Source organism: Arvicola amphibius, chromosome 5 (assembly GCF_903992535.2).
Source record: "Arvicola amphibius chromosome 5, mArvAmp1.2, whole genome shotgun sequence".
Lineage (NCBI taxonomy): Eukaryota > Metazoa > Chordata > Mammalia > Rodentia > Cricetidae > Arvicola > Arvicola amphibius.
The window spans coordinates 105,848,407-105,920,495 of NC_052051.1; positions in this window are offsets into that span (position 1 = coordinate 105,848,407).

Below are 72,089 nucleotides of genomic sequence, written 5' to 3' on the forward strand. Positions count from 1 at the left end.
AATAGGCTACAAAAGAGAAAAAGCAATGCCTGCATTTTCTTTAGAATGGGAGAATCCTCCTCCATAGTCTGCCCCTTAAAAGTAAAGAATTGAAACTCCGTCATCTTTACATTCAGATTCCTTTTCTTCTCAGACGTGAAAGAATATTCTTTTGAGTGTGATTTCCTTTCTTTCTTTCTCATCATCAATGAGTGATAAAAGGACACTAAAATGGAATTAGCCTCTCCTGCCTATTCCCAAATCAAAAGCTTGAATGGGAAATCACTTCTGCTGCCCACTTCCCTCAAAGACAGAGCACACAGGACTGCACACTGGTTAACAACTCCCACCCCAGCATTTAGGACTCTGAATCACCAACCCATCAACTGTGGAGGGGGTCACTGGAAAATGCCAGCAATCCTCTTTGCACACCATGTCCATGCAGGAAAACAATTCCACTAAGGAAGGAAGAATAAGGCACACACATCTGTGGATTATATTTTCTCTCCTGAACTCTAACATTTTAATACTTGTCTAATTCATCGGCCGTATTCAGATGATAATTTAAATATTCATTATGATAATGAAAAATAATCATTTTAGGATACAATAGATGAAGTAAAACCTTATGACACTTCTTTAATTGGACTAGCCGTGCAGCGATACACAACCTACATAGTGAAAGCATTGTGAACAGGGATTGAAATCTTTGCAACAACCATGTATTTTACAGAGTACATGGGTAGAGTTATTTGTTCATCCCATTATTTTCTTGTTTATCTCACTTTCATTTTTTTTTGCTTTGTTTTTGAATTAACTGTGGTGTGATAAAGCTTCATTTTCTTTTCGGTTGACTGCTCACACTGTCTGGGATAGTTCTCTCCTGATCAAAGGACTGTGTTACAAACCTGGTGTACACTTAAGAATAAGTAGTCTTAAATAAGAGGGTATATAAATTAATCGCTACAAGGTACACTGATGTTAATTCTGAGAGTTAGAGCCAACTCATATTACATAGTGAAAAGTCATTCCACTTGCCATAAGAAATCACAGGAAGCCCTGCCATCTGACTGTTGTTTGCTTCCTAATTTTAATTTTGTCCATGGCTTTTTCTTTCCTGTCTAATGTCTTTTCCTCCAACTTTTTTTTTCTTTACTTATTTATTAAAAACCAACTTACCAAGCCAGCTTTGGTAGACTCTTCTTTCTGCTAGAATTTCAAGGACTTTTGATTGACTTTAATGAAACCAAGCCTCCCCACCTGAATAGATTTGTTTCACATTGTCAGGTGTGCAAGGTGTGGCATAGGTTTTGAAAGTTGAGAGTAGCATGAGAGATTTTATTTATTGTTGGTTGGGGGAAACTTTTCCATAAAGAATTCATGATGCAGTAATGACATTTTCATGTAACAAAGGCCATTTTACTAAGTTCTCAGTAAGAGGACAGGTTTGAAACACTCTGATTTTTTTTATTTGTTTGGAAAGTAAAAGGAAGTGTTTTTTATTAAGAAGTCATCTGCCTCTTGACCAAGAAACCTGTGTGATTTTAGGGCTTATTCTGTCTGTGGGTTGAAGGAAGAGGAATAAACATGACTCTCCAGAAGCCTAGGGTTGAGCCTCACAGTAGAGGACAGCTAATAGATTGGAACAGGAAGAAAGAAAACTTACTCTGTAGAAATGTCCAACCTTTGTCATCTTCCATAGAAACTTCTGGAGAAAAGAGAAACCTAAAGGCAAGCAATTGAACTACGAGTCCTTTTAGAATCCCTCGGGCATTTAACAATCACCCTTGTTCTCTTTATTATTTTGTGTAGACGGAAGTTCCTGTCCTACCTGGTCCTGCAGCCATTCAGTCTCAAATAAACACACAGAGACTTATATTAATTATAAACTGTTTGGCCTATTAGCTCAGGCTTATTATTAACTAACTCATACAATTTACATTAACCCATAATTCTTGCCTATGTTTTGCCATGTTGCTTGGTACCTTTTCTTAGTAAGGCATCCTTATCTTGCTTCTTTGCATTTGACTGACATCTGCGTCTCTGTCTTTCCTCTTCCTAGAATTCTCATAGTCTGGTTGCCCTGCCTTGCCTATACTTCCCGCATGGCTGCTAACAAATTGGTGTTTTATTAAACCAATATGAGTGACAAATCTTTATGGTGTGCAAGAACATTATCCCATGGCAATTTTGATGTTGTAGTGCTGGACATCCAGCTCACAATTTGAGCCACGGAACAACATCTTCAGTCATTCCTTTCCTTATTTTGAGGATGTGTTTCATGTTCTCCTTCACAGCACTGGAGTCAGAGACTACATGCTAAAAAGGGTTACTGAAATGAGAGAATGAAATTACGAGTACATTGAAAGGGAAACTGCAACATCTGAGCCAGCCTTTTCAGTATCTGCTCATCCCTCTCTCAGGGGAAATATGAAAACCTGGGGGAGAGTACAAAGTGTACTACCTAACATATAGACATATTCTGTTTTCTTCAAGTAAATGTAATATCTTTGAAAATTGTTGAAGTTTAAAATTATATTCAATACAAAGTTGTATGGGTTCAGGCTTATAAACATCTAAGTTGAAAGCAATTTTTACAGCCTCCCAGGTGTTTGCTTATCTATTACATGTTTTTCAATCCCTAGTCTTTACAATAAGTGGTCCTGGGGAAAAATGAAAAACTCTGGGCATGTATTTTGAAAATAGCATTTTAATTAAATGTACTACAAACTCAGATAAGCATAGTCCTAGAATTCTAAAGTATTGATGTTTTCATGATCAAACTTGTACAAATTAACTATTGTCAAACTTAAAATACATTTTAGATATATACTTATGTTTTTGTCATCAGAATAAACAACTCTGAGCAGTTGCCTTATTTGCTAGAAATTGGCTTAAGAAGACAGACAGACAGAAGAAAAAAGGAAGGAAGGGAGGGAAGGAGGGAAGAAGGAAGGAAGGGAGGAGGCAAGCTGTTTACAGGCCTGGGGAACTGATGGTTCACAATCATTATACCAGCTTGGCAGAAATAATGATATTCTAAAGAGAAAAAAGTGTTTCCTAATGTGACTACCAAGATTATAATTGAAAGGATAGGCACAATAGAAATGAGAATTTTCCAGGAATCATCTTGAAGATGGAAATGGCAGCAGCCAACAGGGAAACTTGACTCCGGAAGGAGATTTATAGCAGCTCTAAAGACATGCTAGAGCATAAGAACATGATGCGCAGTGGTGGGCAGAACAGCTTAGATGTGCTTGTGCTTGGCTATCTATTGAAATTTTATCTCACTTCAGGACCCTAAAGGGGAACTTGAGGGTCTTGCTAGATCTTCTTTTCTTTTCTGCCAAAGTGGCCACGTTGAATAATTATCTTCTTTCCTCTTTCCACTTCTAATTTGCTCTTTTAACTGGCTTATTAAAGACAGGAGGCCAGGCCTGACTTATATAAGTTGTGATACTCTTCCATACCCAGTACCAAAATATCTTCATTTGTGGTCTTTACTTAGTAGAAATTAGTAAATTAGATAGTTCAGTTTTCTTTTTGCAAAAGATATGAAAATACATTTTCTATTTGCTTACATGTTACTTAAAATGAGAGGGCTATAGAGGATAATTTAGAGTGATTCTTTTTTCTCTGTCTTAATGTCTTGTTCTTGTGGCATTTGTTGTTAAGACAGGTCTATAAGAATATTAAAATTGCTGCCACATTTTAAAGTGTCAAAAGGTGAAAATTAGACACTTTCACTCCGCTTGGACAAGTTGGCAGGAATCGATCTACATCTTAGGAAAGTTATCTTGAAAAAAGAAAGAAAGAGAGAAATTATTACTGATTGGGCTGGACCCAAAACACATGCTGGCAGAATATCAATTTAATTCAATAACTAGTCAGAAATCCAAGGTCAATAGAAAGAGATGCCTTTGTGCTTTTACTTCTCGTTAAAAATTTGATTAGGCAATTTTCAAACATGCATTAGAAATAATAGACTGCACTGATAACGTCACTCTTCACTTACACTGCAAAGCTGAGAAATCAGTTTGTGATAACTATATTTTCTGATTGTATTTGAAATCAGTTTCAAACTGTTTTGTAGCACAACAGAACATGAATTGTGGGGAAGCTAGAGAGATGGCTCAGGAGCTAAGTCCACTGGGGTTCAGTTCCTAGAACCAACTTTGGTCAGCTCATAATCACCCATGATTCCAGCTCCAATACCCTCTTCTAAACTCAATAGAAATTGTTCTCACATTACATTCTGTGTTCAAATTGAGCCTCTATACAGATAGAAACACAAACACACCTAAAAATAAATCTTAAGAAAAAGAATTCAAAGATTGTATCTTATGTTAGATACTTTCTTACATCCAGGTGGCAAGCATGTATACACATGCAACACTGTGGAGTAGTGCCATAGATACTGCCATATGTCAGTCGTTCAAACATTTTTAACTTGACATGGAAAAAGGCCTGAGCCAAAGCTTTCTGAAATCAAATGTGAACTCATTCTGAAGCACCAGCAGTGTTTGAATTTTAAATTAACCTATTTACAATGAAACTCTGCTTCTGATTGCCGTCATCTTCAGGAAAATTAACAGTAATGATCATTGGTGTCATAATGCAATTTCCCCACAAAAATCACGCGGGCTTCATTACTGTTTACATAAATTGTCATAAATACCAATTATGGCTGAACATAGAATGTAATGCTCTTTTTAAAATCATAATCAGACGATTGTTCCTCTAATTCCTGTGCTAGGGCGATGAGGTTTAGATGTAACCTTTGTTGTGCGGGAAGTGTTTGGATGTTAGTAAGCCTCGCTCTAAGTGCTGGTTGGCTTCTTGTCAAATCATTCACTCTCCATTTGGATCATGCAGCCCTCGTACCTTCTTGGAGTGCCCTCTAACACACGGGGAAGAGCACAGAGACATGAAAATGGCAGATGAGGGAGACAGAAGCTGGAAAGCGTCCTCCAGGTATCTGCTGAGAGATGGCTTCCAGAGGGATTGATAACAACCTTTGGTGTAATTACAGCAATGGCCTCATAAAGGACTAACACAATTACAGGCCTGTTAGGCGAGAGTATTTGCTGTCTCAATTCCAGCTTCCCCCACAGGTCAGTAGAATAAATAGCCAGTAAAGAAGATGCTCTGTTAAGTGGCTACTTTTCAAAACAAAGAAGAGTTAAATGGCTGCCAGGGGATGGGAGAGAAAGGTTAGAATTCAAAGATACAGCAGCTGTGTCATTTTGGTCACTAAGAAAGAGGTAAGTCAGATGGAGGGGTCATTCCCATAAAAAGCAAGGACAGCTCTCCCTGATCCTGAGGATAAAAGTCCTTGAAGTGCTTTCTGTAATATGACAATACAAAGCCAAGAATCCTTACATGTTGATCTGTTTTGTCTCAGCCTAGGATTCTTTGTGTTAGTTCATTGTTCTCTCTCAGTTCTTCTTAGCTGACTCTTAAAACTTACCAATCAAGTAGGTATAAATGTCCTATCTTTTTCTGATTCAGATTAAGGGATTCCTTCAAAATGAGACTCAGAAGGACATCAGCCCATGATTCCTGGAATGGCTTTATCTTTGTGTGCCTGTGACCTTGTATGCTCACATGGATCTAGGTGGGGCTCCTCAGCTCTTCAGTTGGAGTGTGCTCTGCTGTTATAGCTTGAAGAACAATGGCAATGCACCCTGGCTCTTCTTATTCTGTACTGTAGTTCCAGGCTTCGGTGATAGCTACAGTGAACTTTAATGGAACAACTACAATTCTCAGATTAGGAAAATAATAAAAATTGGAAGAGATTTTCTCGATACAAAAGAATCAGAGTAAAATAAAAAAGAAATTCATAAAATTAACCATTGTTTAGAAGTCCAAGACAAGGGAACACTAACAGTAAGTAAAGTGCATGAACAGGGAAGAGTAATGGGACATTTCATGTCTTCATCTTTCATAATCTCATGCATTATCAGTAACAGGGTGAGACTTTCTAATAGGTTGTGATTGTCATTAAAAGCCAGACATTTATCTTATCACACCGCATTAAATTCCCAGAAGGAAGAAACAAGAGAGTGCAGGAGAGACTCATGAGCTATGTAATAAACATGGAAGATGCAGCTTTTCTTGATTATCATTTACAAAAGAAAAAAAAAGTCTTTTATTGGACAAAAGTAGTCCCAAGCACACCCAGGTTGGACCCAGGGCCTCTGCATGTTGAGAAATCTCTGCTGTGTTCTGACTTTGTTTAATAAATTTCTAATTATGTTCTACAACACAAAATTAAATATTTCTGTCTCCATTGTGTGTGCTTATTCATGAGCTGGGCATTAATCGTAAAACAATGTTTCTTGTTTATTTATACCAGATGTGAGTATTTATGTTGCTAAGCTGAGTTCCCTGCTAGGTCTTTATTGGTATAGGAGCTGTCTGTTTTTGCATGAAAATGGTTTCCGGGCTCTGGGGTTCATCTCTACCCTTGTGTTTAAAACAACAACTTTTTCTTTTTTCTAAGAGAAAGAATTTATGAATAACTAAGAGATTTCTGCTGTGGCTTCCCTGGTCTCTCACCAGCAGGGCAGCTAGAATATGTTTTTGGGGACCAAGCAAATTCAATTTGGGATTTACTTCACAGTTTACAATGCTGGTTGCTTGCAAACAAAGGCAGCCTGATCCAGGGAGAGCCTGTTTCAGACACTTATTTGCATAGCACTAATGTTCTACTTATTCATTGATTTCGGGAAACCTAGGAACGTGTGCTGTGCAGGCAGGGTGATATAAGCCCACATTCCAGCATTTGTCTCCGGGTCATGTCACTCACTTTACCATGGTAGTAGATGTATTATTTCTCAAGTGTATTTTTTTTTTTGCCACTTAATAAACATGACTAAAAATACAATTTGGAATTAAAAATTTCTTTCTTCCATTCTGTCTACTTCTAATTCCACTCAACATTTTTAGCATCATTGTTTATAGGTATTTTAGTGTCTATATTAAAAATGAATATGGGCTGGAAAGACGGACAGCAACAATGGCTGCTGTCCCAAAGGGCTCACAGGTTTGGTTCCCAGAACCCATGCTGGTGGCTGACAATTGTGTGTAACTTGAGTTTCAGAAAACTGGATTCTCTTTTGTGGCCTCCTTGAGCACCAGGAATGCAGGCAAAACCTCATTACACACAAAATATAACATTGATAATAATAATTAAATAAATATTTTTTTTCTCCCATGGTTTATTTTTTTATATTTAAAAATTTCCATCTCCTCTCCTCCTCCTCCCCCTTCCCTCCCCTCCTCTTCCAAATCTCCATTTGTCAAGTTGGGAGCCTAGGCCCCTACCCCTTGCGTGTATCCCAGCCCCTAGGCCTGGTCTGAACTGCAAATCCCAGCAGGCCAGGTCCTGACCCCTCCCTGGGGGTGGGGTCAGGACCACTCCCCAGGGTACTTAAGTGATCTCCAGAAAGAGGAACACCTGGTCTCCCTTTCTTCTTCCTGGTGGTTGGTGGTCGTTTCCTCAACTTCTTGGTTTTCACCTTGGGGCCACCCGAGAGTGCAGATCTCCCATTAAACCTGAATATTTCTTAATTTGGCTTGTTTTGATTTGGCTTGATTGGGAATTTTGTGTTGGCAGGGAGCTCGTGCTAAGAAATATTCCTAACACCATTCTTTTAAATAAGAATGTGGGTGTCCAAATAATCCTGAACCTTACTGTTATTTTCTCTATTTAGTACATTGTTGCAAAGATTTTCCTAAATAAATATCTTCCTGTATGAGCTTTTTGTGCTTATATAATCTATTACTTGAATTACTTAGTAATAATTTAGCATGAATTAGTAGTACAAAATAAAATTATTGCTTGATTTCACCTTTTAGATAAGTGTTTATCTACCTAGAATAGGCAAATAGTTCATTTAATGATCTAAAAACATGGTTTTTCCTCAATATGAGGTAATAGTCATGAAAGGCAATTAAGCCTTTGATTTAAGTCAGGATCATGGCTTGACCCTCAACATGGAAAAGTACAGCCAAAAAGTCTGTCAAATGGTAAGAGCAATGGCTGCTTTTCCAGAGCTTACAGGTTTAAATCCCAGAACCTTCCTGGGTGTCTTACAATTGTATGTAACTTTAGTTCCAGGAAATTGCATTTCCTCTTTTGATCTTTTAGGGCACCAGGCACACACATACAAGCAGGCAAAACACCCATACACATAAAATATAATAATATTAATACATTCTTAAGGTTAAAGGAAATCTTCCCCATTTTAAATGGAACATGTGGGTACAAATGATTCTGCAGTGTGAATGTGTCACATGTAATGTGTTATGACCAGAGAATTATAATAGTCGTCATTGTGAACTGTTGACAGATTTAATTATAATCACCTCAAATCATTTTACTGTCACACAAATTAACTGATTTAGAAATTTAACACTGAAAGAACCAAAAATCAATGTGTATAGCTTCTGTGAAAGGAAGAAAGAAAGGAAGGAAGGAAGGAAGGAAGGAAGGAAGGAAGGAAGGAAGGAAGGAAGGAAAGAAGGAAGAAAAACAAAAACCTGACACCCTTACAAGCAATTGATCCCCTTTTCTCGTGGACCTAAGCGTCTTTGTGATATTCTCATATTAGCTTCCATGATGGGATCCCCATCCAAGTTAGTATGTGCTGGTGCTGAGGTGTTGAGATCTGGTGTACATAGACAAGACTTGCTCAAGGATACTCAGTGGGAGGATTGTGATTAAGATGCACCCCTCACATCTTATAAGTGTTCACACTAGGCACCACCTCTACTCCAACACAGACAGTTACACTTACACTTTGCATACCTCGGAGGTAAGGGCTGAAGTATTCTAGCAGGGAGAATTTAAATTCCTTATTGTGGTTCTGTAGACATTGCATAGTAGGATATTTAGCTGTAGTATGCAAAACATTTAGAATCACTAGGCAATTCATAGGATTAAACCAATATGATAATTTGAAAAGACTTTTTTTATATGCAAGAAGCTCAAAATTTTCCAAACCTGAACATAAACCAGCAAATCCTCTTATATCTTATAATGAACTGCTTTGTTGGGGGGGGGTGAACATCACCCCACAACACCACAAATAGATATGGAGTCATAATTCAGACTTGTAGACACTTTCACGGAAGCTAGAGTAGAGAAGGAAACCTAATCCGATAGAAAATCTGCAGATGATTCAGCAGACAAAGGAGAGAGGCTCCTGTGTTGGTGGGAAGACCCACTTCAGGCAAGAGTTGCCTTAGCTGGCTGACGAGGGACAGCATTTCATTCTCTCTTGATGAGGAGGAAGGTGTTGGAAAATGAGCTGGACCACACTTCTCTTTTTAATGGGGATCTTCAAGTGAAATTCTTTTCTAGAGTCAAGGAAGTGAAGTTTTTTCCAGAAGTTATACTTCAGACATATGTGGTGGTCAGTTTTAACTGGAATTCGGCCATAGCCTGCACTAACTTGGAAAGAGTCTCAGTGAAGAAATGTGAACATGTCCCTGGGGATTTTCTTTCTTTTTTAAATTAAATCATTTATTTATTTAAATTTCTTAGCCCAATCATCATTTCCCCTCTCTTCCCTCCTCCAAATCTCTTCCCTACAACTTCCCCTATCCCATTCCCCACCCACTCCTCCTTCTTTCTCTTTAGAGAAGGGCAGGATTCCCATAGCTATCAGTCAGCCATGTCCTATCAAGTTGCAGTGAGAATAGGCACTTCCTCTCCTATTAAGGCTGGACAAGGCAACCCTATAGCAGGAAGGTTCCCAAAGCAGGTAATAGATTCAGAGACAGCTCCTGTTTCCTGTTAGGAATTCATTGGGATTTTCTTAATTAAATTAATTGATATTGGAAATCCTAGTCCACTCTAGGGAGCATCATTCTCTAGGCAGGCAGTACTAACTGGTTTGAGAAGAGAAACTGTGCATCAGCAAGTAGGTAAGCTTATAGATATTTGTTTTGTTCTTCTCCCAGCTGTGGATGTGAGGTGACTAGTGGCCTGAAGTTTCTACCTGGACTATAACCTGGAATGGGCAAACACGAAGAATCTCCTTTCTCCCTTCAGCTGTTTTTCGTCAGTTTATTTTTATCACAGCAGCAGAAATGAAACTTGGACAACCTCCCATCTCACAAAAGGGTTTGAAGGACAACAAAAGAATGAAAACAAACAAACAACAGATGTAAAGGATTGAGTCTTAGACACAGGAATGTGGAGTGCTTCTCTGACCATCACAACCCTGAAAGCCCATTCCTCTCACAGCATATTATCAGGCCCACACATTTCTTCTCGCTTTGAAGAAAACCGTATGGGTATATTAATAAGCAGCTAACACAGTTTTCAGAGAGAACATATATCACAACCAGGCAGATGTGGCAGAGATGTTGGCATGAACACATCACATATTTAAAATAACTATAATGAACATGCTAATAGCTCTAATGAGGAGACCATTGCTTAAGAACTTGGACATTTAATTCAATAAGCAATTTGCATGCTATTGTCTTATACACTGTGCATTTTTGTTTGATTTTATGTGGTAAAACCTCTTACTTACTAGCGAGAGAAAAGAGGGTGTGAGAGGGCTGACACCTTATTTAGTGTGGATAAGAATCAAGTCCATGAGGTAGGAGAGTTTGCACATGCCTTCGTAGAGCAGAGGTCTGCTGAAAAATCGCCCAGTAAATACCGCATGTGCCTGGAAGTCGTGAAACCTGGCACCTGAAAGCTATGAAGGAGAAAGTCAGGAGTATGGGGGACAACATTTGCAGCCACAAGAATCATGAGACACACTCAACTCTTCCCTCATTGGAACACTTCCTTTGACTGGTGTTAGACTTTCTAGGGCTGTATAGGACCTTCCCTGCAGAACCAGTGGTTTTGAACAATCACAGAACGTAGCCTTTCTCTGCTTTAGCATCCTTTGGTTTAGGATTTTCTGACATCATTGTGCTACAAAAGGTGTGTGTCCTCAGTGGAAACTGTCCCTGAGGCTTTAATTTTTGCTGTGTCCCAGCCAGTGACAGGCAGTGGCATCCCCTCTCCTGGTGCCAGGCAGAGGCTCCAAGGAGCCATGTTTTCATAGATGCTCTGTGGGGCACTGTGCTGCTCAGTAATGATTTTCAACAAATAATAGATTTAAACACATTTTCAATTTGCTATGTTTTCAAGTTATAATGAGTTTATAGGGACTCAGAATCAGTGTTAGATTACAATTCTGCATGCGTGTGGAGGCTCTAAATATTTATTAACACCTAATTACATGCTGGAGTTTGAATTTCCAAGTTGACAAGAGTGGTTAGTCATCAGCCCTGCCCATGAGCTCTCAAGGGGAAGGGAAGCACCTATTGAATTGCCTGTACTTCCAGAGCTCTACTCCTTAAGGGAAGAAAAGCAAGACCTATGATCACCTGCTGTTTACTGCTAAGTTTGCTCAGAAAATGGACAGAAACGGGGAAACCCCATTACAAAAGACTAATATTAATGGTATAAAGTGTAAACTGTCTTCACTTCTGGCACCTTTATCTAGGAACAACTAAACATCAGTAGGTTTGACGGCCAGTCTTGTCAAAAAGCACCCTCATCTTTAAAACACAAAAAACTGGTGTGTTTTGGAAGAATGGGGCTGGATAGAGAGGGGGTTTTCACTCTACATCTCTGGGCTGAGTCCAGATAAAATGAGACTGACCAAATGTCACTCTAATTAGAAGGCAATAACATTCCATTGCAAAATGAATTCCACCCTTTGAACTTGCTTCAAGGCCACATTTGTCTTCATTATGTGATGTGCATCCATGGCTTGGCAGCTGTATCTGCTTTAAAGAGGCTCGTATTGTAATAATGGTGAGGTGGGACCATTTGCCTGACAGAGTGCCTGGGCTGTGCCTGCAAACAAGGTGCAACTCAGCTGGGCCTGGCCAAGCTTCATATTGATTTTTAGTAAGAGTATATATAGGGCTTTAAAGAGAAACATCTCTGACAGATTGTGGAAGGGATGTTTATGAAACTTAGACCAGCTAATAGGATACAGTCTATGATGTATCTCAATCTCCTAGAGTTGCACACTTGCCCCATTTCCATTCTGACACTGATTGAAACATAAAAGAACTCTGTTGGAAATAATGCCAAGTCAATACAAGAGTGAAGCTTCTATGTGTAGTGGATTTTGGTCATGAGCAATAGTTTTGTGTCTTCTTCTTCTTCTTCTTCTTCTTCTTCTTCTTCTTCTTCTTCTTCTTCTTCTTCTTCTTCTTCTTCTTCTTCTCCTTTATCTTTCACAATCCTACAGAATCTGTTTCCTCTGCAGTTGTAGGAAGTTGAATTTAAGACTTGGCCTTTGGAATTGTGAGGTTATTGAATGAAGAACTGCCCTAAAATGTTCTCCCTTCCCATCTTCTCTTCTGCCTTACTCAAAGTTAGAATATCAGCATATTCTTTCTTACCCTTTCTCCAGCAATGCCTTGGAGAGACACTGCAGAAGCTGGCTCTGGGGGTGGCAAAGGGACTAAGATGTGACATCTCCTAGAGGACAACTTGTATTGTGAAGGAGTGAAATGGAGACAGCAAAATAGGTATGGTGAGTCCACTGGTTATGAACAGTAATGCACATGATTTGTACATAGCATGGAATTCAAGTAAGGATATGAGAAATCCTCAAAGAAGCTGTGCCTACAAAGTCTGATTAAAACTCTTCCTAGGGGGCTGGAGAGATGGCTCAGCAGTTAAGAGCATTGCCTGCTCTTCCAAAGGACCTGAGTTCAATTCCCAGCAACCACATGGTGGCTCACAACCATCTGTAATGAGGTCTGGTGCCCTTTTCTGGCCTGCAGGCATACAGACAGAACATTGTATACATAATAAATAAATGTTAAAAAAAAAAACTCTTCCTGGGGACAAGCATTACAGTCCCTTTTATCACATATTTCTAAAGCCAAACTGAGAAGTTAGATATTACAAGTATATAGAAAGCCTGAACCTAGAACAAGGGACTCTTCATTTGTGTTCAATATTCTGTATCAAAATAGTCTATTTATAGCTAACACCTTTCATTGGAGCCTAATATAGCTTCTAATACAGTATTATGAAGTAGAATTCATAAACATAACTTGTTGACAGTTTGTTTTCAAAAGCAATGTAACATTCTGACTTTTATAATGATAGATAAAAATGAAAATAATATAAAATAAAAATGAGAGAGTTTGCATTTTAGTGTCAAAAGGCGTGCAGAAAATTTTACAAAGAAATATCTTGCAGATGGATATCTTCTCCTATACATCAGGTTCTCCCTGCACCAATCCACTATAAATCAAATTAACCCATTGTGGATTACAGTGTCAAATACTAGACATTTTCATTGATCTGATTTTTTTTTTTTTAGTGAAAATCAAAGTTGTGGACAAAACTGGTTATCTTTTGATTTATGAGAATTGTATTAATGGAAAAACAGCATAAAATGTACTTTATTGGTGTAAAACACCAATGTTTGTTTTGGTCTGGGTCTTAGTCTACATTGTGTTGATGTGTGGAAAGACCCTACACTTAGACATTCATAGAGGAAATCCATGAATTCCTTATGACCCTGGAGACAGAACAGTCTGAGGCACAGCTATTTGCGTGATCTAGAAGGAAGGAGAACAGGAAAGAGGAAGGAGAGAGAAAACAAACTGATCTTTTATCAGAAATACCTGCGACATTCATCCTGCTCCCATGATAACCACACCAATCACCTTGTTTGAATTACTTCTTTTATTTTTTGAGATTACAATAATTTTATCATTTTATCCTTCCATCGCCTTCCTTCAAATGCTCCCATATACTCTTAATTTCTCTCTTTCAAAATCTTGGTTTCTTTATTCATTAAATATTGTTATATGCATATGTACAGATAGAGATATGGATATAGATACATGTACAGATGCATATACAGTTTCAGATACATATACAGGTACTCATACATATATAGACACAGATACAGATACATATACAGAAGATATACAGATTATATTTATACAGATATGTATATTTCTAAATGCATTCTGCTCAGTCTGTATAATGTTACTTGTACGTATGCTTTCAGAGACAAACATTGGCTAACCAACTGGCGTGCTCTTCCCTGGGGGAGACTATTTCTCCCACTCTCAGTATCCTTTATTTCCCAAGAGGCCTCATTCCTTCACCTTTGTATCACCTTCAAAGGCCCCACATCTGATTATGTTTCAGTGGGGGACAGGAGAACACTTAAGCTTGGAGGATGCATCCAAATCCCAGCATCTTAGATAAATAAACAACTGCAAAGGACTGAAAATCCGTGTGGAGGATGCAGTCAGTATTTGCATGTAAGATGACTCATCCAGCTTCCAATCACTGAATTCTACGAATATCCCAGTATGTTATTTTTTGTTTTGTTTTTTTTTTACAGAAAACAAAACAATAAAACAAAGACAAAAAACTTCCAACCAACCAAATTTTCATAATGCCTTTATGTGGCTAAGCTGCTACTGGTGACAACCTTGACCTTGTGAAGTGAGGTGAAACAGAAGTGCAGCATGCCATGCTAGATCATGCTGATGTCATCAAAGCTTGTCACTAGATTTGGACTTCAGAGTGGGAAGAACATGAATGGCAAATGAATTTTGAACAGCGGAGACAATTTCTATGACTACAAACGCTGTTGCTACCACTACTTTCTATGTTTGTTTCCTATGCTTGCTTGATGTGGGAAACTTCTGTATTGTGTCACAGGGGATTCACTTACTAAATTTAAATTGATCAACTAGTATAGGCTAACTGCTCCCAAAAAGCCCATCTAGACTGGGTTTTCCTAGGCACAGGGTTTTATTTTGTATTAAATTTTATGAGTTACAGTTCTGTGTTCCATGTGCTGAGTAAGCATAATTTACCCCCTTGGGTTCAGCCTATAGTGATCAGAAAAACTTGAAGAAACCCTTCTCAACCCTTTTCTCCAACCCTAAAAAAAAAAATGAGTCACTAGTGCTTGCTTTCTTGGTGCAGCTTGCTTTGTGCCAACACCTTCCGGGTATCGAAACCTGATCACTTCATTCAAATAAGTCTTATAAACACTGGTAATGACAACTTAATCTTTGAGAATACTGTTTATTATTTTCAGCTCTACTCAATTGTCTCAGAAATTTTATTAGTAGAAATGTTGATACTACCTAGGAGAAAATAATGCTGCTCACTGTTACTCTACCCATATTCAAGAATAGAATACTTGTGCACGATAGAATGAGAAGATGACAAGCTACAGCTTCCCCTTGATGTTCTCTTTGTAAGTCACCAGAGCAAACTAACAGCCAAAGCCTGTAGTCAAAATAAAACAAACAAACAAGGGCCTCATTATTTTAATTCTAAATTCCCTGAAAACGAAGGTAGAAGTAGTTTCTTGGTGGAGCTATAATAGTTGCAGTGTTAATAGAGCCAACTTCATGACAGGTTTATCTCAGCAAAGATCCAATCCTTTTATCTCCAGAAGGATTTTCCCTGAAGGGACAAGAACAGCTCAGGGGAAGATGCTTTCTCAACAGTTCCTAGATTTTTCAGTTATGCTAAAATTTCTACAACATCCATTGTAAGGCATCTTCTTAACGCTACTGACTTCTTACCTCTACAGCTTATAGCATAATTCCTTAAGTAAGAATATAAATTTGTCCTTTTTAAATCAAATTTTACTTTGCTTTTAATCAAATCAATGTATTATAAGCATGCAGTGTAGTAACCATTTGTCTATTTGACTGACTCCCATCTTTTTAACAAAGCTGTTTAGCGAACTTAGTAATGGACTCCCAATTTTAGTAAAATCACTTTACTTGCCTCCAAAGCACAACTTGTCCATCTCAGGAGAGCCATTTTACTGTGACATTCACAAAGAAGGCTTAGGTACAGTCACAGAGAAATAAATAATGCTGATCTTCATTATAGACAAAGAAGCACGAGATTCTATCATAATTACAAGCACCAACAAACTTTCAGAAAGGTTTCAGGCACTGTGCTGAGATTTTTAAAGCAACCTCATGGATGAACATGATAACTTTTATGGTCAGTAAACTGAAGCAAACCAAGTGTAACTTCCATGAGATTGCACAGCATGGCAGTGCAGGAGCCAAGTGTTGAAGCAACCAGGGTTTGTCAACTTAAGCTAAGTCTTCTGCTTATGGGTTTCGCTTGACCAAGCCAAAGATACAAAGATGCTAATTCATATTGGAACTTCTGATATTTGTTTGCAAGGTTTGTCACCACCCCTTGTTGATTTGACTTTGTATATGATTTTATAACAGAGGATTTGGGTGAACCTACTATCCAGAAGGAGAAAGGAAATTTGTAAAAACTACTATGAACATGATTGACATTCTAAAAATGCCAAAAGCTACTGAAAGATAGTTGTAATTAGCCGTTAGGCAACAGGAAACTCAACATGTATTCTCACCGGAAGAGACACTAATATGTGTTCGGTGGCAGTACTGATATGCTTGCAGAACAACTGGGCCAACAGGACTTTTGCAACTCCACCATGTGATATGAGCTCAGGAAGTTGGAAGCCTCCATTTACTAGAAATTCAGCAGATCTAGGAGAGGTTGGAATTCAGGAGGAACTTGATTTTATTTGTGTAAGTTTTTAGCCAAGAAAGTCATTCTTGTTTTAGGAAGGGTTGAAACGATACACATGATTACCTGTTTATGTCACTTCATCTGAGTTCCAGTGAACCATTGTGCCCTGTCACAACCTCAGCTTTTGGCAAAAGTCTAACTGTTCCCACTGTATCATAAGGTTTGAAATATTGTTATAAGTTTCCATGAGAAAGCCTAAGTAGTTAGTATCAGGAAAGTATTTCCTGGAAGAAAATAGAGGGTATGAGAAGAAAAAAGAGGAGAGGCTGTGCATTTCAGCAGCAGGCATGAAAGTTTGATCCAAAAATCCACTGTGTCAAGTGCTCTTTGGTTCTTCAAAGGTCCTTCTCTTCATCTGGACTTATAAATATAGCTTTGATTAAACACTTTATGATTTTTGGATTTACCTTAGTGATTTAAATTTTTAGCTAATCAATAAGTAAGTAGTGTGACATCCACTCTCTTTTTCTATTCTTCATGCCCTATGGAACACACTTTTTAAAAAGTCAATGAAGTCTTGATAAATATCTTCTTATAGAATCAACAAAGCAACACAAATGATAAAGAAACAGAAGTGGATCTGAACATTAACAAAATCCATCACCAAAACATACAGCCACAAGCAACAAAACCACATCCACACAAACACATATACCCCATGCTCACAAGCACACAAAAAGACAAAGAAGCATAAAGAAACAGATCACATACAAATACACATTTAGGAAATTCAGAAAAGTTCAGCAGTTGCTCAAGGTCACAAAGCCCTGTGTCATACTCAGGGGACAATACTTCAGGAGACCTACCTCTATGTCCCACAAGCTCAATCTTGTCATGAGTTGTCCCACACACCCTAACAAACTAGCTTCAGGAATGTTATGCTTCCTGTTGTCATCATTTTTCTTTTAAATTTGGCACACAATTTTTGTTCATTGAACCATCTAAAGTTCTACTTCTCACTGTTGAGGGGAATTGTCCCAAGAACTGTCAACAACAATGACAGGACCATCTATCCACTCGTCCACTCATCTGTCATGTACTCCAAAGCCGTTATTTACATAGAACGACACTGTGAATAAACACGTGAGGAGAAGAAGGAAAGAAAAGGGGGCAAAAAGACATTCCCATGAGCAATTTTCTTCCAGTATATAGTAGGCACTGCCCATCAGAGTCCAGGTATTGTACTGATGATAGCAAGTCAGCTATATTCACTAGACTCATTACAAAAGTCACCATTATAACTACTGAGATGCACAATGTTCGTATATTACCAACTGATTGATTGGAATGTGTTGAAATCTACAAATGGAAGAAACTTCCTGCCAAGCAGATAAATAGATTTCCAGGGCCATCAGTGTCTCTCACACAAACCCATAGACTGTTATCATGAATCAAATATTTAATAAAAAGTCGCCTGTTGTGGCTTCACTTTCATTAAATTGACATTTCCACCTACACAAAAATATATCTAATACCTACACTCATAGAGACATAGGCAAAGAATGGTCAATTTTAAAGCATTAGAAATATTTTCAGACAGGTATCTAGTCTGAACTTATGATATAGCCCTCGAAAGGCCAAATCTTTCCTCTTTTCTATTCTTCCAGAATGCCAACAAAATGACTGGGCACCCAGTCAGTGCTCAGCAAATTGACTGAAGTATTGATTGATTTTTTTAACCTGTCACCAGCTCTGCAGATTGTGTTTTATAGCTAGGGAGAAATTCTATGGTCATCAAACAATGATCAATTTCTTCAAGGAAGTGACTTAGATCCTGGAAGAAAGAAAGGCGATTTGGCAGTTACAGGAGTTTAGATTGCTATTTTGTCCCTTTTTTCTTTTCTCTGTGGCAGTATATAAGGGGTTAGAGTTAAGAAGGGTGGCATTCCATTTCCTTAGTGATAACTGTCTTTCTGCCTCATAAATTTGGAGGAAATAAGCCAGTTTCCCCCACATGCCTCTCTGTATCAGTCACAGCACCACTTCCTCCACTGCGATAGGTATGCACCAGGGTTCACGCTGAACTCCACTCAGTATAAATGAACCAAAGTAAAGGTTTTCTGGGACTGCCTGCTAGACTACTGAATGATTAGCTGGGCATCAGCTTTTCCTCCAATCTGCTTGCTGGAGAATATTACCTTCTGCCATTCCTTTTCCTTGCTGGAAAAGGGGGGGAAGGAAAGAAAGAAAGTCAAAGTTGGGTGACTGATCTGTTGTGAAAGTTCCTATGAATAAATAAATATTTGAACATCTGTTGAATATAGAGATTCTGAAGAGAGAGGGCTTTTGTTGAAAAAAAGTTTTTCAATATATCATAAATTACAACACTTCACTCATGATTGGTGACTAAACGATAGAATTACTATATTTCTTTGAGTTTGAGGTACTTACCGGTATGATGCTATTATAACAATGTTAACTTAGCAGAATTTAGAATCACAAGGTTCTCTGATCACGTCAATGAGACATTATCTTAATTCTCTTAAGGAGGTGGGGGTAAAGGTCCCCTTTCAGTGGCATTTTTCCTTCAATGGGGAATTTGGACTGTACAAAGTAGGGAAAGTCTGCAGAGCACTCGAATGCATGAATTCCATTCTGCTTCTTCTGACTTCAGATACGATGTGGACAGCTATTTAAAGTTCCAGCTGCTGTGTTAAAATCCCTGCCATGGTGAGCCCGTCCATGCTGTAGTGTTTACGTTCATTGCCGTTGTCCTTGGTTTCTCAGTCCTCCTCCACCGTCAGCCACATTCAGAGAGTCCGGTTTGGTCCCCTGTTCCATCAGTTCCATTCCAACTGGACTTGGTGGTCTCCCGTTAGATCTGTGTGAGCCTTGTCAGTTTGGTTGCTCACCTTCCTGGACCTGGAGGGAGTTGGGAGGACCTTGGTCTCAACATAGTGTAGAGAACCCTGATGGCTCTTTGGCCTGGAGAGGGAGGGAGTGGGGGTATGGGTGGAGAGGAGGGGAGGGAAGAGGGAGGAGGAGGGGAGGAGATGGCAATTTTTAATAAAAAATAAATAAACTGGAAAAAAAATCCCTGCCATGACAGACAGAACCTTGTACTCAGAGGTAAAATAGCCCTTTGTTTGGTAAGTTGTTTTAATTAGGTGTTTTATCACAACATAAGCAGTAACTAAGTCAAATACCTAGAGGTGGGTCTGTCTTAGGTCATCCATGTTTACCTGTCATTCTAGGCTGGGATATCTACTAAATATTTATCAGGAGATAGTCAAATGGACTCCAATCCAGTCAATGGTGCTGATCTATATTTACATGGACAATTTGCTTCTGTCCACTAATTCTGATGATATTTTCAGGAGATACACATAACAGTTCCAGTTCTTCTTCTCTACCCTCCACTAAATGGTACCCTTTACTAGGAATCATCTGCATGTTGAATAACAGTGGTGCACTCAGTAGCTCCCATGACTTATTTATTACAAATTTTAAAACAATTTTCTTCTCATGTGACTATTTTTATATTGTCACCATCATGCTTAGACTGTGATCGCAGACCAAGTTAGCTTTCCATGTATAGTTTGATATGTGTGTTGAAGAGAAAAACAGATCTATTTCTGTCTCCTTTAGATGTTTTCTTGGAAGTCTACCCAGGTTCTATTCTACAATGCTGCTGGTGTTGGTTAAATAACCTCTAGTGCTCTTCTATGAACCTAGTACAAAATGCTCTAGTTTATACCCTGTGGCTAAATATGGTCTTATGATAATTATCTTTGGAGCCAAATCTAAATGATTTTGACCCCTGCTTAATGTTTTCTGAATAAAATGCCTCAAGAAAATTTATTAATTTGTGATTATTAATTTTATTTATATATTTCTAATCAACCACAAGTTCCCTTAAGATTCTTTTATTAAGTATTATCTTTCCAGTACCATCCATTGCAGACACTTAAATTTTTAAGATTTTGGTGAATTCATTGAAAGCTTTATTCATTAAAATGGTGCAGGCATTCTTCCTATCATCAGTTTTTATAGTTTGTTTTGTACATAAAGATACAATCTCTATCCTAGGTATTATAAGGCAAGACTTATTCATCAGTCTGTGGACCCTGAATCTCCTGGATCCTTCTCCATGTAACCAGTGGGCTCTTATTCTAGGATTCTCTAAGGGAAGATACTTTTAACATGCTTATTTGCTTATTTTTGTTATAGATGAATATATAGAATAACTTCTTTTGTTGTATTTACCCTTCAACTGCAAATTATACACACACACACACACACACACACACACAAACACATACACACATAAAGGCAATATATAAGAGAACTGTTTCTAATAACCAACTACCAATTAATAAATTCTTCAAATACAAAACTCAGGAAATTAACCACCTTATTCTACTGTAATTTAAGAGAAGCCACACAACTTCCTTAAGAGATACTTTGAGCATTATTAAGCAAATATCCTCATTTATTTATACTCACTTGAATTTTAGTGGTTAGTAACAATTCATGTGGCTAAGGTCAAGAAAAGGCAATGCAGGTTACAGTTGAAGTCTGACACAGGCATGCAAATCTTGCCTTTGACACACCAAGGTGAGTGGAACCATTTGCTAACTTCTTTGAGTAAGTTTTTGTATTTGCAAAGTTGGAATGTTAAAAGAATAACAATCTTACCTAACTAAGAGGTTTGTTAAGATGATTAAACAAGATGATACATACAAATATCTTAGGCTATATTGGCCTTCCCATTCTGAATATGCATTGTGCCTGGCAAATGGTTGCTTGCTTCATGATTAATGGTAGGTTATAAAGTCCATATATAATGTTTTATACAGTTATTCTCTAGGCCACACACGCATCTAATGCCTACCAGTGGGAACTTGAGTAGCTGAATTGCAATTTGCAGTAAAATCTCAACATAGATGACAAATCAAAATGACATCAGAATGGAGTTAGAGATGAGGGCACCTAGAGAAGTCTCAGCAATATCTTGGCTTCTGTGTGTCATGACTGAGGCTCTTTGGTTTAGTGTCCTTGAAGGAGGGGTTGCATTCCTTCTAGTATATCAGAAACTATGGCAGTAGGACACATTCTTAGTTGATGTACAGGACTACTGGAAGAAATTCTATATTCCACACTGCTTCTCAGTAAATAAACAGAGCATATATAGAACCATATCAGTAGAATGCACCAAATCACCAAGACACTATAATCCCAATATTCCATACTCCCAATCTCTGACCTCACAATGCTATAGAGAAAAAAAATCAGTTCTGTTGAAGACATGAAAATTCCAGGTGGGAGTTGTAAATGTGTCATGCAACAGACATTACATGGTAGCTTATGGTAGCTGGTGACTACACTTTGGCTCATATCATTTATTATAGTAAGGCTAGTTATGTCTAAATATAATTGAAGTGTGGAAGATTCTTATATATAAAGAGAATATACAGATATGGAATTCAAAAGGCTCTTGAGAGACTCTTTCCTTAGGATGGGCTAAGTGACATACCATTCTCAATGACATACTTCTCATTCAAACCACCACATTCTACTCCCAGGTCCCTATAGCTTTCAGCCATATCATAATGCAAAATACATGTGAAATTCCAAACATAAATTTCATTAAATATCTTCACAAGAACTGAGAAGGCACCAAAGTCAAAGTGAAGAAATAGTTCAACTACATCATTTAGATCAAGTCCTTGTCAGAATACAGTCCAAGGATGGAGTCATGTGAGGAAAATTCTGAGTGCTTGTGAAAAATCCTACAAAAAAAAGGCTTCTGATCTCTGTCGCTTTAAAACAGAATTGTTCTTGGAATGTGTTTCGATGTTCCTCCCAGGTGTAGAGAATAGGAGTGAGTCTACTTTAGTTTGTTCACTACAACTGGCTACTGTATTTGTTTATAAGCCTCTGTGGAAAATATGGCTTTGTCACATGCTGGTTCTCTGTCATATGTGGCTTGTCCCCCATGTGCAGCTGGTTCTCGTGATTGGATGCTTTACACATATGACTCTGCTCAACCATCAGAATATTAATGGTTTGATGCTCTGAAGATAGTTGGCTATTGCAAAAAAAGAAAGTCTCACATATAAATCTCAGTTTTCTTAGCTAATAAATTTGGAATCATTTAATTTATATCATATGGGTCTTGTTTAGCTGCTTTATTTATAAAACAATAAGAAATATTAGCACTCTTTCAAAGTATTGAAAACAATAAAAAATTATTAGAAATATCTTTGCAAATTTATCCTACAGGGAAAGTACCAAGACATGAAAATAATATACATAATAAAAGAGTTTCTTCACTTTGAATTTGGTGCCTTCTCAGCTCTTAAGAAGATATTTAATGACATTTATGTTTGGAATTTCACGTATGATTTTTCATGAAAAACCTTGAGGGGTTTTACAAGTAACTAGGGAGATTGATTTCTCTCACCATTACAATTACTATTTACTTCCACCACTGACTCTCCATACAGACTGCCACATGACACCACGGATGTTAACAGCCATCCTTAAGTAACTCCCCCATTGGCCTCCTATGGGGTTAAGTTGCTGTAATAGTTTCATTGCTTTAGGGCTTCTACTGGAGCTATCATTCTATTTTTTCCTCTGATCTGGGTCAAGGCTAATGTGTTATCCTAGGAGGGTTCATATATTAACTAGTTAACATATTAGCAGGGGTTATTGTATCTGATTAAGCCATTACTACCCACTATGTTGCAGCAGAGAAAAGACCCCTGAGGATGCAGCACATGATGGGCATGTTTAAATGAAAGGGAGACAAACTAAAAAGAATGGGAATTAGTTTGTCTCTGGTTAAAATTTTGAACCCTTGGCTGCGAGCCACTAAGCATTAAGATTGATGCTCTAGAAGATACTTCCAGAAAAATATATGCTCCATACCTTTTGAGAGGGTCAGCCTTTCTTTGAATTGTGTATCCCACATTAGACTCAGCATGGAGCTTTCATAATATTATTAATATTAAAGTTCTTAGGTCAGTGCAATAGTTCAGTGTGGAGAAGCACTTGACATGCAAGCCTGAAAACCTGAGAAAGTCCCTGGAACTCAGAGTGGAAGGTGTACACCACACACATCCATATATATGCATGCACATACAATAATAAATTCACAATTAAAATACATTAAAGCCCTTAATTAAGATTTTGTCATGAGATTAAAGCAAGCATTAAATTTCTTTCTTATATAGATCTCTGAATTATGATAAGCATATAAAACATCTTTTGGGCAAATTGTTTCAAGCTCCAGTTAATTTAATATATATATATTCATCTGCACATTCATCTATTTTGGAATCATTTTTTATTTAAAATAAAACATCAGTTCTTCAAGTCATCTAATATTTTGGTCCCTGAAAAAAATTCATCTCAGAGACCTCAAGCTGTAAGATGATAATATTGAAATGCAAGTCACAAGCTTCAATTAGGTACAATCAGAAATCATGCAGTGACTTCATTAAGTATCATTAAGAATGATCAAAATATTGCTCTTAGGAAAAATACATCAAAAGCCTTGCATTTACACATTGATTAAACAGGATCTGCGATTTCGAAATTCTGGTACGAGAAAAAAGAATGCAGTAAATTAAGTGCTCATATCCCACTTAGCAACAAGGGAGTGCTTAGCAACGGGTGAAGGAAGGAATAAAGAGAGATGTAGAAAAACAAAATATGATCAGCCTAGGAACGGGGGGAGTGACAAGAAATGACAATGTAACTAATTAGAGATGGAATGGAGACTGCAGCTTTCTGAGCAGTGGGCAAATTGACATCATCCTACTTTGTAGACGGTTGTTATAGGTGGTATATTAAAAAAATAGTCAAAGAGTAAAGAACAAGGCATTAAGGTCATCTTAGCCGAAGAGTCCTTCCTAAACGCATTTTCTTTCTCCCCAGCTATTTGGTGTGTGGTCTAGTCTTGAGCTTTGCAAGGTGTTTAAGACTTAAAGCGGCTTAGGAGAGATTTGAGTTTGTATCCCTTTGATGGTTCTGTAAGAGATCACTGTTCTTCTAATCACCCCACAATCCCCTTACTTAACACTCAATCTCTCTTGCCTTCCAAGGTACTTCTAGCCACCCTATGGACAACTCTCACAGTCTTCTCAGGTTCTCACAGATAATTCTATCCCATGTTTCTGTATGTGCTGAATGACCTCCCAAGAGTCCACAGGATACCCTTATCTCCCTGAACAACCCAAGACCAATGTCTCACTCATTCCTTCACCATCATGGAAAATCATCCATACACATGACATACACCACACACATAAGAGAACTATGTCCCTGAGCCACCAGTCTTTTCTAAAATTGTCTTTTTCAAGACAGGGTTTCTCTGTGTGACAGCCCTGGATATCCTGGAATTTACTTTGTAGACCATGCTGGCCTTGATCTCACAGAGATCTGCCTGCCTCTGGTCTCCTGAGTTCTGGGGTTAAAGGCGTGTGTCACCTGTGCCTGGCAGCCTCCACTCTTATGTATTCTCACCTGCCAATTGTAGCTGCATTCGGTGAGTCCCTCTTTTAAATCTCCGAAACATACTTCACCATATTGCATAGTCAATCTACAATCAAGAATTCATGATTCAGCCCAAGAGATAAAGATAAATTTGTAGCATTAGGCAAGGAATCTTTCTTGTCTAAACCAAATGATTCAGCTACCTAAATGAAGGCTTCAAACATATCTTTAGTCCTAGCAGATGCTGCCTGAAAGCTCTTTGGAAAGACTAGATTGTGTATTCCTTTGGCAGTTTCTGTCTTTGTGAACCAAGAAATTGCTCAGGGGCTCTTCATGTTTCCTTCCGGTAATGGTTGCTTATTGGGGGAACAAATGGATAGATATTTACAATGAATTTTCAGATGTAGTAAGCAGCATCATCGGACTTGGTTCAGCCAACACCTGCTCAGGCTCATCTGGATTACATACATGCACCATGCAATGTCCCTAGATTCATTACTCATAGATCAAGAGCTGAAAAAAGTTTCTATATGTTGGGTAGGTCGGTATTTTAGACATCCACTGAACCATGAAAGCCACCATAGGGAAAGGGGATGAGTTAGGAAGCATCCTAATAAACTGACATCTACTATACTACAGTAGTATATCCTAATAAACTGACTAGTATATACTATACTATAAATTTGGATTATGTATAGTTTTGGCTATCAAAAAATATGTTCTTCTTTTGATTGCTTACAGACTTTAAAAATGCTAACAATTACCTCAGGTTGTATTTACATATATTTTACTTCATACACAGACATATGTAAAGAACCATTTTAAGGAGAAAAGAGGCTGTCACTGTCAATTAGAGAGGGGGTATGGAAGGGATTTGAGGGAGGGCAGATAGGAAGGGCTGGAATGAGAAAAGTAATATCCTATTTCATTAAAAACATATTTAAAACAGAACACTCAGCTGCTAGATTTTCCACAGGAGCTAAGTTTGTTATTTTAAACATATTTATTTATTTATTTTTGTGTATGTGTTTATGTATGTATGTGTGTATGTATGTATATGTGTATGCGTTTCTTTATTTGTCATGGCATAGATATGATTAGGGTACTCAAGGATATCTTGTGAGAACTGTTTTTTCTTCTACTCTGAAAGTTCAGGAATGAAACTCTCAGGTCATTTTGCTTGGTGGCAAGTGCTTTTATCCAGTATGACATCGCACTGTCCCCAGTGGTTTCTGAACCATGACAGTAGAGCTTACCACCTGCTCCATTACCCCATTTGTCCAATTATTTATATGGACTCTGTTTAGAATACTGCGAAGATTTGGGTGGCTATACTTATTAGTTAAAATTATTCTTTTTACTGGTACTATTAAACCAACTAAAATCCCCCAGGTCATTGGCTTAGTTATACTTAGTATGAGCAGTGTGATGGTCTCCAACACTTATTCAGAGAGATAAAGAGTGGTACCTTCTCTCTGTGGCTACTACATTAAACAATTTCTACTTAGTTCACTCTCTGACGACCCTTTACCTGGAACATCCAAGATCATCATAGTGACTTTCAGTAACCATCCACTTGTTTCTTGAAGATCACGTTTTTCCCTGAATGTTCATCTTCTCATCTGTCAAATTTATTTCTGCTATTATCTAAAGCTTATAATTTTTTAATGGGGCATCACTTCAAGTCTCTCAAAACCTAAATTAATCTTAATAAAATTTCCTTTCTCTTCCCTTGTCATGAGCACCCATAAAGTTCAATGGTAGCATTACATTATCAGTATTTACTAATGAATAAGTCATATTAGACTATGATTATGTTTAAAATAAATTGATCACAGGAAAGGGGGGAAAAGGAATGGGGAGAATAATAAAGAGGAGAAACCAGGAAGATGCAGTTGTCACTACAAGGAAAGCAATAAGCAAACAAGTGGCTATACAATTGCATATAACAAAATCCAGATAGAATCCTTTTCCGTGAGTCCTTTCATGTCAGCAAAGGAAGTGGAAACACTAAAATATTAAATCATAAAGAAAGAGAGGGAGTGAATGGGATAATTTTAGCCCTTCCCACTGACTTCCATTCTCTCCGAAAGTTGAACAGGGAATATTTCAGGTTGACAGGTTCTCTACTCACACACTCTCTTCTGGACTGCCAAGATGTTTTTTATCTGGATAAAAACCACATCCTACCTGAGCATGAGAGTATTATAACTACTCAATGTGACCTTCACACTTCCTGTTCCTATTACAAAAGGAGCCTGAATATACGAATATTAAGCTTCATTGTGAGGCCCTAACATTAAGACGTCTACCAGTTAATGTCAGCACGAGAAGAGAAAGGTACAAGGTAGCCAAGGAAAAGAACCAAAAACTCAAAATGTCAAATTGGATTGATTAAAAACAAGGTAGGCAAATCAGCAAGAACTTATCCAGCATGACTAGAGAATAAGGTCAGACATGGTTGTTTTAAAAATATTTGGTATTTTCAGAAATTGATTCCTTCATTCGAGCATTAAGAAGTAGCTGTACACATTCATTTAATGGGCTAGTGCCTCTTGTACAGGGCTGGAGTCAGTGCATTCAATCTCATCCACTCCTTGTTAAGTCGTGCTTCTCCTGGAGCTTGTTTATTTATTACAGATGCTAGAAGCAGAAACTAGAAACCAGCATAATAAATAATTCCCTAAATAGGCTTTTGTGCTAACTATCCCCCATCTTTCTACTCCCAGCTTCCATTTTGATAATCTCTGTATACAGGCCTGTGTGCGGCTGCAGGTCTGAAGAAGTTCATTTTTGTCCTAGAATGTAATTTGGTGAACACTTACATGCAGAGGAATCTGAAGCACACTGGGATATGGGGTTTCTTCCTGTCTCAGACCAGTCATGACGCTGTCACTAGCAATGGGCTCCAACATGCAGATGAGGTGTATACTTCCAAGAGATAAGCAAGCTTAGCAGAGCTCACACACAGCATTACTGAAGTCTGGTCAAGAAAGGTTTTCGGTGTTGCTAATTCTCCAACTGGAAATAAGTTCCAAAGGAGAAGTGAGGGGTATTTTGGAGTACAGATCATGAAACAATGGACTGGCTTTAATTGTAGTACCCCAAGGAGAAATGTCAGGCAGCAAGGAGTTTAATGAGATTATTTCAAAAGTTTTGTGTCCTGGTAAATGTCGCTCAGAACTCCACTGATTCACCACTCTACACAATTTGCTTTTAACTCCTTAATGCCAAGCACACTCAGTCCTTCCCAACTTCAAATCCATACAAGTCTCTCTCTGCCTCCCCCCTGAGTGTATGTGTGTGTGTGTGTGTGTGTGCACGTGCATGCATGCTTGTGTGCATGCATGTGTTTATATGTGTGGATGTTACTGTTATTGTTGCTATTTTCAGGAAATAAACCCAGAACCTTGCAAATGCTAACCAAGCAGGTTCTCCTTTAGGAGAACACTATTAGATTGAAATCATCTCACTCCAAAACCCATTGAGTTTGTTCTAATATCCAGGTGTGTTCCAGATGACTTTATTTCTCACAAACGGTGCACAGTCTTTCATCATCAGAACTATCTTACCTCTATTGTAGTTCATCTAATGTCAGAAAGAAGACTATGAAATTTTTCACTCCTTATATTCTGTATGTATGTATTCTCAAACTATATGTATGTACTCGATTTTCAAATTTCTATTATTTAATAGCATGGGAATATATACAGTTCTTCCATTTCATAGTCAACATTGTCAAAAATTAGCTTTTTAAAACATGACTTTGTAGATTAATATAAGTGAATTTCCTTAGGGAACACATATGCCAATATGGGGAAAACATTATATTTTCTAGGATTTATTTTTATACAATTTCACAGTGACATTATTATTATATAATTAAATATTTATAATCATGTAACATCACCCTTAGTTTACCCCACAACAGTTAATTAACATCTGTGTCCTACACAGTACAAAATGTAATGCAAACATGAAGACTCCATGGTCACAGCAATAAAATGGGAACCTCCATGCACCAAAGAGAGAAGCGCTAAAGGGCATATTTTACATTCCCATATGGCAGGATTCATAATTAAAACATATGACATTGTCTACTTTAATAAACCAAATGAAAATTAGACAAATTTGATAATATACTTGAGATCCACCCACTTCCCTGAGCTCATCTTTAAATTAAGACTTTACCAGGTGATTAGTAGAAATGCCAGCACTTCAAAGGGTAGCAAGGCCTTGATCTGCCTGCTTCCTTGGTGCCCAGCTACTTTCCTCTGTGCAGATTGAGGCTTTGTTCTTCTGAAGTTGGTCAGGCTCTGCACCTTTCCAAAAAAAATTGAGGGTGGGGGTAGCTCAGCTTTAGGAGCCCACACCTGTTTAAAAAAGCAATTCTGTCCCTTCCACTCCAAAGCCAGGAACATCAAATACCTCCCTCTGCCAGGCAGCTTGGCTATTCCCCAGGAGTTTTCAATCTAGTTGAGTAAAACAAAAATTGCATAATTTGTCATTATTTCCAAGGAATGAGATGTGCCTTCTACAATCCCTTTCGAGTTAAATACAATGGCGCCAAGCTTTCTGTGAATGCCAATGTCTTCTTTCTCTGAAAGAACAGAAATAAAGAAAAGCAAAGGAAACCATGCATTCATTGCTTGTAACTCAGGGTTGTAGGGTCTATTCCTTGGGTATTCTTTGTATGTATTCTTAAGGTTAGGTAGCAAGAAAATTATTTTCCCAGGTGTTCATCAAAGAGAATCTAAATTTGCCGGGGAAATCTAGGACTAGAAGCCAGGACTCAGCATCAAATTTAAGATTTACAAAAACATCAAAAATCATATCAGCCCAGGCAAGGCATCTGTCCCAGCATCAATCTGTGTCCCTATGCTTAAAGTGTAAGTTGTTTTTTCCTACAAAATTATAGGCAAAAAAGAGATAAGAAAAATGCTTGATATTTTTAGATATTTCCATAAATGTGAAGTATTGTTGTTTAAATAAGGATTATGTGGATTCTAATCTTGAAATCTGGACAGAAAAAGAACAGAGAGTAAGGAGAACATGAGACCAAACGTTGGAAATCATCTTAAATCTTATCTACCAAGGGCAGAGGAAACCACTGAAGTCCCCACCGTTCTTCTGTGTGTGGTGGCCCTCTGTTGATACTTGGTTACAACAACAGAGGAGAGAGAGGCTCATAAAGTAAGATTGATTGCTGGGAGGATGATCAATGGCGGCAGCAAAGGGGGAAAACTGATAAATGCTTTTTTTCTCTTTTCACAACCTTTTTGCTAAAGCTGTGCAAAATGTGTCATGCATAAAAAGTATGCAATTTTCATGTAATTAGAGAAACACAAGATGAAAATGAGTTCCATCAGAGCAATCAAGGATGGTAATGTGGCGTGTGTTTGTCAGTGTCGATTTGTCATGAAAGCAAAAACCAACAAGTTGTGTATGTGTGTGTGTGTGTGTGTTTGTGTGTGTGTGTGTCTATAAAATTTCATTTTAATTCCAAAATATACTTGTGCTATTTTGCCATGGTCAAGTCAACAAATTTAAATATTCCTTCTTTTTTGAGAAGTATAAAGTGTGGGAGGTGAAGATTAGATCATTTTTGTTCTTTTAAAGATTAGAATATTAGTTTATGAAAAACACTGAGATTACAGAACATATTTATTCCTTGGAGGGTCAGATTTACAGCAAAAAGTGATGTTTTTTTTTACAGTTTTGTATACAAGAAACACACTGTAATTTGCTGTCTCTAAAATACATTTCCATCATACAATGATACCAGCTTCTGGTCCCTTCACTGATTCCTAAACACCAACACTATTGAACTATTGTTTTTGTTTTTGATTTTTTTGTGGTCATTATGGCATGTATTTTCATTTTTATTCATTACATGTTGGTTTTTCTTCCTTCTTTCACTCATTTCTTTCATCCTATTCATTTATCATGCTACTTGAAGCAGTTTATTGAGCATCAAATTGTGTCAGGCATGCTGAATTCTCTAGTGATGGAAAAATAATGAAGTCACGACTGATGTGCCCAGACTGATTCTACTTTCAGGGGCCAGAGACAATTAACAGAATGTGAGAGGTTTATAATCAGGATGGATTTTGGAATTCAAGAGGATAGTTGAGACTGTTTCCTCTGATAAAGCAATTTCTTGGAGTTCAGTCCTGTTCTTGAGTTAGAACTGACATGGTAAAGAACATCTTGGCATAGTAACAAGCAAAAGCTTAGGTTTAAAGATGCAGCATCTTGATCTATCAGTATAAGCACAGTGATAAAGGTCCTCCCAGATCCAGCGCGGCAGCTGAAGTCCCAGGTTATCACGAAGACATTCAATGGTTTGATGCAGTAATATGACATGGCCAAACTGATACATAGAAGAAAAACATATGGGTTCAGTGTGGAGAATGGGTCTGGGTGATCACACCTTTTGAGAATCTGTTTTGAGAATCCAGAAGAGATACAGGGATGACTTAAGCCACAGTAGACATCAGTGCTCAGGAAAAGCATGCATGAAATATCACACAGGATTTTATGAAACATTAAGATAACTCATGGCTAGAAGTGAAGTGGGGTTGGACTTTAGGTACTTAACTCAAGCAATTGTGTGAGCAGTAATAGTTTTTCCATGAACCATAAAGCACAGGAAAGGGGAAAGAATGTGTTAGAAAATAATGAGCTATAATTTTAGCATGGAATAAAAGTAGATCCTTAAGTCAGCAACCATTGTATAAAAAAAATCTAAATATCAGGATTTCAGACACTGTCTGAAATAACAAGAGTTTTTAAGGTCAAACCATCAGCGCTGAAAAATATTCATTTAATTATAGATATATATTTTTGAATATCTGCATCTGATTTAGTTAAAGAAGGGATACCTCAGAATTGATATATAGAATTAGATTTTTTTATCTCAAACTCTGTTTTGGCTGTTATGATTCTTATATGGAACACAAATTAATCACTGTTTTTTCCTACTTGTAGAGATATTTATTAAAACAGATAATACAACTATCATCATTAAATGCACCAGTTCTTTCCAGTTTTTTTTGTGTGTGTGTGTGTGTATGTGTGTGTGTGCGTGTGTGATTTTTTTTGAGATAGTTCTCACTGTGTAGCACTGTCTGTCCGAGGACTGTCTATGTACACCAAACTGGTCTCAGACTTAAAGAGGTACATCTGCCTCTGTTTTGCCAATATAGGGATTAAAGGCATGTGCCAGATTTCAGTTAGAAATTTTTTCTCTAGCACTGTTGACACTAACCTTAGTTAGTATAAACAACTTTAGAACGAAAACGATTAGATGAGTAGAGAAGAGCCCTCTACACTCAATCCATCTAAGGATACTTAGGGAAAATTCTGAGACTGCTTTTTCTCTTTTCTAATAATCCTTTTTTCTATTTTTAATTTATTACCTTTTATTCTCTAATATATTACATCCTGACCACAGATTCTCTTCACCCCTGTCCTCTTCTGTTTCCCTTTATTTTTCTTTGTCTTTTTAAATTTATTTAACTTTTTAAAAAATCTACTTTTTCTCATTTTACGTATAAATCCCAGCTCTCACTCCTTACTCTCTACCTGCTCCCTCCACTTAATCTCCCTTCCCACCCCTGATTCACTCCTCAGAGAGGTAAGGCTTCCCATGGCTTGTCAACAAAGTCTAGCACATTGCTTTGACGCAGGACCCATGCACAGCTGATTTTTGAGAAAGAAGCTACAATTATACAGTGGAAAGGAGAAAACATCTTCAACAAATGGTGCTGGTTTAACTGGATGTCAGAATGTAGAAGAATGCAAGTCCAAATGGATTAAAGGCCTCAATAAAAATCTGACCACACTGGACCTGATAGAAGAGAAAGGGGAAGCAGCCTTCAATGCCTGGGCACAGGAGACTACCTACTAAATATAACACCAGTAGCACCGACAAAGGGAGCAGCTATAAATAAGTGGGACCACCTGAAATTGGGAAGCTTTTGTAAAGAGCACAGTCAAGAAAGCAGCCAAAGATAGGGTCCATGTTTGATGCTTCAGTCTCTGCGAGCCCCTATTAGCCTTGCATAGTTGAGTCTGTTGGTCCATGTTCTTATGGTGTCCTCTACTCCTCTTGCTCTTACAATCCTTCCTCTCTGTCTTCTGTGTAATTTTATGAGCTGTACCTGTTTGACAGTGGTTCTTTGCCTCTACTCCCATTATTTGATGGATGTACCCCTCTGATGATATTTGGTCTATGAATACAGAAGAATATCATTAGAAAATATTTTACTAACTTTTTCCCACTCATATTTGATTCTATCCTAGGTCTCTGGACTGTCCTGTCTCTGATTTCTGGCCATCCAAGCAGTGTCAGAAATAGCATCCCTTAAGCCGGGCGGTGGTGGCGCACACCTTTAATCCCAGCACTCGGGAGGCAGAGGCAGGCGGATCTCTGTGAGTTCGAGGCCAGCCTGGTCTACAAGAGCTAGTTCCAGGACAGGCTCTAAAAAAGCTGCAGAGAAACCCTGTCTCGAAAAACCAAAAAAAAAAAAAAAAAAAAAAAAGAAAGAAAGAAATAGCATCCCTCCTGTGGCATGTATCTCAAGTTCGATTAGTCACTGGTTGACCACCCCTTCAAGTGCTGGATCACCATTACTCCAGTATATTTTGCAGGCAGGACAGATCATTTGTCAAAGGTTTTGTGGTTTGATTGATGTCTCATTGCTAGCTGCCTTATTTAGTATTGAAGATGACCAGTTTCTCCTATCACTGTTTCTCCTATCAGCGGGATGTTCCCCTAGGTCATTCTCATAGATTCTATGGAGTTTCCACTGCACTATGCTTTTATGTCACCTTTGAAATGCCCCCCAATTCCAATCATCTCTCCCAGTACTTTTTCTGTCTCCCCTACTTTCAACCTAATCTCTCCTTTTCCTAGACCCAGTTCACTTGCAAAATCTATTCTATTTCTCATTCTCAGGCAGATCCATGTGTCCTGTTTTGAGCCTTCCTTGTTAATTAGTTTCTCTGAGACTGTATTGTAGCAAGATCATTCTTCACTTAACAGCTAAAGTCAAGTTATGAGTGAATATATACCTTGTTTGTTTTACTTGGGCTAAATTAATCCACTCAGGATGATCTTTTCTAGTTCCATGAATTAGCTTGCAAATTTTATGATGTTATTGTTTTTAACAGTTGAGTAATACTCCACTGTGAAACTCTACAAAATTTTTTAATCTATTTTTAAATAAAGGGTTATCTAGGTTGTATCCAGGTTCTGGCTATTATGAATAAAACTCCAATGAACCTGGTTGATGACATGTCCTTGTAATAATATGAAGCATCCTTTGGGTATGCCCAAGAGTCCTATAGCTGGCCTTGAGGTAAATGGATTCTCAATTTTCTGAAAAAAATCACTATATTTATTTCCACAGTGACTATGCAAGTATGGAACCTTACCAACAATAGCGGACTGTGTTCCATGTTCCAAATCCTCATCAGAATAAGCTGTCACTTGTGGTTTTGATCTTAGCCATGCTAACATGTGTAAGATGAAATCTCAAAGTTGTTTTTATTTACATTTCCCTGTTGTCTAAGGATATTAAACATTTTTATAAAATGTTTCTCAGCCATTTGAGATTCTTCTGTTGAGAATTCTCTATTTATATCTGTACCCCACTTTTTAAATGTGTTATTTAGTCTGTTGATGTGTAGTTCTTGAGTTATTTATATATTTTGAATATTAACCCTCTTTCAGATGTAGAGTACATAAAAGCATTTTCCCCAATCTGTATGCTTTGTTGCATTGACAGTGTTCTTTGCCTCACAGAAACTTTTCAGTTTATTGAGGTTCCATTTATTAATTGTTAATTTAGTGCCTGTGCTAAGGGTGCTCTATACAAGAAGTTGTTTCCTGTGCCAACATTCAAGGCTATTGCCCAAGTTCTCATCAATTAGATTCAGTGCATTTGTTGAGGTATTTGATCATCTTGAACTTGAGTTTTGTGTAGGGTGATAGATAGGAATCTATTTTCTTTCTTCTGTGTGCTGATATCCAGTCAGACCAACATCATTTGTTGAAGATGCTTTCTATTTTGCATTGTGTATTTCAGGTTTCTTTATCAGGTGTCTATAAGGTGGGTAGATTCACATCTGAGTCTGGGTTTTGATTCTATTGATCAACCTGTCTGCTTATTTTTTGCCAACACTATGCAGTTTTTATTACTACAGTTCTGTAGTGCAACTTGAAATTAGGGATAGTGATACCTCCGGGTGTTCTTTTACTGTACAGTATTGTTTTAGTTACCCTATTGTGAAATATTATTTCATGATTGTGTAACATTCATTCATGCTGTAGAAAATTTGCTTAATGATCCAAAGATGAATTGCATTTGTTTAACTCTGCAAAGTAATGTTTCTTTTCTTGTCCAAAAAGTCTGATTTGTCTAATAAAAAGTTTAACTGCCAATAGCAAGGCAGAAGAAAGAAGAGGCAGAGCTGGCAGGTAGAGGGAATAAATATGAGGAGAAATCTGGGAAGAAAAGATTGAGGAGCAAGAAAAGGAGAGGAGGACATCATGGGCCAGCCACACAGTTACACAGCAAATACCAGAGTAATATGTAAAGAAAGGGACATAGAATAAAGAAAGATAAAAGCCCAGAGTCAAAAGATACATGCAATCATTTAAGAAAAGCAGGCTAGAAACAAGTCAAGCTAAGGCTGGACATTAGTAAGTCAGAGTAAGTCTCAGTTTGGTTGTTTATTTGGGAGTTGGGTCTCAGATCCCATAAGAGTAAAGAGTCAAAAGAGTAAGTAGGGGGGATGGTGTGAACAACTATACACCCTAATTTTTTTGTTTTTCTATATGAAGTTGAGTTATGTCCTCTCAAGGACAGATACATAATTGTGTTGAAATTTTGATGGGGGTTGCCTTGAATCTGTAGACTGCTTTTGGCAGAATGGCCAGTTTTAATATGTTAAATCTACCAATCCATAAGCATGAGAGATCATTCCATCTTATGATATCTTCTACAATTTCTTTCTTCAAAGACTTTCTTTCTTATTTAAGTCTTTCACTTGCTTGGCTGGAGTTACCACAAGATATACTATATCATTTCTGGCTATTGTGAAGATGTTGTGTCCCTGATTTCTTTCTTGGCCCATTTTTCATTTGTGTATAAGAAGGCTATTGATATTTTTGAGTTAATCTTAAAAGCATCCACCTCAGTAAAGGTGTTTATCAGCTGTAGGAGTTCCCTAGAAAGATTTGGGGCATCATATATGTACACAATCATGTTTTCTGCAAATAATTATACTTTGAGTTCTTCCTTTCCTGTTTGTATCCTTCTGATATCTTTCAGTTGCCTTATTGCTCCAACTTATTGATTCAATTATTATGCTGAATAGATACAGCCAGTATATGCACCCTTATCTTGATTCTGATTTTAGTGACATTGTTTTGAGTTTCTCTCCATTTTAATCTGATGTTGATTAACCGTTTTCTGTAAATTACCTTTAATATGTATAGTAATGTCCCTTGAGTACCTAATTTCTTCAAGGCTTTTATCCTGAAGGAGTGTTGGAATTTATCAAAGACTTTTTTTATCATCTAAAAAGATGATTATATGCTTTGTTGAGTTTTTCAGTTTGTTTATATGATGAATTATGTTAAATAAATTTTGTGTGTTGAACAATCCCTGCATCTCTAGGATAAAGTCTACTTGAACATGGTAGAGGATCTTTTTGATGTATTCCTCAATTTAGCTTGCAAGTGCTCCATTGAGTATTTTTTGTATCTATGTTCATGAGGAAAATTGGTCTGGAATTCTCTTACTTTGTTGACTTTTTGCATGGTTAGGGTATATGGGTGCCTGTCGCCTCATGAAATGAATTTGACATGTAACTTCAGTGTCTATTTTGTGGAACAATTTGAGGAATAGTGTTCAGGGATCTCTTTGAAAAAAAGGGAAATTTGATGGGATAATAGATTAGTGTGAGCTTACTCACACTAATAATAATAGTGAGTAATAGAGTGAATACTTGTGAGATATTATTTATAGGCAATTTACATTGGTATATATTCTTGTATATTGATACAAACTTAAATTATATTGAATATGTTCCTATTTTATTTACAATATTTGTATACCTAGGTGAAATTATTTTGTAATATTGTATGCATGCATGCTTTTACCTCTGCTTGATATATTTTGTATATTGATACAATTTTAGGATATATTTATTATATTGCAATATACATTTTTACCTCTGATCCAGAAACTTATACATTGTTTAAATTTTGAGGTCATTACTCTCATTTGTTGCACAGTTATTTAAAGATTGTTTAATATTCTAATATGAAGTCTTAGTTTTTAAGTAATATAGGTATTAAGAATTTTATGTCAATAGTCATTCATGTTTGTCATATTTATAGTTAGACTAATCAGGTTCTTTAGATACATAGAGATTATATTCTGCATAGGTAGGTAATCTTTAACCACTCCAAAGAGCTGTAGAATGTGGCATTTAAATAACTTAGGGTTCTGTTGACATGAGACAAGATTGTTCCTGATAGCACCGATCTATTCTTGAAAAAATGTTGAGCACTGAAGATGCTGAGCTTAGAGCTTGTTTACTTCTTGACAAAACTGGCTTTTGGGCAAGGAATTTCCCATGCATCAACCATTTACAAAATGAACAATGTCCAGACAGCACAAGCAGGATACAAGGAAAAAGACTGCCAAATCTTGCCAAGACAGGGTAAGAATTTTGAAAAATTTCCTGCTTCTGAAAATGGTCTGTCAGTTATTCTAGGCCTTAGCCAAAGTTGGTTGCTCCAACATTGCAAATGAGACTTTAGGTGATTGCCCAGGTAGCCAGTTATCTCTGTCATTTGTTGTACATTTTGGAAGTTGCTTGATTGTACTTCCTGCTTACTCAAGTAATATTATTTCCTTTCTCGGGTCTTTGATGGGGTTGAAGACTAGATAGTTATAGTTACTTTTATCTCATGACTTTGCCAGGTTATTTATAACACAAAACTTAAACTCCTTAGGTAGAATAATTATTGAAACTTTTATCATATGTTTCTTGCTTGATATTGTTTATACTGGTTGTAATTCTAATTTTTATACCTGATATTTGTTCTTATTGTATATAATTTTGTATTAGGCTTAGAACTCTCTTATTTAAACAAAGGAGGGAAGTGCTGTATGAAATCCTACAACCAGTAGCCTTTAAGTTACCCTCCCACTTGGGCATGGCCTCTTATACTATAAATGCCAATATAAAGCACATGTTCCCTCTCTCTTCCAGCTCCCGGATTTGGTTGCTGTTCTCTGTTTGAGCAGAGGACTTTGATCTGTGAGTCTACCCTTAAATAAATAACCCTTTACTATATTCAGTTCTGAGCTAGCGTGGGTTTTCTTTTTAGCATCCATCTTCATAATATTAGCATTAACTTTGCTTGAAATTCTTGTAGAATGCAACTCTAAAATCAAATAACCTTAGGCATTGTACTTGTTTTGCTTGGGAGAATTATAATGACTGCAATTTCTTAGGTCTGTTTAAATTGTTTATCTGATTGTGAGTTAACTTTGGTAAGTGGTATCTAGAAAGAAAATTATACATTTCTTTTTGATTTTCCAATTTTTTATAGAATACATTTTTAAAAAATGACCTAATGACTCTTCGGATTTGCTTGCACTCAGCTGTCATTTTTCTCTTTTTTTCTGATTTCAATTTTGATATTCTATGTCTGGTTTTTAGGTAGTTTGGATAAGGGTTTGTGTATCTTATCAATTTTTTTTAAAGAACCAACTTTTTGCTTAATTGATTCTTTGTATTCTTCTATTTGTTTCTATTTTACTGATTTCAGTCCCCAGTTAGATTAGCTTGTCCCATTTACTCCTCTTGTGTGAGCTTGCTTCTTTTTGCTATGGAGATTTCAAGTGTGCTGTTAAGTTGATAGTGTGAGATTGCTCCAATTTGTTTATGTAGGCTCTTAGTCCTATGAACTTTCCTCTAAGCACTACTTCCATTGTGCCCCATAGTTTGTTTATTGTTGTGAATTTATTTTCATCAAATTCTGGAAAATCTTTCATTTCTTTCTTTATTTCTGTCTTAATTCAGTAGTTGTTCAGTATAGGATTGCTCAGTTTCTGTGAATTTGTAGACATTCAGTTGTTGAAATCCTTTTTTAATCTGTGGTGGTTTGATAGGATGCAGGGGCTTATTTCAGTTTTATTATATCTGTTGAGAATTGCTTTGTGACTAAGCATGTGGTCCATTTGGATAAAGCTTTGTAAGGTACTGAAAAAGGGGTGAATTCTTCTCTTTAGGGTAAAATGTTCTGTAGATATATGTTATGTTCACTTGGTTCATAAAGTCGGATACCTCTCCTATTTCTCAGTTTAGTGTTTTTCTGAATGCCCTGTCCATTGGTGAGAGTTGGGTATTGGATTCTCTCACTATTAATATGTGATTTAAGTTTTTATCATCTTTCCTTTACAAATGTGGGTGCCCTTGTATTTGGTGGATATACATTAAGAATTGGAAGATAATATTGGTGTAGATCCCTCCTTTGATGAGTATAAAGTCTCCTTCCCTTTCTATTTTGATTATATTTGGTTTGAAATCCGTTTTGTTATATATTTAAATGGTTGTATCATCTTGTTTCTTAGGTCATTGCTTGGAAAATATTTTTTTCAGCCCTTAACTGTGAAGTGGTTTCTATCATTGATTCTGAGGTGTGTTTCTTTTATACAGTAGAAGGATAGAACATATTTATTCATTCATTCTGTTAGTCTGTGTCTTTTTATTGTGAAATTAGTCTCATTGATATTCCCAAATGTAGCTAAAAGCATTTTTTCATCTCACTCAGGCCCACTGAACTTGTTTCTCTCCTGCCTTCTGGTCCCTGCAACCACTTATAGAAAAGTCAAATGCTCAGAGGTTTCTATTGATATAATTACTTGACTGATAGCATAGGATGTTACTGGCTAGCTCTCACTTATAAATTAGCCTGTTTCTAATAATCTGTATATCGTAATGTGCTGTGATGTTACATTAGGTGATTTGGCATCCTGTTCTATGGGCAGCTTTTTGGCATCCCTCTTTACCCACCTTTCCCTCTGGATTTGGTTTGGATTTACTGCCTGACTCTACTCGGCCTTACTATAGGCCAAAGCACGTTTTTATCAGCGAATGGGAAGAATACATATTCACAGAATTCATAAGGACATTCCATATCACCTTCCTTTTCTTTCTATTTAAAAAGAAAAGATTTAGTTTTAACATTGAAAAATTACATACACCAAAAACAATGTCCAATCTATTTGCATTTTCACCAGTCCTTGTTAATGCCTTTTATTTTGGTGGTGGTACTGTCTATGAGTGGGTGAGTGAGTATGTAGGTGTATGTTTCCCTTTTTTATTTTTTTATTTTTGGTAGACATTATATTTTCTGTGTTCTCATGGGTCTAGTTAACCTGCTTAGGTTGGAGTTTTCTTTCTACTACCATTTGTAAGGCTGGATTTGGAGTTAGAGATCATTTAAATTTGACTTTACCATGGAATATCTTATTTTCTCCATCTATGCTGATTGAGAGTTTTGTTGGGTATAATAGTCTTGGTTAGCATCTGTGGTCTCTCAGAGTCTGCAGCACATCTGTGCAGGCTCTTCCAGCTTTTCAAGTCTCTTTTGAGAAGTCAGATGTAATTGTAATGGGTCCACCCTCATGTGTTACTTGACCTTTTCCCTTGGAGATTTTAATATTCTTTCTTTGTTCTAGAGTTTAGTGCTTGAACTATTTTGTGGTGAGGGTCTCTTTTCTGGATCAATCTATTTGGTATTCTATGAACTTCTTGCACCTTTATAGGCATATACTTTTTTAAGTTAGGAATTTGTCTTCTATCATTATGTTATAAAACATTTTCTTGGCCTCTAAACTGGGATTTCTCTCCTTATTTAATTGCTATTATTCTTAGATTTGGTTTTTCATAGGGTCCTAGATTGCCTAGATGTTTTATGGAAGGATTTTTTTTTAGATTTAAAAATTTCTTTGAATATCTATTTCTTCTGTCATATATTTCAACATCTGAGAATCTCTCTTCCATGTCTTGTATTCTGTTGATAATGCTTAAGTCTGTAGTTCCTGTTTGCTTACCTAAATTTCCCATAGTTAGTATCATCTTTGTGTTTTTTATAGCATCTATGATATGGGTTTTCTCTTTGTACGCTATAAATATGTTTTATTGCCATTGGCAGAACAGAATATAGGTAGGCAGGAAAACAAAACCTGAAAGCAAGGAGAAAGAGAACAGAGTCAGGCAGACACCATGTAGTTGCTGAAGGAGAAAGACACTAGAAACTTACAGTCTCAAGGCTATTCACAGATTAATATAAATAGGTTAGTTTAAAATATAAGAGCTATCTAGTAATATGCCTGAACCATTGGCCAAACAATGTTGTAATTAATACAGTTTCTCTATGATTATCCAGGTCTCAGTGGCTGGGAAGCAAAAGTGCAATCTCTGGTTACAAATGGGCCCAGAGACTGTACTTTTGCTTCCTAGACATAGCTCCTAATAATCACACAGAAACTATGTTAATTGCAACATGGTTTGAACAGCAGCTTAGGCATATTCCTAGGTATCTCTTACATCTTAAATTAAGCCATTTCTATTAACTGATGTATCACCATGAGGCTGTGAATTACTGGTAAAGTTTTAGATTGTTTCTCCTTCAGCAGCTACATGGTATCTGCGTGACTCTCCCTATGCTGTCTCTATATCTCTGCTCAGATTTCCTACCTGGCTTTGCTCTGCTAAGCCATTGGTCAAAGCAGCTTTATTCATTAACCAATAAAAGCAACACTTATACAGAAGGACATCCCACATCAATTACACATCCATTTTCAGGTCTTGAGTAATTTTATTTGTTTTCTACAACTATTTTCTTTTCCCTTGGCTTTCAGAGTGTATTCATTTTCTTCAAAAAAAATTTTCTTGTGTTTTCCTCAATTAAGAGATTTATTCATTTTCCCTTTAAAGGAAATGAATGCCATCTTCATTAATTTGGTTTTCAGGTCCTTTTCTGTGTTTCAGCTGTGTTGTACTATTCAGGGTTTGCTGTAGTAGGATAGCCAGGTTCTAGAGGTGTCACATTGCTCTGACTACTGTTGAATGCTTTCTTATGCTGGTGTCTATACATCTGGGTTTGAGATTGTTATAGATCTTTGTGCTAATTTCTGACTTTGTCTTTTTTGGATGGGTGTTGTTTTGTTGTTGCTGTTTGTTTATGTTTCTCCTCTGGTCTTCTGGCTGAAGTAGCTTGTTATTGAGTAGAGAGATTCTACCTAAGTCAGGGACTGGAGTTATGGCAGTCTATGTGGTCTCTATTTCAGCCAGAGATCATTCACAGCTGCTGGGGCCAGGATATGGTGATGGGGCAGTTAGGCAATTGTTGGTAGGCTGGGTAGGCACTGAGCGAGAATAGTGCTGGAGAGGGCCAGCTATCTAAATTTCTGATAGCATGTATGTCTGGTAGTCCAACTGAGTGCCTCCGCTGGATTTGGAGATTTAGATATGGTTACAATGACTAGGAGTGGAAAAGAAGTTGGGGATTGCCAGGGTAAGCCCAGAGAAAGTGGAGCATTCCATGGATAAAAAAACTTACCTTGAGTTTTAGGGGCCAGTATGACCTCTGGTAGGTCAGAGGGCTTCCACAAGAATTGAGGGCTAGGATATGGTGACAGGGTTGGTTGGAGCTAGGCAATATAGGTTCCCAGGGAATGTTGGTGGTTTGCATATGGGGGAGGGTACCTAGCTCCTATGTGCCCACGTGGCTTCTGGTAAATATGGGCACTTCTGATGAAGTAATGGGCCAGGATATAATGATGAAGAAATGTCTTGCGGGTGGGGGTATCTATTGGAGGCAAGCTAGACAAGCTCTCTAACTTAATCATTCTAAGCCTTTGTTTCTCTGTCTATGAAATTGGAGTGATGATTGCAAGTCTACAGAATTGACATGGCATTTCTTGATGAACCCTCCAGAGTGCCCCAATCAGTTCCTGATATAATTTACAAAATTCAGGTCTAACTCAGAAATATGTTAGCTAAGTGATAGATAGGTAAAAATTAATATAATTGCAATAAAAGATTCTCAGTTACCAAAACTTTGTTAATTTTTCATAGTAAATGTTCACTTCCTAAATTTGATCTATTGTTTAGCTTCTTGCTTTCTTTTATCTTTTCGAAATTATCTAATAAGAGATAATATGTTGAAAGTAAACTTGTAATCATGTAAATGTGGAGTGACTAAAAGTTAAATATTTGGTTTAATTACAAATGTGGAAATAGTAGCAGAGAGCTACCAGATCTGTAGACTTCACAACCTGGATGGAACTACTGAACACTGGCAGGCACTACAAGTCATAGCACTCTTCCTTCTTATTTGGCAAATCAGGTAACTTTGTATTCTGTTCTTAAAAAAGGATAAACTTCAACAGTTTAATGAACACAGGCTGAGCTTCATATTTTGATAATAAAATTATCAAATAGTGATATTTGATATTTAAATAGCATTATATAATGATATTACCATTTTTGTTCTCAGAATTTAGTTAAGAATTAGGAAGGTAACAAGTGTCTCTGTGGGACAAGAAGCTTATGGGGATGGCTTTATTGCTCTTAAGAAAAAAGGGAGAGGAGGGGAGGGAAGGGGGAGGAGGAGGGGAGGAGATTGCAATTTTTAATAAAAAATAAATAAACTGGAAAAAAATAACTCAAAAAAAAAGAAAAAAGGAGAAAAGAAAAGGTAGGCAGGACAGGATATGCTTGAGTTCATAGGCACTGAGATATAGTTCTAATGGTAATTGGTAACTTCAGCTGATATTTGCTGGTGTAGACCAACTCAATAGCCACCCCTTCAACACAGCAGTACCTCCTCTTTCTCTGAATTGTTGGATCATCTGGGCCATCCATTTGTATTGGAGATTTTTCAGGAGGTCTCAATAAATCTATATTTTTCTTAACCCATAATACACAGCCTCTCATTTCCTGTGGAAACAAAAGCAAAACCTATTCTCCAAAGTAATATATCTTTTGACTTAAATTTTGAAGGCAAGGCATTTTTAAAATATGTAGGTTGGATTAATCAAATTTTATTAAAGCCATTTATTTCTTAATAATCATTATTAAAATTATAAAAAAAATCATTTATAATCAAACATCTTTTAGTAGATGTTGCTCCTTCCTTAACAGTCAAATGGTTCAAAGACAACACAATTGCATGCAGTATCCAGATTCTCTATGTATTTTCCATCTTTATGTGGCTTTTTGTGCTATTTCTTTTATTTTTATTAATTTTGGGGGTTTTTTTGAGACAGAGTTTCTCTGTGTATCTATAACTGTCCTGGATCTCACTCTGTAAAACAGGCTGTCCTCAAACTCACAAAGATCTACCTCCTTCATATTCAGAATAAAGGCATGTGCTATTCACACCCAGGTACTCTGTTTCTTTTTTAAGGACTTTCTACATTCTTTTCTTTTTTCTCCCCAGCAAACATATATTTTAAAACACACTGTAAACCATTTAGAGGTTTTCTTTTTTCATCTGAATTTGTCTTTAGTGTATATCTTTATTTTTTTCTGACCACATGGGTCTATAATTCACTAAATGGCATTGCTAGAATTAACATTGTGGCTTTGGTGATTTGCTCTGCTCATTCTTTAGCTTTCTAATAGTCTAAACGCATGGAAAAGGTACTGGCAGGAGCCAAGTTTATTGCCACAACTTTGTGGAGTTTCTAGGTCTATGCCACCACCAAGAAGCATGCCACTGGCTACTCATGAACGCCATTTAAGTGGTTGATGGCACAGCCTCTTAAAAGAGCTGTGAGGTTTTTGTTAATAGCACTGAGTCAGGAAGCCTCTCTTAAAGGAGCTGCAGCTCTGCTTACCACCAGCAAACAAACAGTGTCTACTGGAGTAAAGACAGTTAGCAAGAAACTTCATTTGACTCTCTTCTCATTTGTCTAAAATCATTTTTAAAACTTTTCTCAGGCTTTATGTGGAAATTTCTGGCGAATCTTTAGGCACCATTTGTAGATAGAAACTTCTGTCTGCCTGGTGCCAAAGCCATTCAATGCCAAATAAAAACAAAAAGGCTTATATTAATTATAAAGTAATTGGGCTATTGCTCAGGCTTATTACTAACTAGCTCTAACAACTTAAATTAACCCATAATTCTTCTCTATGTCCAGTCACGTGGCTTGGTACCCCTTCTCAGTAAGGCATTCTCATCTTGCTTCCTCTGAGTCTGGCTGATGACTGCATCTCTGCCTTTCCTCTTCCTGGAATTCTCCTAGTCTGGTTACCCTGCCTATACTTTCTGCCTGGTTCCTGGCCAATCAGCATTTAATTAAACCAATTCAAGTGACAGATCTTTACGGTGTACAAGTGCATTAGATCACAGCACAAATGTCCCACTTTTGTATCCCATAAAGCCTGAAGATTTCTGCATGTCACTTTTGCACAATTTCCTTTATGCAGAGAGATTGCAGTCCTTCTACTGTTCTTATTGGAGAACTGTCTGCTTCCTGGAGATGTCTGTTTTCTTCCCCTCATTCCCAAGTGTTCTCTTTCAAGCACTGTCAGTGACAATAGCTACATCACTTTTCATAAACCTAGACATCTCAAAGACTTGAGACCTATAATAACATGTCATTGCTCTAACTATCTCAGCCATATCATGAGCTCCAACCCCACATAACTTGGCATCCCGACCTTTGTTCTCATGTTTTCTCTGCTTCTTGAAAGCCATTAGCTGATATCACTTTGGAACACTGTCTTCTTCTGTTCTACTAAGCTTCTTCTTTCTTTTAGCTGCTTTTCTTGTCTCAGTACCAAAATTCCCAATGGGAGTTAATTAATGTAAAAGTGTGTTTTGACTCACAATCCGTAGGGAATGGCTTTTCAATTTGGGGGTGTGTGGCAGTGAAGTATGTCAGCCTACGGTGATAGAAACTTCCTGTGAAGAAAACAGGAAGTAAAGCTAGGACAGGAAGCAGTTCCAGCTCTGGTGTGACACCCCCCCCCCCCCCCCCCGCCAGTAATGTTTCCTTTCCTAAATGTTCCACAGCCTTCTAAAGCAGTGGCACCATGGGGACATCAAGTATCCAAATGCATGACACCAAGAGGAGCAATTCACATTTGCTTGCGCAGACCACTTCCATCCTCCATCCAGGTAGATTCCCTCAAGCTGAGTTTGTAGGTTGAAACTCCAAGTCATTGAATTTCAAACCGTATCTGAGTTTCTCATAGGGGTAGAACTACAGACCTACTATGTGGGAAACAGAAGGCTTTGGAACTACTCACCTTTCCTGGGTTAGTCTATAAAGAGAATCTGTGACAAGGCAATGAAGTTTTAACACAACGGAGAGTGACTCAAAAAGCAAACCAAACAAACAAAAACCCATAAGCAGAAATAATGAAGTTTAAGTTTTTACATGTGAGTGCCTCTCATATTTACTTATGAGTATTTACCACGTATATTCTTGATTAGAAGCCAAGTGTACCTACCTGTAATGCTCGCAGTAAGTCATTTGTGAATAATTGTTCTTCAGTCTGGAAAATGGAATTTTCCCCAAAGAAAGTATGGAACCTTGGAAAGAAATAGGAAGCTAAACAGGAGATGAAAAGTACCACTGAGGCTTCAACCAATTGAAGTAAGGCCAAATATGTGCCTGGCATTTTGCTTTTCAACGCTTAGCGAACTTTGGTGTTTGATTTAAAGAGGAGCTCGAGTGAAGAAAGGAAAAGAGTCAGCTGAGATTTAAACAGTCTAATTGCACCCAGATATAGGCTGTTAACGCAGAGTCCGTGCTCTAGGCTCTGTTCTTGAGGCCATGCAATGATTTCTGGGCCATGAAGTACATATGTTAAAGGCAAATATTCTAAATTTGAGTTAGCAGGGGGTTTTACTCAAGACCCATATGGAAGATGTCAAGAAAATAGACTTGTCAACTACCTCTCCTCACGCCCCCCTGCTGATAAACAAAGCTGCACCACTGGGTTTGTTTATCCGGAAGTGGGAGAGCATGTGCTTTCTACCAGGAAAACACTGCCAGTGTCATACCCCAGTGACACAGGGCCATCTGTCCAGGTATTATGTATTTTGATTCCTCTTGAATACATGAAACTGTGATTAAGGATGACCTTCTACATTCTCCCCTTTCATACCTCTGCCTGAGAGAGTACAGAAAGCCTCAGAACTCCCTCGTGAAAATAAGTGAAAAAATGGGAGCCTTCTCAGCTTGGTCGATCACCTTCCTGGACCTGGGGGGAGTTGGGAGGACCTTGGTCTTAGCATAGAGTGGGGAACCCTGATGGCTCCTTGGCCTTGAGAGGGAGGGAGGGGAGGTATGGGTGGAGGGAAGGGGAGGGAAGGGGGAGAAGGAGGGGAGGGAAGGGGGAGGAAGAGGGGAGGGAGGGGGGAGGAGGAGGGAAGGAGATGGAAATTTTTAAATATAAAAAAAATAAACCATGAGGAAAAAAAAAAAAGAAAGAAAATAAGTGAACACCATAAAAGATGGGAAGCTATGGGGAAACTAGCTACTTAAATGTAAATAGGTTTGGGTAGACATGGGATCCCCAATTACGTCTACATGTCTACCGAGAGATTTCTCTTAGCCTTAATTCCAGTTTAAAAATGTAGTTGAATATAATGAATAAAATTTCAACTCTCAGTGTACTTGTGGTAGGAGACAGATGATGGAGAGTGAGATTAAAAGAGGATATTATACTATAAATTATACTATATGTGGAACAAACAGCACTTACAAATAAGAATTATGAAAAAGAGGTGTGAGAGAAAGTCAGGGATATAGGTTTCCTGGGGAGATGAGATGCCAGGTGTACAACAGATTGGAGGTTTTCTAGCTTCTTTCAAGACAAGGTTTCCAGTGTCTCCCACAGTCATATACCATGACATGTTTGGAACACCGGGGTTTTGGATCAAAGTCATTTTCATGGGTGTACCTTTTTGCTTCATGGAAACGATACATGAGAAGCCTCGTGGTGGTCATGCATATCTTTAATCCCAGCGCTTAGGAGGCAGAGGCAGGCAGATCTCTGAGAGTTTGAACCCAGCCTGGTCTACAAAACGATTTCAGGTTAGCCAGGGCTATTATACAGAGAAGCTTTCTCTTGAAAAAACAAACAAACAAAAAATAGAAACAAAACAAAACAAAAAAACAAGTTCCTTGAGAATTTTACCCTAGGGAAATTATATTTTAAGAAGTAAACTTTTGAGTTGATGTGAACATCTTTCAAGAAGCAAGAATGGTAAATGATTTAACAATTTTACATTTTACTTTAGTTATTATTTATCATTTATAAACAGCTTCAGTGTATAAAGAATCACCCTGGGTGAATAGTGGTTCTGATGGTTTTAGAAATAAAAATGATAAAGCTCTGTGGTAATAAAGGGTTAGTATTATCATCAAATAATAGGCAGAAGATAAAATCTGCAATAATATGTAGAAATTGATTATTAAAATGTGTTATTTGCTATCTAGATAAAATGTAAACTTCATTTCTGAGTGCTTATTCATAAATGGATTGGTTGTATAGTGAAATATACAGTTTGGAATATAGTGAAAGAGATTGTATATCACTATTTATTCTCCTCTATCTTCTTTATCTTCTTAGTGGAATTACCTTGGCAGGACATGAGAAAAACTGAAAACAAGCAAATACTTGATCATTGTTGGCAACAGAATCCTCAGATACTTGGAATGCAGAATTGAATACACTGTTTTTGAGATTCTCTTGGAGGAGCCTCACATGCCTCTCCGAATTTGGCCTGGGTGGGGTTCCCAGGATTCAAATTGGATTGATCAAAGTGCATGCATTTTTTGAGGTGAAGAGTTATTCCCTCCTGGTATCATTTTGAGATTATAAAGGTCCTAATAATCTTTATGTGAGTAGCACACAATGGTCTTGAATTTGTCATAGGGGTTACAAGCTTCATTATAATCAGACAATGTAGTCTGAGAATTGAATGAATTAATGTACAAATATCTATATAAAAGACATGTTACAATGTTGTATTACTTACCTTGGTTACCACTCTTTTTCATCATATGGTATGTTATAGTTGGGGCATGAGAAGGTTGATGTGGAGGGACTATATACTGTCCAATATAACAGAATTTTTCTTTTGCACCAACCAGCTCCCAAATTGTGATATGGAGACTTGTTATTAATTATGAATGCTAGCCCTTATCTTAGCTCTTACTTAAATCTGTTTCTCTTTATCTATGTTTGTCTAGGGGCTTTTTATGTCTTTCCTTCCTTCCTTCTTTCTTTCCTTCCTTCCTTCCTTCCTTCCTTCCTTCCTTCCTTCCTTCCTTCCTTCCTTCTTTCTACTTTTACTGCTTCTTTGTGTCTATCTGTCTGGTGGCTGCCTGGCTTCTGACTCTAGGTGTGTCTCTCTTTCTCTCTCATTCTTTTCTTTTCTTCTTTTCTTTTATCTTCCTGCTTATCCTCTCTGCCCTTTAGTCCCACATATGACTTTCCTTCATAGTTATTGGCCATTCAGCTTTTTATTAGACCAATCAGATGCCTAAGGCAGGCAAGATGAAACATGCAACACATCTTTCCATAATTAAACAATTGCATCACAACACAAATGTAATATGTAACACATCTTTACATTGTTAACAAAGGCAGCAGAAACAAATGTAATACACCTTTGCATAGTTAAAGTAATATTTTGAAGCATAAGCAAAAGTAATACATCTTTACCTAAGTTAAAATAATATTCCACCACAGTGAAAGGCAGAAAAGTATAATTTCTCTCATGATCACTGTATCTAGAAGGTAAAGAGAAATGTGAATATTCACTTCTTTACTTCCTCTCCAATGCACTTTGCACCCTTTCATTCATACACTCTGTGATAAACAGAACACAGCACCCTTTGCAGATAAATAAGTATATAAATAAATAAATAAATAAATAAATAAATAAATAAATAGTTTCAGACCCAGGCTGGAAGAACGTTTGATAATCTGAACCATTACTGAGGTAAAATTTCATTACACAGATGGTGACATCCTGATGTCTATCATCAAAACACAGCAGGTAGAAACTATCAACCAGACCCATTTCCATCTATAAAATTACACTTATATTAATGTCACTCCGGATTTCATTATGTGGAAAATGATATTGCACAGGTCTCCAGCACTGAAGGGGTAGCAAACTAAGGATGAGGGAATGGAAAAGGGAGACTAGGGTACAAGGTTGGCATTATAAAAGCTGTCTGTGAAGAGATCTCATAAACAGTCATATGTGAACTGCATGGGGATAGGCAAAAATGCTATATAAATATATGTGTGTGGGGGGTGTTTGTATTTTAAAACATCACAGATTCTGCTGCCAGTTCCTGCTGATTCTTGATTGACTCCCTGCCAGACATCCTCCTCAGGTTCCTGACAGCAGGTTTTAAAGGTCCTCTCATGAGAAGTAAGGAGATTTATGGCTAATTTTTATTAATGAAGGGTGACAGGCATTTTCATTGATCCAAAAAGATGTTATACCAGTCCAAGGAAGTGCCCTTGTGTTTAAAATAGTCAACTTCATCCCTATGTACTTCTGCCAATATCTCAGAAATAGAGAAAGCAGACAGAGTGAGAGAGAGAAAAGTGTGTGTGTGTGTGTGTGTGTGTGTATACATACACTTTTATGTATATATATATATACACATACAAAACTAATTAATGAGTATGAAGGATTTAATATAGCAAATTAGCCAATATATCAAATTAATAAATTACTGACCTATTAAAAAAGAGTAAGGAGGGCCAGAGAAGATGGCTCGGTGGGTAAGTGATAGCTTTGCAATATAAGCACCTGAGTTCTGATACAAAGCATCTCGAAAATAAAACAAACAAAGAAATAAAAGAAAAACCAGGTGTGGTGGCACACATCTCTAGTACTAGTGGTTGGCTGATGAACACTTATTAGGAAAATTTTTGAGCTCTGGACTTTTTGGGAGATACCCATCCAAAACCTAAGCTAGAGGGAAAATAACAATGAAACTTGCATCCTACTCCAGATTTTATCTGCATGTGCACTTATATGTATATGTACACACGGGGGGTAGAGATAAATATTATAGACAGAGAGACGGATGACAGGTCCTACCATTCACACTTTCTCCTCCTCATCTCACTACTGACATGAAAGAGGATTCCATCTTTATTTCTTATTGTACTGTTATCTCTGATCCTCTTGCTGAGAACCAAATTCATGTCTTCTTGTAGACTAGCTAGTACTCTCAACCACTGATTAAGTCTCTAGCTAGCTCCCAAGACCCATAGGTTAGCCAGATTTCATCCAAGGGAATAAAATCTGTTGTCTTTGGTATATATGTGTATATGTAAGCATGCATATAATATCATGGATATCAACATTCTAACTTAAAACAGGTAGTAAATAAATTAGAAATTGATGAAACAAAAACATATTGGCCAGTTGTTTTATTCTGTAACTGCCTGTCAGGTGCTTTCATTCTTAATTTTTCTTGTGTATGTGTCGGCCGTAAGCATCTAGCTCCCTTTCCTGTTACTTTGCAGTATCAGGAGCTATAATTCTATCTCTGTTACTTCCTGAGGAAACATCAGGTTTTAAGATTACACAGTGACATGCTAGGCCCTGACCCCTGAGCTCCTCAGGTGTCCCTCATGGGGTCTCTCAATTCTTTACACATGTCTTTTACAAGAAGTTGGGGAAATTTGATCACTGAAACTGGATGGATTAGAGAATTTTCCCCAGTCACTCATCAATCTTTCCTGGCATTTTTAATGTTAGTGTATCCACAAATTTGTTAACCAGGCTGTTTGTTGTTTCAAATAATAGAAAATTCAGACTGTCTCCGGTAAATGTGTTTGGGAGCGTCTTTCAAGTTCCAATTTAAACAGAAGTGTTGTTCTTTCCAAGTGTATTTAAAAGCATATATATATATATATATATATACATATATGTATATATATATATATATATACGTATACATACACATATATATAAATAGTAATTTTCATATATATGAAATATATATATAGTAATCGATTAAATAGACAAATGTGATACTGTAAGGAAAATCCCCTTTCGGTTACAGTATTTTTTAAATTGTATCATTTATTATTGAGATTATAATATAATCACTTACCCCTTCTTTTTCCCCCCACCCAGCCCTCCTTGTTCTTCAAATTTCTGAACTTTTTTTCTTTGTTATGTTCATATATATGCTGTTCAAACAGTGTGTTACTTGTATTTTTCTTTTCAGGGCTAACCATTTGGTATTGAATGAACAAATGGTATTTATTTTCCTAGGGAAGACTATTTCTCTAGCTCTCAGCTACCTTGGTTGACTGTCATTGTTTGTGTATGACTGAGGCTTCATGGGCTTTCCTCCATCCATTATATCATTTATCATGCTGTTCTTGTTGAGGTCATGCTCAGACAATCTTGTTTGTGAAATTTTTTAATATAGTTGTTGACATTCCTAGGAGATACAGTCTTAAAACTACTCCCTGTTCCTTGGTTCTAACAATCTTTCTATCATTTTCTCAATGCCCCCCCAGCCTTAGGTACAGGAGTGTACTGTAGATGTATGCATTGAGACCAAGATACACCCCTCTGCATTTTGCTTACTTGTGATTTTTCTATAATAGTCTCCATTGTTGGAATGAAAAGTCTCCTTAATGGGGGGGGGGGGAGAACTGAACTTTTCTGTGGATATAAAGAAAAATGTCTAAAATGTAGTCAGGTATTATACTGATTTTAAGAAGTGATGGTTGTAGGGTCTTCTCCAAGATCTATGACTTCACCAGCACTGAGTAGTTGGCCATGTTTCTAAAACCAGACATTGTTTCCCTTTTGTTGAGCTGGTCTTAAGTTCAATTAGATAGGTGTTGGTTACCACCAAGGAAACTGTGCCATTACTGTACACCCTTATGGTTATCATGCCATGCTGGTTCATTACTGTCATGGATGTGATGGCTTTGGAAGCTTGAAATGCGAGTTCTAATACCATGGGGGCTAGCTGTAAATGGTTAATCCTTAATTCTGACCAGGCTGGACCATTTTTTTTCCCAGTTACCTACAAATCTCCCTTACCATCCCACATTAAGAATCATGAGTTTCTACTGGATATCAACATGTAAAAGAATGAAAATAGATCTATATTTATCGCCATGAACAAACTCAAGTCCAAATGGATTAATGACCTCAATATAAATCCAACCATACTGAACATGATAGAAGGGAAAGGTGGGAAGTAATCTTCAATGCATGGGCACAGGCACCACTTTCAAAATATAACCCCTGTAACACAGACACTGAGAGCAACAATAGATAAATGGTACCTCCTGAAACTGAGAAGCTTCTGTAAAGCAAAGGACACAGTCAATAAGACAAAAAGGAAGTCTAATGAATGGGAAAAGATCTTCAATAACCCCATATGAGACAAAGGACTGATCTCCAAAATATGTAAAGAACTAAAGAAATTAGAAATTATTATTCTAAATAAGCCAATTAAAAATGGGGTACTGAACTAAACAGAAGATTCTCAACAGAAAAGTCTCAAATGGCCAAAAGGTACTTAAGGAAATGTTCAACATTCTTAGCTATCAGAGAAATACAAATCAAAACAACTCTGAGATACCATCTTACACCTATCAGAGTGGCTAAGATCAAACACACTAATGATAGCTTATGCTGGAAAAGATATGGAGTAAGGGAAAACACTCATTCATTGCTGACTGGAATGCAAAATTATACAACCACTTTGGAAATCAGTATGGTGGTTTCTTAGAAAATTGGGAATCAACCTACCTCAGGATACCCAAAAGATGCTCAATCATACTACAAAAGTGTCTGTTTAACTATGTTTACAGCAGCATTATTTGTAATAGTCAGAACTTGGAAACAACCTAGATGCCCCTCAGCCAAAGAATAGATAAATAAAATGTGGGCACATTTACACTTTAGACTACTACTCAGCAGCAAAAAAAAAGACATCTTGAATTTTGCATGCAAATGGATATAATTAGAAAACAGTATCCTGAGTGAGGTAACCCAGACCCAAAAACATGAATACTGTATGTACTCACTCATAAGTGGATACTAGCTATAAACAAAAGACATTGAGCTTTTGTTTATATCTAGTATCTACTTATATATCCACTTAGTAATATATAAGCAAAGTATATAAACTATATAACTTAATATTTATATAAACTATCCACTTAGTATTTATATAAACAAAGGATATTGAGCCTTTGTTCATGATCCCAGAGAAGCTAAGTAATTGGGTGAATGCAAAGAAAAATATATAGAGACCTACCTGGAGACTGGAAATGGACAGGATTGACTGGCAGGGTTGGGATTGTAGGGGTGGGGGAGAGGAAAGGGTAGGAGGAGAAAAGCAGAGAGGGAGAGGGGAGAAGAGAACTTGAGGGAATGGGATGGTCAAGATGGAGGAAGGACAGAGATGAGAGCAAGGAGAGAGATATCTTGATTGAGGGAGCCATTATAGAGTTAGCAGAAACCTAGAGACATTCCCAGGAATTCAAAAGGTTGACCTCACTTAGGACCCCGGGCAATAGAAGAGAGGGGGCCTGATCTTGACTTGCCCTGTAGTCAGACTGATGGTTATCTTAAATATCACCATAGAGCTTTCATTCAGCAACTGAGGGAGAGAGAGGCAGAGACCCACATCCGGGCACTGCACTGAGCTCACAAAGTCAGTTGAAGAGTGGGAAAAATGAGAATATGAGCAAGGTCAAGACCATGATGAGTTCACCCACTGAAACAATTTGCCTGAGCTAATAGGAGCTCACCAACTCCAGCAAGACTGGGAAGGAACAAGCATAGGACCAAATTAGTTCCTCTGAATATGGTTGACTACTGCATGGCTGGGGCAGACTGAGGGGGGCCACTGGCATTGGCACCAGTATTTATCCCTACTGCATGTACTGGCATTTTGTGATCCTATTCGCTTTGGATGTATACCTTGCTCAGCATAGATATAATAGGAAGGGCCTTGGACCTTCTACAAGGCAATGTGCCTTACCCTCTCTGAGGATTAGATGGGGGTGGGAGGATATGTGGAGGGAATGGGAGGAGGGGAGGGAGTGGGAACTTGGATTGGTATATTTTAAAAATCTCATAATTTTTTTAAAAAAAGAATCATTACTTTCAATAGGTTTTTCTTCCACATTTATGTTTACACAACTCACAAAAATTACAGTGACTAAGTCATTCATTGATATAGCCATAATTCTTATCCATGATTTATATAACACCCAAACTTTATTTGCCTTTATTTTTGAAGTACCGAATATTGAAATTAGAACTTGTTATGTGTCAAACACTCTGTCAGCCATTAATCTATATTCTTCACTTAACATCTAAGCTTTGGTTCCATGAGCTATAATATACTGAAATGACAAGGGGTAGACACAGTCTAAGCCTGAACATTCTGAACAAGTTGACCCGGGACCTTGGTACCTCATATTTGAAAACTGGTTTTCATTTTTTTGTTTGTTTGTTTGTTTGTTTTTTTGTTTTTGTTTTCCAAAACCAATCCAATTTCACTCCAGGGTTTTTATCTCAGTTCCTATCTCCAAGTTTCTTTACTACATAGTTGAGTAGCACAGGTATGCACACATACATACCTGACTGTGAAAAATAAAGGCAAGAAAAGAAAGGAAAAGAAACGAGAAGCAAAGAGAAAGAAAGAAAGATGCACAAGGCCATAGACTTCGCAGTCCGTTACAGCTTGAAATTAGTATTGAAGACCCGAATGACAGACTGAACTGACAGATTTTCTGATATATGAAACATAAAATACTGATTTAAAATAACAGTAAACTAATCAGCAGAATTTAGACTCTAATCCTCAATCTTTGATAATGCATTTTAATTTTCACTAGAAGAAAATGTAAATACAAGTAAATGTAGATATTTTTTCTGAAAACTTTGCAGATTTTGATTACTATAAAATTCATTCTAAAAGTTTATTTTCCTCAAACTCCAAATATACTTTTTATATTCCCTCAGTCATTCAAATTATTGCTTGCACATTTAACACATGGGCACATGTTAATAGAATTCAATTCACAATTTTATGTTACTCTCATCTCAATTCAAAACTACATATTTTTGTAGATATGGCTTTATAATTTCATGTTTGAATACTTTATTTTGTTAATGCTAAGTATTCTTTCATAATATTTTTCCAATTTTCTATTCACTGACATTTGTTTTGAGTCTATAAATAAAAGCAATGTCATTATCTGAGACTCTGTCTTTGTTGGTATATATTTATACTCAGATAGCAAGCAAAGAAACTTCAGGATTATATGCTGGACATTTTTGTCATGATTGCAAAAGAAGTTTTCTGAGTGCCTATACAATTTTCTTTATCTCTAACAAATAATCTCTTTTTCCTGTAACCTGCCCCTCTGGACACATCTTCTGAAATATAGCAATTACAATAATTGTCCAGTGTCAGCCAATATTTATGTTTCCTTGGTGGTTAATAATTGTGTTACCTAAGTGCATCAAATATTCAAATTTTTTAATTCAAATACATTCAAATACCAATACATTTTGGTTTCTAATATATCTGTCGTCTTTTTCAAACTGAGAACTGCCATTGATTCAATATTTATTTTAATAATTTGCATTTTGAGAAGAAGGGAGAGGAGGAGAACAAGGATGAGAAGGAGAGAAGGGAGAGGAGAAGGAGAAACTGTTGGAGAAGGAGGGGATAGATATGAACAGGAAGTGAAGAAAAAAAAGATTAAATTTGAAAGTAAATTTAGAATTTTTCTTTTTGTTGAAAAAAATCATTCATTTGCAAAATTGAGTTTGAAAATTTCTACTTAGTTATTTTAACTTTGGTGACATTAGAATACAACTTTATTAGAATTATCAATTCAAGCACTGATAAATGAAGCCCACCCTGAAGATGGCAATCTTGACCTAAGAACCTGAGCCATAGATGCCTGTTATCATGTGACCTCAGATGAAGTATTAGTATTGCTTGGGTCAGTATTAAAGTGCTCTGAAGTTGATCATTTAAGCATTTTCCTTCTTTGTTCCTCTGCCAATTGTTGTTCTTAAAGAAAATTTTTCCCTCGTGTGACCCAAAGTTGAATATGGAAACCCTCACAAGTCCTAAGAAGAACAATGAATTTGTATCAATTACAGCTAATGTCACCTGATCATCTCCTCCATTTCACACAATACCATTTATATTGTTTGCAAGGCCCAGTGTAAAACTCCTTTAGTATACAATAATAATAATAATTTCAGGACCACTAATTTAAATATTTAAATCAGGGGTGGGCTATCTTTACCTTTGGGCCTGCATAGTCTGAATAAACATGGCTAAAATAAAAGCCCTATCCCAATTTAAAAAGAGGAGACTTGAAACACAGTGGTATTCTGGCTTATAAATGGTTAAGAAACTGTGATAATTTTAATGTAATTGGCCATCATAAGATCATAGGGAGTGTCAATATTAAGGAGGTATGATTTTGTTACAGTAGGTCTGGCCTTGTTGGAGGAAGTGTGGCTCAAGCCATACCCAATTCCTGTTATCCCCAAACACTTGCTGTTGCCTGTGTAAAGATGGACAATGCCCACTTTCTTCTCCAGCACTTTGTGTGCCTGCCTGCAAGCCACCATGTTGCATCATGGTGACAATGGACTAAAGCTTTAAAAATGTAGGTCACTCTAGTGAGATGTTTTTCCTTTATAAGAGTTGCCATGATCATGGTATCTCTTCACAGTAATAGAAAATGTGGACAAACATAGAATATAATTACTAAAACTAGAGAGAAAAAGATGTTTGACTCTTACGAATCGCTGACATGCTGTTGGGTTAGCTTCGCGGTGTTTCAGGAAATAGCCTATGGAGCAGAAGAACACAGAGAAAGTAGATGAATGACACTGACCCACATCTCCACCATCATCTAGGTGTTCTCTTAATTCTTGTAACTACCTGTGCACCAGACAAACGTTGTAAGGGTTTTGGGTAACTCACTGAGAAGCCTAGCCATTGCAGTATAAGCCAGAATTAATGAGAATCATAGGTTAGCTACATCAACATCAGCATGACCTTAGATACAGGCTTAATCGAAAGTGCTGAGATCCTGTGCAGGCATGTGTTATCATCATGACAAAGTTATATCTGGGAATATACCCACTTAACAAACTGCATGAAAGACGATGCTACTGCTAACCCACGGCTACTGAATCTGGGCTCATAGTCTGTCTCTACTATGGGATGTGGTAATCAACGTCATTCCAAAGTCCTTGTAAGTGGCATTTTCATGAAAATAATGATCAATTATTTGAAGCTTATATAAGCCCTTACTATTTAAGGCATAGAGGAATAACGATGCCTGTGGATAGGAAGTAGAAATTTGAAAAAGATACAAAAATCAATAGAAGGGAAGTCAGATTGCATAGGTGTTTTTGCTGAACACTCACTGACAAGATGTGAAGGGGCCTCTCTGCAATGACTATCAGCAGGGTGAATGACCGAAAGGATTTGCAGAATTCCTTCAGAACAGTTCCTCAGGTTCCCACTATTCTTTTACTGTTTTCTCCAGCTCATGATCAGTTGTTAAATATTTTCCTAAAGGAAAATAAAAGCAGAAAATTAAAAACAAACCAAAACAAGAGAATAAACTCACCACAACATGTTTGCACCCTTCCTGCAAAACCCTCTGCTGCATCACACACCTGTCTTTGGAGTCTACCCCCCCTCATTAGGGAGAAGTCGGGGCACATGTTCGTCAACTCACAATTGCTCCGCAGACAGCTTTGTTGGCAGTCACAGGTGGAACTGCTCCAGGACCGGCAGGTTTCGGGCCCCTGGAGACGCCAGATTTACAAGGAGCAGAGAAGAATGGCAACAGAATTAACTCTGATATTGTACGGCTGTGAATTTTTGAATGCTAGAAATGCAGAGAAGGGTGCTTTTCTAACAGTGCTTCCAGAGGGCTTCGCTAGAGTGCACCGGAAATACACACCCACACATTAGTGCAAAGCTCACTTAGCAGCAGGCTTTGTTGAGTGCACTTCCAGATTCTGCAGCTGGGATTCCTTAACCCCTGGCTCTTCTGTGCTCCTCTCACCTCCAACTTTCAGCAGTGAAGATGTCTTTCCATCACCGTTAGGATCTCTAAAGTAACAGACAACACCCCAACTGTTTCTCCTACAACCTAAGGATAAATATAAGGGTTAAATTTTACTATCCAAGGCCTTGTGGATAGATTTATCTAGAATCTGGATCATGTTTTGGATGTTCTGACCTGAGGAGACTGGGCTATAAAGAGAGCTATGTATTTTTATTTTATCAATTAATTTAGTGTGTGTGTGTGTGTGTGTAGTGTGGTGTGTGTGTTCTTCCCACTGTTCCTGTAACTCAGGTGGTATCAGGCTTGTATCCTTTGGTGGTATATACCTTTACCTACTGAGCCATCTTTCTGGACAAAGAAGGGAATTAAAGGGATGCTTAAAGAAAACTAATAGAGCTGTCTGAATATGTTTTTTAAATTTGTGTGTCTTTGTAATACTTACTGAGTTCTATAGCTGATGCATTCAGGAAAAATATTTATTAAAGAATTAATTTGCTAAAAATTAGAATTCTTTTTTTGGGGGGGGTTGGTTTTTGGCTTTTCAAGACAGGGTGTGTCTGCATAACAGCTCTAATTGTCCTGGCCAACAAGCATATATGTTGAGAACCAAACTCTGGGTCTCTATAAAAGCAGTAAGAGTCCTTAACTGCGGAACCTTCTCCCCAGCCCTTACATGGTTCCTTAATAGAAAAAGACATAAAAATTTAGAGTTGTTAGTGGTCCTAAGTTAATGTCACATATTTGTGAAAGTATTATGAAGCAAGATTTTTAATCTAATTTGATTCAAATGCAAGGCACAAAAATCCTGAAAAGAAAGAGCCATTAAAATCAACCAAATCAAATATTCTTAGATACCCTCCCACCATTTTCACTGATTTTACTGTGCTGTCAGTCTTTGCTTGTCTATATTCTGTAAGTCTATGCTTTGTCATCCAGATTCTTGCAAACACTCCTAGAAATAAGGCTGAGTGAGCAATCTTGAGTCACAACTGCTTATCAGGCATGCTTGAGCACCACACTCCTCAGGGCAGTGCAACCCAATATTTCCAGGATTCATCCTTGATTCATTTCTGTATTCATTTTACTCCCCCGAATAGTACACTAAACTCCCCATCGTGCACAGCTTGCTCTTGGCTGTCTTCATTTCTGCATGCTCTGTTCCTACTGCCTTATGCTTGTTGCTTTGTGACCCATTATCAACTCAAACCTGTCTTCATGAAAATACTTTGCAAATCTATAAGGAACTGTCAGTTTTATTTTGATCCAGATTCTCCTATATTTTGGGAATTTTCCCACTGTGATTTTCTCACTGGTCTATTTTTCCTCAATATTTTCCAATAAATTAAATCTTTACCTCCACTTAAATTTCATCATCCCACTAAAGTTATGGACAACTTCTGTTAACAAAATGATATCTAAAAAGAGTAATTCTTATATATTTTTTTACTCTTTTAAGAGTAAGTATATAATATTTTTATACATTCATATATTTACTTTTCTTTAAAGAGCACATATATAATATGCACATAAAACACTTTATACCCTCAGGTGTGTATGTTTATAACATAAATCCATAAACAAATATGTGACATACTTGCAATATGTATATATTTGTGATATATGTATGTATTCAGAAATATATGTGCATATGTATGTACATGCATGTATACATAATATGCAATGGTTCTTCAAAAAAAGAATTTGTCAGGCCTAACTTCCATCCTTACACCAATCAAGGTAAGGGAATTTAATTACCACTCTTGGTATGTGGATTTGATGAGTTATATTGCTGAGAAGGTGTTGGCCATAACTTATCAGCCATTTAACTCATCAAATCTTTTATTTTACTGATAAAATTTCAGTTTGTCTCTGTTGGAATGGTCTCTTAGTTCTCCACTCTCTTCTGAACAGGGATGTTGTGTCTGTCTCATCTTTGTGTCATTTATAGCTATCTTCTGGAAGCCTAGTTAGCTGAGAAAGGTAAAATTATTTCTGAAATCAAGAAGAGAAACCATGAAGGCTATTGGCAACTGTGGTGGTTTGAATGAGAATTCTTCCCTAATAAGTTCATGTATTTGACCACTTGGTCCACAGCTGGTGGTAGTGTTTGTGGAATGCTAGGAGGTGTGATCCTGCTCTAGGAAGAGTGTCACTGACAGGAGGCTCTACCATTTCAAAGACTCATGCTATTACCAGTGAACTCTCCCTGCTTTATATTGTGTTCAATATTTGATCTCTCAGCTCACTACTTCTGCACTTGGCATGCCTCTAGGCTTGTCTCCTGGCCTATCAGAGGATCTCTGGAATATAAGCCAAAACAAACTCCACCTTCTATAAGTTACTATGGTCATACTGTTTTATCATAGCAATGTAAAAATAACCAATACAGAAACCTATAGGGTCTAATGCAGAGGTGTATTAACTTTATAAAGATAAGATTCAGTATGTTTTCCAAAGTATTCATCTACAGTGTGAGGCCACTTCCAACTTTCCTCGGTCACTAGAATCTTGAGTCCATCATTGGAAATTATAGGTTATGTGACTCATAGTTCTTCTTAATGAATTACTCTTGAAAACGTTATTTCTGTTCATATATCATGAGAAAAGAGAAAAGAAAACACATTGAAACTGCTGTCTTATTATTTCAAAAATATTTATTTTACAAATTAACCTTAGTTCCCCATCTCTCCCCTTTTTCTGTTCCCCTTATCTCCCCCTTTTCTGTCCCCAATACTCTCCTCAGGGGGTAATGCCTCTTTTAGGGAGCCAACAAAATCAGTGGGAAAATGGCACTGCAACACAAAGCTCTTTGATTGTGTAGGCACAAGAGAAAGGACAGTGAACAAGCCTACTCAGAAATCCTAGTAGTGAATTTTGGTAGCAAGTGACATTTCAGCTAGAGAATCTCCTGTTTGCATATTTCCATATAGCCATCCATATTTTTTGACTAAGTTTTAAACATTCTGCCACTGCTTTGCATAAATAAAACATATAGAATCATGACTTCCTGAAATCTGGGAATGTATCTCACACCATTATTCAAAGAATTCTGGTGTATTGATATTGTGAAGAACTAAGATTGTACAATATGTCCTGAAGAAAATGTCAGAGTGTTATGGTGCACTATAGAGATGAGTGTCTTAACGGGTATTCACTCCAGTTGCTACAACTGCTTCTATGGATCTGCATATGTTCTGATTAGTCTCCTTTTACTGAATTAAAGGTGTTGCATTGTGTTGGTAGCTATAATTACTTTGTAGTCCACAGCTTATAACTGATCTGGTAACATCTGGGTGGGATTATGATAGAATTAGCAGAGAGATGCACAACATATGGAGAGTGTGAAGACAAAGAAAGACTGCATTTAAAGGAGCCTCTGATACTCTCTGTGGATTCAGAAGCCAGAGATGGCTCTGCATTTCTCCCTTTTGGAAAGCAATAATTGTATTTGAGTTTGTTCTCATGGATCATTTAGACAGGTGTACCCTTGAAACAATAACTGAAGGAAGATGGTGGCCAATGACACAAAGGAAAGATTATATATTACCTCTTCTTAGTGGTGAGATAGGCAGATAGAAAACACCCAGAATATTCAAGCTGCTTCACAGACAAATAAATAAATAAGGTCAAGTATGTTATATGAAACATCTTAACATTTTAAGAACTTACCCCAACCCTAGATTTGTGCTTATGAATGAACAATTAACATGTTCTTCATGTACAAGTGACTACCAGAAGAATCAAAATTACTAAATGAAAATGATTTATATCTTGGCTGTATAAACCATGATGTACAGTAGTATGTCAAAACATAATTGACTCTATGATCAATGGAATTAGTGACATCTAAGGTCTCTTCTATAATTTGGGCTACAAATGGAATTCTGTAGAGAATTAATTCAAGGAATTAATCAAAGGATACACATGAACATATGTTTTGTCATTCTATTCCAAGAACAGAAATTGGATTGCATATAAAATCCAATCTCTCTCTCTCTCTCTCTCTCTCTCTCTCTCTCTCTCTCTCTCTCTCTCTCTCTTCCCACTGCCCTCCATATATGTGTATGTGTATGACATCACTTCTCCCTTTTCTTTTCTAATGATATGAGAAACTAGCAAATAGAGAAATTTAAAGAAGGATAATATATACATGATGCACGATCCCACTCTATAGTTCTGGCTGACCTCAAGCTCACTATGTAAATGAGAATAGCCTTGAATTTACAGTGATCCACTTACCTTCAAACTCCAAACTGGGATTAAGGCTGTGGTGCTCATATATAAACACGAAGAAAATTATTTCCTCTAATGTAATTTTGGAGCACTTTAAATAAATAACTGAGCAAAGAAAGCAAAGAAGGGAAAATTAACAGTCACCATTGTGTAGGACTTTGACATTTAGTTGATTATGACTCAACACAAATGATGGATGTGCATGGAATGAAAAACTGGAAGAGTAAAGAAAAGCAAAGTGAGTCTAATGAGAATGCTACCAAATGCATAAAAGTTAGTGTTCCCTTGACTTGTTCACTTTTCCATGTATCTAACCATCGTCCATCAGGTTATCAGTATGGAATGTTTCCCTACAGCTTCATGGGTCAAGCATTTGCTCTCCTGCATGTGGTGCTGCTCTTGGGGAATACAGAGCATTTCAGAAATGCATCCAGAGGAGGGGGACCTCTGAAGGCTTAGACAGCTGAAGGCCCATTCTCTCTGCTTCCTGCCTGCCAACCTCTAGTCAGGCTCATATCCTTGCCGATCGGGACTGAGCTCCTCTGTCACCATGTCTTCTCAGCTGTGATGTCTCGAAATTTCCAGAGTGAGAACAAGCCAAAATTAATCCTCTTTGCCTTAAATTGTTCTGTATGGTATTTTGACATAGCATTAGGAAAGGGAATTGAGAAATGATATAATTATAATATAATATGACAAATGATGCAATAATAATATAATATAATATCAAAAAGAAAAAACAAAGGAAGACAGGAAGGATGGAAAAATGAAAGAAAATGGTATTGGTGCCTTCTTCTCAATGTTTAGTTAATATCCAGTATGTGGGACATGGTTAAACAACTCTTCATCTCTTTTCATATTTTACATTCTTATATAATATCTGCCCCAAAGATGAAATGTGTAGTTATTTTGTACTCATCTCTCAATCAGGCTTTCATATTTAGTGATTGAAATAATAGTAAAAGATATAATTGGATACAATGCTTATTATGCTTAAACACTAAAGAAATTTAAAGCCATGATCTCCTAGACTCAGAAAAGTGTGTTGCATGGTTTACAGACTTGTAGCATTGTCCCTACTTGTTTATAGTTACAGCTATTCTGGAAATGATCCGCTAGGCACTATCAAACTGAAACATTATGAAACCCAGAGCTACCTTTTATAATATTCTTAGGTCTTTTAGAATTTTTATCATATTCACCCCCAACTCTTCCCATACAAACCCTCCTTCCCTACACACCAACTTTCTGTCCTTTAAAATACACTCTCCAAAATCAATCCACTGCCTAAATATTCTTGGATATCTGGTCTTCTCATATCTGAGACGAACTGATTTATCAGGGTTTACACTCGGAGAAAATGGTCTCCCCCTGCTAAGCAGGGAATAATTTTGCAATAGTTTCACAGCCTTTGGTGGAAAGGTATATTCAACTCTCCTCTCCATGCTGAGATTTGGTCCGGCTTAAATTTGCACATGCTCTATGCTTGCTGTCACAATCTCTGTGAGTTCATGGACAGTTGCCCTTCGGTGTCCAGAAAATAATCTTTCTTTGAACTTATCCACAACCTCGGGATCTTAAATTCTTTTTGTTCTTTCTTCTGCACTGACTGCTGAACCATGGGAGAGTAAGGAATATATATTCCCTTTAGGGCTGAAATTTTTTAAACTCTTATTCTTTGCACCACAACCTAGAGTTGTGGGTTTTTGTGTTAATCACTATCTACAACTAGTATAAAATTCTCAGATAAAGAAGGAGAGATGATCTATGGGGAAAATGGCAAGCTATTAGAAGCCAGTCTACTACTATGTCCATTTAGCATTAAGTTTTTAGCTCAATAATGCTAAGTCTGTGTCTCATCTTGTGGAAGAGGACTTAAATCCAACCACAAAGTGGTTGCTTACTTCCATGAAGTGCATGACACTTTTGCACCAAAGGGTATGTCTTGCCAGACCAGTCATTATTGTAGCTTGTAGGATTGACAGCTGTGTAAGACTGATGATGATGACTTTTATCTTCTGGTAGCTGCATAGCACCTTCTAGCACTATGAAAACTATAGAAATGGAGCTTCCAGGTAAGTAATAGCTTTGTTTTTCATGTGTTATGATTCAAGCATGTGGTGTCTGCAGTAATATGGTTTCTACAGTAAAGATTTGATAGATAATAAAGAGCATGCCAATAGCCTATAATACTTGGGGATATGTGAAACAAAGAAATATTTTTTAAAGATATTTTTTCACTACAGGTTTTTCTACACACATTATAAGAAGCTGTTATATGGGTATAACAAGGACAGTGTTGCTAAAGGTATGAACAATCAGGTCCTGTTTCTTCTTGAGTTCCGTGTGTGTGTGTGTGTGTGTGTGTGTGTGTGTGTGTGTGTGTGTATGTGTGTGTGTGTGTGTGTGTTGAAATTGAGCCTGGGCACCCTCAGGATCCTCAAACTTTGGAATGTCCATATTTAAGAAAAAGCTATTTATCGTAAGCATTTTTCTTCGCACTATCAATCAAACACCTCCTATCATTATGACTTAGTTTTGGGGATATTGAGATTTTCTGTCTATTGACATAACTCCTCACTCAGAGCAAAGTTGTTCTAGTAGAACATGCCATGAGCTCCCTTTACTTTCCACATTCTCCTATGAGAAGACTGATTGCTCACTTGAAAGTCTCTGAACATAACAATCGAAGCATAGCAGTTTTCGTTCCTTGTTGCCATCTTGAAAATACACAATAACACACCCCCTCCTATCTTCTCCCCACTTCCTTCCTTTTTTTCTTATGTCACTTGTTACTTAATGTACTACCAATTAGAATTCTATTTAGAAATAATTTTAAGTAATTTAGAGAAAATTTAAAATTTCAAGAAAAAAATCTCTAATATTTTTGGCAGTAACATATAATAGCAGAAAATAATTATAAGCAAATTGAAAAAAAATCACAGCAAAAATGACACTACCACTCCCTCACCCCACCCCCCAAAAAAGTGAGCATAATAGCTCCTGTTTTGCCATATTTTCAGGACTGGCTGTTGCCCTTAGCAATCCCTAAGGCAAATACAAACAAAACAAATCCTTTCTCATATCTTCATGAAGCTGTCTGGGATGTGACAAAACTTTGAGGGACTGTTTTGTGATAATGGTTTTTTACTTTATTGGTACTTCTCCAGAGAAGGTGGTGAATGGCTGCTTTCAAATACATAGAGCTAGCAAAGGCTGAAGTCAATAAAACCTCGCAGAATAATTGGGGAGGGAAGAAAAAGAGGGGCAAAAGGACATAAAAGGAATGAAAAGGGAAGTGGGACCTATAAACATAAAAGCCTGAGGAGTATGGTTTAGGGGAATAAACGATGCAAATCAAAATTGGGAATAGTTATTGGAAGAGTAAGAAAGCAAATAAAACAAGGAGATACACAGCACCTGTCATCAGTCTGTACGTCAACTTATCACAGAGCTGTTCAGTCATTCGTGTTTGACTTTCATCTGGCTACAGCTATGGAAAACGTTTAGATTTTTTAGGATTTTTCTCACTGTGAAAAGACATAATGGGTTGATGAACTTCAGGAGCAATAAATATAGCATCCTCTTTAAGAATATGAAAAACAAGAATTGAGCAGGGTTAGTAAATAAAGCAATTTTGTGTTTCTTATGCTTGGAAATACGAATTACTTGATGAAAAAATAATAAAAGGCAATAATACATCCCCCAGAGAATGAAAACTGATGGAGAAGAAGTCAGGTCAGGATTTGTTGATGAAATTTACACTTAATTTCAGTGCTTAAAATGCCATGTACTGTGTGTATGTGGTTGAGACAAATGAGCAGTCACCTTCCAGCTCCTGGGTTGGCATGAAAGAGGACATCCAGAAGGGTGAAAACAGCTAAAGGCACTGGAGAATTTGACAACTACAAAGATCAAACATCACTTCTGCTGTTCAGCTGTGGAAGCATCTGGGAGACATTTAGAAATAATGCCTGTGGATAGATGGATAGGTTACTAAACAAGAAAAAAGATGTCGTTGTCATTTCCAAGGTAGTTAGCAGTCAGGCCACCAGAGGAAAATGTCCACTGATATCTATGCATACTCACTAAGACATCTGCTCAGAACTTAACTTTACAGTCTCTGGGGGGCCAAGGACTACAAGTCTGACCTGTCCAGTTATCATGGAAGAGTCAGCATGAGTCACAAAAAGAGAATTGGGGAATAGAAGAAGATAAGCAATTATTTGGATAAACCATATGAATTAGGATGCATATCAGAATCCAGAATTTTAATAAAGCCAGGAGATTCAATGTATGTGTTGCTTGTATTGTGGCCCCAGCCAGTTTTGTGACTTTGACTAAGTTTTGTAACCTTCTAGCATACAGCATCCTCATCGCCAAAATAAGAGAGTATCACTAAATGCTTTCTTAGCTCTGCCTACTCAGAGACTCTATTATTTTCTATTCATGATAGCAGTCCCAATTATATGGCACTGTGCTCCTCCAAAATGTATTGGTGTGATAATGTTTGTTCTTTCAAACAATTCTGTGGGGTGGCTTATATAGAAAGCACTATAGCTCATTTTCAAGATAAGGAAATGAAGGCTTAGGAAGGTAGGATGCCTTTCTCAAGGTTGTTTAGTTAATTAGTATCAGAGAAAGACTAGAAACACAAGTCAGCTCTGCTTGTAACGATATCACCTTATTCCTTGGAGAAAAAAACTAAAATAAAACCATGTTAAGAAAGAATTTCTTTATGTGCATTTTCTTTAGCCATTGTATATCAACAGGAATGAGAGTTTATTAATTTATTAGAAGAAAAATTAGAGCTATAAAAAGAGAAACCAGAGACTGTACATAAAAATGTAAGCAGAGTTTAAAAAGCATTTTTTGTAATTTAAATTTTTTTAGCATTTTAATTGTAAGTATACTATTTAAATGAGTTTTCAGCTCTCCGTTTTCCCCTTCAACTTCTCTCATGTCCTGAAGACTTTCTCATGAATATATGACCTCTTTATAATTATTGTCATACATATATAATATCTTATATATATGACATATAACTAATTAACATATATGACATATACATTGGCATGTCAGCTGCTGATGTTACTGTGATAGTTTTATTTAGATAATCATATTGTTGAGATTTTATGTCTATATATTTTCTGGCATAAATAAAAGACACATATATCTTCCCTGGTTTATATAGAAGACCTAAATAACCTAAAATAGATACTCTCTAGTTCTCTGGCTCTTACAATCTTTCTTCCCCCTCTTCTATCACATTTTCTGTGTTTTAGAGTGTAAGAGTTATATTGTAGATGTGTCACTTGAGGTTGGGTGTCATGTCCAATTTTGTCCAATTATGAGTTTTTGTAAGAATCTCTGTCATCTACAAGAAAAACCTTCCTTGGTAAGAAGTGAGACCTCCACTTACCTGTCTACAGAAGAAAGTTAGAAATTATGCTGGTTTAGAAAATTAACAGTAGTCAGTTCTCCCTTAGGGTCCATAAACTTACCATCCACAAATAGTAGGCTAGGTTTATGATATTAGGCATGAACTAGCTCCTATTTAGCTGGTCTTGAGCACAGCTCTTTTAGTTTGAGTTACTATTACTGTGAAAAGACACTATAGCCATGGAAACTCTTAGAAAAGATAAGATTTATTTGGGGATTAGCTTACTGCTCAGAGTTTTAGTTCATGGTCACCATGGCAGCATTCAGGCAGACATGGTGCTGGAGAGGTAGCAGAAAGTTCTACATATGGATCCAAAGGCAACAGGAAGAGACAGTGAGACATTGGGCCTAACGTGAGTATCTGAGTATCTGAGATCTCAAAGCTTGTACCACTAAGTTTTAATGTAGGTGGATCACCTGTCTATGTGTGGCTTTCATTGGTTAATTAATAAAGAAACTGCTTGGCCTCGGGTCAGAACATAGGTGGGTGGAGTAGACAGAACAGAATGCTGGGAAGAAGGGAAGTGAGTCAGTCGCCATGATTCTCCGACTCGAGATGCATGTAGGCTAAGATCCTTCCCGGTAAGCCACCACCTCGTGGTGCTACACACATTAATAGAAATGGGTTAATCAAAATGTGATAGTTAGCCAGTAAGGGGCTGGAGATAATGGGCCAGGCAGTATTTAAATGAATACAATTTGTGTCTTGTTATTTCAGGTGTAAAGCTAGCCATGCGGGAGCTGGCAGGACAAAAAGCAGGCCTGCTCGCCTCATCACTACCAAGTTTCTTCCAAAAGATCACACCTCTTTAAAGTGCCATCCCTAAGAGACAAAGGGGGCCATTTTTATTCAAACCTCCACAAAAACTAAACAGCTGTTGTTGTTCCCAATATGTGTTCGCCATGATTGTAGGCTCCTGGATATTTTACCAGAATGATCAGTGATATGGTCATTGGCTTAAAATGCAATATTTTTAGCAGATAAAATTTGAAGATGAATGTTATTAAGTGTTGTCCTCCTTCACTTATTTTTAATAGATACAGAAATTTTTCAGAGAATATATTTTCCAAAATAGAGCTTCCACAGCTAAATGATAATGTCATACTTTTTAAAAATGAACATTTCTTGCAACAGATGGTAAGAATTATGGATAACCACAGCCAATCAAAATGCAAGTTGTGGAACCCAGTTCCAACTAATGTATCTGTAATACAACTCCTGAACCTTCAGCTCAGGGGATCATTGCAGAAAATGGTACATAAATATTGTAAAAGTCAGGGGAACAGGAAAAATGCTATAAGATTATGTTTCCTAAAAAAAATTAGAGAAGCTACCCCCATGAATTCTCATCAACATGACTATCTAAAAAAGGCCTAACCAAGGACAATGCTAAGAGATACTCTTACATGGAAGAGGTAATCCCTAGACTAAGAATTGCAGGCAAATAACAAATGATGACAGTTCGTCTTCATGGAAGACCAGTTGTTTATTCAATACCAAATGGTCAGCCCTGAAAACATATACATAAGTAACATACACATAATGTAAATTATATTTATATATTTAGGAATACATACTTTTTACAAAATAATATATGATTTAAGAGAGTGAGGAATGGAATATTTAGGGGAGAAGGAAGGAAAAGATTTAAATGATATAATTATATTATAATCTCAAATAGAAAATAACATGCAATGTAATGACTGGATTTCTGATAAGGATCAAACTGAGTGCTTGTGAACTGATATTTGATATTAGAAACAAAGTGGAATGTGTGGAATTTGGTTTAAATGTTGAAAACCTCACAATTATCAACATATGCTTGTAAATACAGAAAATTAGACCTTTCCAGAATAGTGTAAACACTGGCTATATCAAAGTTGGCTACTACACCCTGCCCACATTTTCTCTTGTCTCGCTCATTTCCCCATTTCTATTTCCTGTCTCAACTTCTGGTTTCAACATATCCAAGATAAGACACTAAATAGCTTGTGTTTAATGATCCTGAACATCATATAGGAAAAACCATGAGAACAGAAGTATTTTAGTGAAATAAGGTATATTCTGTCATAAAAGTATCCCCAAGAATTCTTATAGGGACATAAAATATAGTGGGTTCATAAAACTAGGTAATTCCACAAACATAATTCCCCTTCAGTTAATAATGAGAAAAACTACTGATACGTTGCATAAGCCCATATTTGCTGACAAACATCTGTAACCCTAGATGTAAAATTGAGTATTATAGAATAAAAAAATTACTCAGGAGACCAGCATGTGATATAATAGTGTACAGTTGATATTTCTATCAATATGTGCAAGTTTAAATTTAAAAACACAATTGAATGGATGGAAATACTACTAATACAAAAATCATATGATTACAATACTTGATGTTGCACAAAACACAATAAGAGGGATGATGAGCTAGCATTAGCATTAGAATCCTTGTTGGTAGTTTCTTGCTATCCATATGAGTGATATTAAATCCTCTCCATCTTTGGAACTCAGTTTTATGTGCAAATTTGACAAACACAATCTGAACATGATAGCATCAGAGATGTTTCTCTGAAGAAACAACCTTGAAAATACTTTAGAAATACCAGTCAGCTTGTCAGTGTGGGTGGGGAACTTTCAAAGTCGCACATCCAGGTGAAGATCTCCAAAGAGAGAGAAAACCAGTCTTCTCCAGGGAAGAGTCCTCTGATAGCTGTCCAGTCTCAAGTGGCTAGCTGTGAACACATTTACATGTAGCAACTGTAAATGAACTGAGTAGGCTGCATTTATAAATGTGCGTGTGTGTCTCTCTGTGTGTGTATGCGTGCATGTGTATAACAATCATAATTAAATGATAGGAGGTTGTGAATTTGAGAGGAGATGAAAGGGACACAGAAATAGTTGGAAGAAAGTGGAGATACAAATACTATACACAATAAATTTTCAGAAAAATAAAATAAAATAACTATGTTTAATATATTTATCAAATGTCATCCCTAATCAGTAAATTCTCAGCAGCTGACAACATATTAAAACTCATTACACTATAAAAATCTTTCCCCTCATAATCACCTTCCAAATTCAAGGTAATTTGTAATTCATTATTCCAGTAAAAATTAGTATTTTAGTCATTGTTTTATGTGAATCTAATTGTGGAATTAG